The sequence below is a fragment of the Bos indicus genome, chromosome 10 (genome assembly GCF_029378745.1).
Source record: "Bos indicus isolate NIAB-ARS_2022 breed Sahiwal x Tharparkar chromosome 10, NIAB-ARS_B.indTharparkar_mat_pri_1.0, whole genome shotgun sequence".
Classification (NCBI taxonomy): Eukaryota; Metazoa; Chordata; class Mammalia; order Artiodactyla; family Bovidae; genus Bos; species Bos indicus.
In genome coordinates this window covers 49,715,632-49,787,720 of record NC_091769.1, presented here as the reverse complement: position 1 = coordinate 49,787,720, position 72,089 = coordinate 49,715,632, and the positions used below count along the sequence as shown (strand labels likewise).

Here is a 72,089-nt window from a genome sequence, read left to right as displayed (position 1 = left end):
GGATTTTTGACTACCCAGAGATTTAGTGCCCTTCACCCTGACCTTGTTCAAGGATCAACTGTACTGTGAAAACTGTTAAAAATTCAACACAAATATAAGGCATTTTATTAGTACTCCTCAAGTTTAAGCACAGGTCTGGCCACCCAAACCCAATATTGTCTTTCCTTCTTTGGGATGCTGGAATCTACAGTAAATTAGAATCTTCCCAGGTATCTGAATAACAAACCAAGTAAAAATTATACGACTTTCTATTCGAGTCCCCAGGCCACAAATGTGCAAATCGGTTCAAAGTGAAGTCTCCCTCAATGAGATTTTCTTAATGCTCTTTGGAATCTGTCTCCTCATGCTGACTTGGCCCCACTCTGTGCTATATTACCCTCACGAGGCCAGAAGCTCCTGGAAGGCAAGGTGTGTATCTGGTTCACAGTCTCCCTCTCCCTGACACTCGCTTTGGCACAGAGCAGGCCTACAAAACTAGGTATTGGTGACCAGGCACCAGGAGCAGTGGAAGGGCTGAGCCCTCGGAGGGCAGTGTGTGTTGACGGCCAGCTCTCTGCCACACTCACCACATTCTCCTTTTCGGCCCATCTGTGTGCCTTATAAGTAAATAGAAAATGCTAACCTTAGCATATTCAAAAGAACGTTTTAGCATGCAGCAATTAGGTTATCTCTCGGTTATTTATTTCTTCGGCTTGTTATTAGCTCTGCGCAGAATATTATTCTAATTATGTCAGCCCAATCAGCAGTATTGCATGTCCAGGCTCATTTCCATTAGTCTGAGCTTTGTCTTTCACACTGTGATACTAATTCAATGAGACATCAAACATTTAAATCGACCCGGGATGCCGAGGTCAGGCGGTTTTGCCCTTCCACTCTATTAGCACTCGGGTGTAATTGTGTTCGTCACTCCCCACATGACGGATAGTATCAGGGTGACCATCGGAGCACAAATGAGCAATGTGCTAATATATTATTTTGTTCTATAATACCAATATGTGTTTATTCAGTGCTGGTGCTGGCCAACTTGAAACGCTCACTTTAATACAGCCTCATCAAATGCTGCTACTCCCAGTGAAGTATTTGGAACATTTGCTAGATTTTCAAGGGAACTGGACCAAAGTAAGGAAAATAAAAATGGTTGCCAGGGAAAGGAACCATGAAGGTCTCAAAAGCCTCTAACAGCAACAGTGAGGACTTGGAAATCATAAAAACAGAAGGTACAATGCAACTCTCTTTCTCCTCAAAGCACTTTGCAAAAGTCTTCCATTCTGTGGTAAATAGTTTAAAAATCAAGGTGCAGCCTACGGTATCTGAACAAATACAAACTTGACCTGGAGTTAGTGGGCACTCTTGATTTTCATGACTCTGTTTTTGACAGTGAGGAAAATGGAGGGAATCGATAAGCCGTGAAAAGAAAAGTTTTGGGAAGTCTGTTAGTTTGTTTTTGTTTCCATGACAGGTAGATATCTGACAACAAATGCTGTCCCTGAGACCTCAATGAACCGCATCTGTGCTCTTACCTGTTATTTACTCTTGTCATTATGAGACTTGAATTTGAATATTAGTATAACATAGTGTCACCCAGAGAGACACAGTTTTGATCCCTGGGTGGGGAAGATCCCCTGGAGAAGGGAATGGCAACCCACTCCAGAATTCTTGCCTGGGAAATCCCATGGAGAGAGGAGCCTGGTGGGCTACAGTCCATGGGGTTGCAGAGAGTCAGACACAACTTAGCGACTAAAACAACAACTGCTACCCATAGCCTTAGTTTATTATTATTCCACATTTTAACTTCTCAAAAAGTAACTAGGGAAGCTGGTTTGCCAACAAGTCCAAGTCAGTACAGCATACTGCCTGATCAGGAGGTACTGTGAATTCCAAGAGGAATTCTGTTACTGAGTCTCAAGGCCTTTTCACAATCACCATAGGGCATCTCAAAGTGTAAGTGAAAAACTGAAGGAACTTCCCTGGTGATCCAGTGGTTAAGTCTTTGCCTTCCAATGCAGGGGGTGTGGGTTCAATCTCTAGTCAGGGAGCCAAGATCCCACACCCCTTGTGGCCAAAAATCCAAAACATAAAACAGAAGCAATGTTGTAACAAATTCAATAACGACTTTTAAAATGGTTCACATCAAAAAAAAAAAAAAAAAAATCTTAAAAAAACAAAAACTTAAGCCTGGAGAAGTTGGTATCTAAGCTCAAGATCCCATAGCTTGTCAATGATAATGCCAGAGCCAGGTCTGGGTTTTTAGATCCCTGTATGGTAATAACCTGTTCTAAACCCCCCAGCTGTCTGCCCCCATCTCTCAACTGCAGGCCAGAAGTTCGGGTCAGCCCTGCTCTGGTGACATCCCTTATCCAGGCTCTGCTTCAATCTTGGCTCCACACACAGTCCATGTAGCCTGGGCTTGGCTCTTTGCCCAGGTGGACTTATCTATCTTCTCCAAATCATAAACTTCTTAAACTAATGCTTGCATGTGCAAAGATCTGCACTGAAAGAACGGAAGAGGATAAATCATCCCTAACCTCTACTGATAGGATCAATGAATTACACCAATATATGTTAATTGAAAATCTGCTCTTTATAAATATAGATAAAGCTAAAAAAGGTACAATTAAGTACTTTTTTAAAACTCACCACTGCTTTAAGTGACCCTTCAATGTCTTTTTGTTCTATTGATTTTGCCATTTTAAATGTAGATGCATCTTTTAATTTACTCTAAGGAATTAGCTGAGAATCACCCATTTTCTGTTTTGGTCTCAGTTTTGCATGCCAGAATTGCCTCTAATGTAGATTCCATCCAAGTTTAAGATACAAAGTTTTTGTAACTGGTCCCATGTGAGGAAAAATGGAACTTTTAATTTTATTACTGAAATTCGATGAGGAAACTGAAAGCAAACTCATAAAAAAGAATTTGATGCTATTACTAGTCAACAGTTTGGGTTCAAAAGAATGAGCGGAGCTTCATGTGGTTTAACAAATTTTCCCACAATATTTCTGCACATTGATACCTGCATATTGAAAGGAGCACATTAGACTTTTGTTCTCAAAAGATTGAAGTTGAGCAGAAATGCAAGCAGAAATAAGAGACCAACTCCAAGGTGAAGGTCCGCCCCCTGAGATGCGGACACAGAACTTTTGAGTTCACAGCACTTTGGAAAGGTGACAGGAGCAGTAAATAAACCATTGGATTAGATGAGAGGTCAGCAACCTTTTAAAAGGGGTATGCTCAAGAGTTGACCCCTTTCTTTCTGGCAGGCTACTCCCTTATGGACCACGTCTCTGCAAAGTAAAAAAAGGTTGAACTACCACCTGCCAATGATCAGCTCGGTGGCTGACCCTCCTGGCTACTGGTGGTCAAGCCATCCATGTGCATGTCAGAGAGCTTGGCTTAACCGTCACCTCAGGCAGTGATCGGTCAGGCTCCCTTGTACCAACATGGAGATGTGTGGTACAGAGAGGAAAATTCATCACACCAGCTTCCAACATACTTCTGATGACAAAGAAAGCACTGGAAGCATAAGATAGTAGATATGATAATAAAATAATTCATAAGATAATTCTTTACCAAAAGGAAGTGGGAAAAGGCTAAAAGACCAGAACATCAGAAAAGTTAGTGATCATATCCTACGCTTTCTTCCCCTCCTATCAAAAAGAAATCAGACAATGGAAATAATTGGACAAGTTCTCTCATGGGGGCAGGGTGGCACATGGAAATCATAGACTAGGAAATAAAGAAAAAAAAAAACAAACCACAGTCAACATAAAATGCAAAAGTAGCCACTTATTTATGCACTCCTTCCATTTATAAAAGATATGTTTGAGCCTCCGGCTGCATGTACATAATAATTAGCGGTAATGAATATAAATGATACTCACAACTCAACCTGTTTACAGAGTCCCCACCCACACCCCTCTCCATATCATTCAGGGAAGAACTGGGTTTGGAAATGAGATATATGCTGTGTTTTGGAGCTTGACAATGACTCAGATGTTATCAAAACTGAGGACAAGGAAATCAACTAGCAATTAACATGGCATGAAAAAGCCAAATTCAAAGAATTTGGCACTTGGAGTCCTAGGCACTGTCACAAAGTAGGACCCTCTTTCTCTGCAGATATTTGTCCACAGAGTAACACAATTATTCCTGCACAGCCCAGCACCTGAGAGATGCTGAGGGCAGAAATTCAAGGAGCAACTGTAACAGCATAAGAGGTCTGACAAAAAGAACACAGAACATTAAAAAAAAAGATGAAGAAAAGAATGACACCTCCTTAGTTTATTGGGACACTGCCCTCTTTGTAGAAATAAACTACAAAGCTGTTTGCATTTATATGTCAAACTGAAGAAACTTTTCTAAAGTTTGCTTTTTAGTCATTCTTGATTATCTGTAACATATTAAGAGATGAGAGTGCAAAACCAAGCTAACAAGAACTGAAATGGATGTCCTTCCTTTAAAGTTCACTCTCAAAGCTCACTTTATTCCAATAACTACTGGACTTACATGCTACTCTTATTTATTCTTCCAAACAAGAGAGGACATCTGGTTTCCTAACTGAGAGGATATTTGAAGCCAGAAATTCATATGTATAAGAGGTTAATAGTAACAGCACAAAGACAAAGGCAAGAAGTAATATATAAAATGCTAGAGACCAAGTTAGTGTTAGTCACTCAGTCGTGTCTGGCTCTTTGCAACCCCGTAGACTGTGGCCCTCTGGGCTCCTCTGTCCATGAAATTCTCCAGGCAAGAATACTGGTGTGAGTAGTCATTCCCTTCTCCAGGGGATCTTTCTGACCCAGGGATCGAACCTGGGTCTCCTGCACTGCAGGCATGTTCTTTACCATCTGAGCTACCAGGGAAGCTGGAGACTAAAAAATCCCATAAAATCAGATATAAAATCTCTTGGAAATAGTATCCAAGGACTATTTAGTGTGAAGGAACACATCTTTATAAAACTCAATAAATATACCTGAGAATTTTACAGTACAAAAATGGGCTGGACTAGAAATGGAAAGATACTGATGTTTGGTATGTTTTGTTTAGTGAGAAATAAAGAATGCCACACATTTTAGGAAAGGTTCATATCCTCAGTTACATACACAAAACAAAGTTTGAGGGTTTAAAAAGGCCAGCCTTGGGTTTCCCTGGCAGTCCAGTAGTTAAGAATCTGCCTTGCAATGCAGGGGACACCAGTTCAATCCCTGGTCTGGGAAGATCCCACATGGACGGGAGAACTAAGCCTGTGTACCACAACTACTGAAGCCCTCGTGCCCTAGAGCCTGTGCTTGGCAACAAGAGAAGAAACCGCAATGAGGGGACCGTGCACCGCAACTAGAGAGCAGCCTCTACTCGTTGCAACGACAGAAAGCCCACGTGCGGCAACAAAGACCCTGTGCAGCCATAAATAAATATTAAAAAATCAATAAAAAGGCCAGCCTCAGGGAGTTGGAAAATTCATTTGCAGAACACCTCATTTTCCTGTGGGCCCAGGAACCAATGCTTCGTGCTCTGACATTCCTGAGAAAACTTTCCTCGCTGTTGGATACACTTCTCTGTCTGAGGATCTTACAGTCTAGGACATTTCACAAGCGGAAGGGCCCCGAGAGATCAGCAGTCTCAACCACTGAGAAAACAAGCCAGCCCAGGGTAAGGTGGGGACCTCCCAAAGTCATGCAACAACACAGGGGCAGAGGCGGAACGAAGGATCCAAGACTCCAGTGGTTTCTATGAAATTAAGTACGATGTACAAAGACGGCTACAAATTTGGCCCCTTCGAGCTTACTGCCCTCCTAGCTTAACCTTCTGAAGGAGAGAGAGAAATCACAAGAGGGGGCAGGAAGTACCTGGGGCATCCGGGCATGTGAATAACAAGAGGAAGCTGAGCTCGTGTCACTTGCTAGATCCTAAAGCCCAAACTTTCTCACTTGCCCTTGCTCTTTTCTCGCTCTAAACCTGTGCCTCAAACTTACCTCATCCTGGAAGCCCACCAGGCTAGTCTATCCTGCTCCGAACTCTTCCCAGCATCCCAACCCTTCCACTGACCAGCCATGTGATAGCTGCCTGATGACTTAGGGCTCCATTTCTCTCTCTAAAAGATAGGAACACTAAGATCTACTTCCTAGGATGGTTGTGGGTTTCAGGGGAGATAATTTGTGTAAAGGGCCTAGCACAACATCTGACAAATAACATATGATAAGTAAGTGCTCAGTTAAAGAAAGATCTTAGTCCTTTATCTTGTCCATTATCACAAGAGCAAATAAATCTCCACAGCCAAGTTGTGGGGTGACTCTCTCTGGGAGACCTCAGCACATTATATTTAGTTTTTTCATTTTGTTTTTAATTGGAAAAGACCTTGATGCTGGGAAAGACTGAAGGCAAAAGAAGAGGGTGGCAGTGGATGAGACGGTTGAACAGCAACACCAACACAATGAACATGAACTTGGGCAAACCCTGGGAGATAGTGATGGACAGGGAAGCCTGGCAGGCTGCAATGAATGGGGTCGCAAAGAGTCGGACACGACTTAGCGACTGAACAACAAATGGTTGCTTACAACGCTGTGTTAGTTTCTACTGTTTCAGCAAAGTGAATCAGCTATATGAATATACATATCTCCTCTTTTTTGGATTTCCTTCCCCTTGAGGTCACCACAGAGCACTGAGTAGAGTTGCCTGTGCTATACAGTAGGTTCTCATTAGTTACTGATTTTATACATGTTGTTCAGTATTTTATACATAGTAGTATATATGTCAATCCCAATCTCCCAATTCATCCCACCCTCCTCCCCCTTGATATCCATATGTTTGCTCTCTAGATCTGTCTCTATTTTTGCTTTGTAAATAAGATTATCTATACCAATTTTTTTCCGATTGTACATACATGCATTCAATAGGCAATATTTTTTCTCTAACTTACTTCACTCTATATGACAGTCTCTAGGTCCATCTGCCATCTCTACAGAAGACCCAATTACTTTCCTTTTTATGGTGGAGTAATATTTAGTTTTGCTACTCTGGTGTCCCTCTGGTCTGACCCCCCATGAGTTCCTGGAGACCAGGGCTCAACTGTACAGATGTCTTTGCATGTGGGTTGAATTGAAGTCTTCTCCTCTCTTGCCTCTCTTCTCTCACTTGATTGGAATCATTTCCAGAACAGGGATTCTGTATGTTTTTTTCACAAATATGGTTAGCACAGGTTGGCTCCCTGGCACTGACTATGCCAAGCTGATAAATAGTAACTAAGTTTAAGGGTTGTTAGAATCGTTTGTGAGGCAATTTCATATACAGAAATTCAATTAATCCTCACAATTACCTTAGAAGGCAAGCAGGACTTTTATTATTATCCCCATTTTAGATAAGAGAAGAAAACGGAGGCTCAGGTAGGTAAAGTGACCTGCCTCTCCCCTTGAGTGGGGCTGACAACTTTTGGAATCAGGAGCAACCTTGCCTGGCTTGGCAGTTTTCAAAAAAGGGTATTAAGCCTTCCCCTAGATGAGCTTTAACACATATAACTGCTCCTGTGCAGTATCCATTCAACAAGGAGTCCCTAAACACAGATCAGATCAGATCAGATCAGTCGCCCAGTCATGTCCGACTCTTTGTGACCCCATGAATCGCAGCACGCCAGGCCTCCCTGTCCATAACCAACTCCCGGAGTTCACTGAGACTCACGTCCATCAAGTCAGTGATGCCATCCAGCCATCTCATCCTCTGTCGTCCCCTTCTCCTCCTGCCCCCAATCCCTCCAGCATCAGAGTCTTTTCCAATGAGTCAAGTCTTCGCATCAGGTGGCCAAAGTACTGGAGTTTCAGCTTTAGCATCATTCCTTCCAAAGAAATCCCAGGACTGATCTCCTTTAGGATGGACTGATTGGATCTCCTTGTAGTCCAAGGGACTCTCAAGAGTCTTCTCCAACACCACAGTTCAAAGGCATCAATTCTTTGGTGCTCAGCCTTCTTCACAGTCCAACTCTCACATCCATACATGACCACAGGAAAAACTATAGCCTTGACTAGACGAACCTTTGTTGGCAAAGTAATGTCTCTGCTTTTGAATATGCTATCTAGGTTGGTCATAACTTTCCTTCCAAGGAGTATACGTCTTTTAATTTCATGGCTGCAGTCACCATCTGCAGTGATTTTGGAGCCCAGAAAAATAAAGTCTGACACTGTTTCCACTGTTTCCCCATCTATTTGCCATGAAGTGATGGGACCGGATGCCATGATCTTAATTTTCTGAATGTAGAGCTTTAAGCCAACTTTTTCACTCTCCACTTTCACTTTCATCAAGAGGCTTTTTAGTTCCTCTTCACTTTCTGCCATAAGGGTGGTGTCATCTGCATATCTGAGGTTATTGATATTTCTCCTGGCAATCTTGATTCCAGCATGTGTTTCTTCCAGTCCAGCATTTCTCATGATGTACTCTGCATATAAGTTAAATAAGCAGGGTGACAATATACAGCCTTGACGTACTCACTTCCCTACAATTTCAGCATTTCCCCACAGCAACTCGTTTTTACCTTATCAACCATCAATCAAAGAAAGGTTAGCAAACTACAGCCAAATCTGACCTACAACTAGTTTTCAGATGGTCTACAAGTTAAGGATTTTAAAGGGTTATAAAAAACTAAACAAAAACAAACAAGAAAAGGCAACAGAGATGTATGAGGTCTACAAAGCCTGAAATATTTACTATCCAACTTGTTTTAAAAAAGGTTTGCTGGCCCCTGAATCAAACTGTGGTTCTCTTTGGCAGTCTGAACACTTAAGAGTTCAACCTATGGCCCTTCTCCAGCAATAGAATAGGACTTCATGCAATGTCTTTTGGGAACCTCACTCTGATTCCCATTTTGCTCTCAAAGGAAGTATCTGATGTGATTCTTTCAATGCTTAAAAAATTAAGACCACCACTGGTAATCCTAAAACACAAACCATTAAACTCATTGGTTCCTTTACCATCAAGTAATAACGTACAATAGACACCCCTGGTGTTGTTCCTGACCCAGTACATCCTTGGTCCTTAATCACATCCCATGTTTCATCCTTAAGGGAGCTTCAAAACATCCTGCCTAATGTTACTGTTCACTATTTCTAAAACTTATTTTAGTCCTTTATCTTATACCATAATAATCACTTTTGAAAATGAGCAAATACTTTCAGGAACAAGGATTTAAGGACTACACCTTGAATAACTTTCTTAGAATCTCAAGGGTAGTACAGAGCCTGTTTGACCCAGCTCACTTTATTCTACATCCGGGCCTTTCCATTGCTATCCCTAAAAGTCAAGAAGGTTTTTAAATGGAAACAATTAAGGACCAAACCCTGTTGGTTAGTGACCCTCCCCAGCTGCAGCCCACTCTTTAGGAACAGCTATCCTGAAACAGCCTCCCGGGCTTTCTCTTAGAGGGTCAGCCCTGGTAGCTGCAGTTCCGCCTTCTCGGATTCAACCAACTGTGGACTAAATCTGCAGGTGCAGAACCTGTGGTTCCGGAGGTCCGTTATATTCCATCATCTTCCACAATGGACCTGAGATCTGCGGATTTTGTTATCCAGGAGTGTTCCTGGAAGCAATTCTCTGTGGATACTGAGGGATGACTGCTCACAATAAGCCACACACAGCACTCCAGCATTCCCCCCACTGTTGGGACTCCAGCTACTCACCCTGTCCAAAGAAAAGTGGGACAAGAACCCATTCCCAGTTATATGGATATAAGACCTGGTGGTTGGGTTTGGGTTCTCTCACTACTCACTAGCTATAAGACCTTGAATCAGTCACTTACCCTCTCTGACTCTGCATCCTTATCTAGAGGATTAGAGGGGTCACACCTGACTTATCCTCCTAGTGCTGTCATGAACTGCATAGGTGAGACTGCATGACAAAGTGTTTAGTCCACTAACATTTTGAAAGCCTGTACAACTGTAAGAGCTGTTATCAGAGCAACAGCCATTCTGCAATCAGTCTGAGATGCTTGGAGCTGGAGTAATCAGTCTTCTTAGTACACCCGCTATCAGAATTTGGACATGTGGATTTTTCAGGGGAAAGAGATAAGAGTTTTGCTTTCTCCTTTACTTCATCTCTAAACCACATGGGTATCCAAGGTCTCAAAGGACTTTTTATTTAAGGAAAAGACAGAAGACAATGCACACACCCCAAAAGGCTATAAAGGACTATCCACAGAGAATCTTTGATTTTTTAAAAAAAAATGACAGGAAGTCCTGCCACCAGGGAAGTCCCTAATAGTCCAGAGGTTAAGAATCTGCCTTCCAAAGCAGGGGATGTGAGTTCAATCCCTTGTCAGGGAACTAAGATCCCATATGCCACAGGGCAACTAAACCTGTGTGCTGTGACTACTGAGCCCATGTGCTCTAGAGTCCACATGCCATAATGAAGACCTAGCACAGACAAAATTTTTTAAAATTTAACTAAAACAAACTTTAAAAAAAATATGGCAAAAGTACCCTTATCCATACTGCCAATTAGATGAGACAAAGTGATACCAACTCCATGCTGAGTCCAGGGACCATCCAGAAAAAACTTACATATTATCAGCTTCAAATTTCTGTGACAATGTCCTGCACATAGATACTCTCACATGAAATGAACTTAATATTTGTGTGTTTTGTACCTCTCTGCACTCACCTCAGCAATTAAGCTCCTGTGTACTTCATCTTTCACTTGACAACATGTCTTTCATTTGACAGATCAAAAGATTAAGCATGTATTTTTCCTCCTCTCTCAAACCAGCCATTGCGTCTACGGAGCACTGATGCCCTTCCTTGAAAGTGCTGTTCTTTTTGAGTAGTTTTCACCTTGGGACTAAACATCTTTCACTTTCAGACTTGGTCATAACGTAGGCTGGTCCAGAAGAGATGGGTAAGGCCAGGGGCCACCATCGTTTGCAAGGGGAGGAGGCTGTCTGGCATCATTTTAGGACTGCTGGGAAAGTTAAAAGGAAGTTGCTAGCTACCAAGAGCTACCAATGGGCCCTGTGCACTCTTGCTTTTCTGCAAGCCCCTCCTTTCTCATGGGGCTTCCCAGGTGGCTTGGTGGTAAAGAATCCACTTGCAGTATAGGAGATGAAGGTTCAATCCCTGGGTTGGGAAGATATCATGGAAAAGGAAATGGCAACCTGCTCCAGTATTCTTGCCTGGGAAATCCCATGGACAGAAGAGCCTGAAGGGCTACAGTCTATGGGGTCATAAGAGTGGCACAGGACTTAGCGACCTAACAACAACCACCTCTCTCACATGACACCAAATACCCTGCATTCCATAATTTAAGGAAATGTGTATAAAATTCTTTGCAATTAATGGGTAAACATGTTTTAGTTTGTAAAAGCTTCAACATTAATTATTACAAATTTCATAGTTTCACATTTTTCATTCAGTAATTCCTTTCCAGAATTCCAACATGTTATTAAGCTCTTGCAAATTTCAAAGCCCCCAGCTCTGTGTTTATGGATCCAATGGTTTAATGGTCCTGTTGTCAACTCTCGCTTGGGCTGTAAGAGAAGATTTTTGAAAGAGGAGTGGGAGTAGGAAGGTGTGAGGGAAGACCAGAGTTCCTGGAGCAGAAGGGCATAGGACCAAAACACTCAGATTTTTCACAGTGTATGCTGCTCCTTCCTATTCTCCCAGGGCCAAATGTGCCACCAAATACTGGGGGAAATCTTGTGTTTAAAGTTGCTCCATTTCTCAGTACTGATCTAGAGTATCCTATAAATCTTCCCAAATTTGGCAACATGATGTACTAATACTGGAAAGACAACTATGCTAAGCACATGGCTCCCGGCTAAGGATCCAGGCCTAGATGCACCTCCTGGCTCCATGACCCCCACATTACAGACTTCCTGCACCTCACTCATCCATAAAGAGGGGTCAATGCCATCAATCAGCCTTAGCACTGTTATAAGCATGAAGTGTTATGAGTTAAATGAAAGTTCTTTGTAAACTGTAAAGTGCTACAAAATGCAAAAGAACATTGCTATTAAGTTCTCCTGGCTAGTCATGTGATAATTCACAGGACACACAGTTTGTAAGGAGATTATGTGTATACCCAGGGTTCCTCATGGTTCTTTGTGGAGATAATTTCCAACATTTTGCTGAAACTAACAGGAATTCCCTGGCGGTCCAGAGGTTAGGATTCTGTGCTTTCATTGCCAAGAGCTTGAGTTTGATACCTAGTGAGGGAACTAAGATCGTATAGGCCTCCTGGGGTAGCCCAAAAAAAGTGTGTGGGGTCGAGAGGGATGAAACTAATGGCATAAGAAGTCTTCAAACATGAGATGTAGAAAACTGGCCTAGACTAAAAGGTGGAAGTATCCTAATGTTCAATCAAGCACCTACATTCTGCATGCATAAACACATATTCTATTTCGTTTCTTTTGGTTTAAGGAACTCAGAGAATTTACTCATGCCTACCTCTGGAAAAGAAGGGTTAATGGTTTTCACTCTTGACTGTGAAACTGTCAGGAGGTCAATGACATGCATTTTACTTAGTCTGTACACAAAAACTTGTGCTATACTACAACTATGTTGCATAGGTCACTTCTGCTTATTCCCCAAGAATTTTTGTTTGTTGGGGGTGTTTCATTTTGTTTTGCCAAAGAGCTCCTGAAAAGTGACAGAACATTCTCACAGAAGGCTGTTTATCGGACCTGAGAGGGTTTTAAACTAAATTTAGGTAGGAAAAGGGAATAACAAAAAAATATCCAAAGAAAATCAACTTAAGGAGCTCCCAGTGGTTAAAGCTGAAACAATTTGGGCAACAAAGTAGGCAAATTGGTAGTGAATTATAACACCAGAGTATAAAATAAAAATCCTTGCACCCATACTGATATAAATAAATATCTGAATAAGTTAAAATATTTGGGAGAATAGACAAATCTACCGAGCAGAAGAATTTCAAGTAATTTACGTAGCTAGGTGTCACAGCCTCAGGAGGTGGAGCCTAACTCTCCTCCCTTCCAGTGCGAGTCAGGCACAGCGACTTCCTTCCAGAGACAACAATGTGGAAAGGGGCGGAGGGCTGTGTCAACTTTGCAGTGGAGAAACCAGACAAACTACCTCAGCCAAATGATTGAGGTGAACACCAGCAGTGGTAAGCCATGTTGCTTGTATGTGGTCTCCATTTACTATAATGAGAATGGCACTTGATCTCTGTGGTCTTCCTCCCAAAACCTACAAAACCCTAGTCTAGTGAGGACAAAGCATCAGACAAATCTCAATAGAGACATTTTATAAAATTCCTGACCAGTACTCTTCAAAACTGTCAAATAGAAAAACAGGGAGAGCCTAAAAATTGTCACAGTGCAAAGGAGATTAAGGAAGCATGACTACTAAATGTAGTATGATATTCTGGATGGGATCTGAACACAGAAAAAGACATGAGGAAAGAACTAAGGAAATCTGAATAAAGTATGGGCATGCTTACCAAGGATCCATATTGTTCAGTCAGACTATCAATAATGGTTCATTAATTGGAACAAATGTGCTATCTTAAAATAAGATGTTAATAACAGAGGAAACTAGATATAGATATACAGAAAGTTCCTGTGTTAGTGCTTTAATTTTTTTGTAAGTTTCAAAATGTTCTAAAAAAAAAAGTTAATCTTTCAAAAAGATCAAAAAACTACCTCTCCATTCAATCAGCAAATATTTAAATGCCTACAATATGCCAATAACTGTCAGATACAGTTCTTACTCTGATGAAGTTTATGTTCTAGTAGGAGAAGGCATCACAAATAATAAAGTAAATTCATAATATCAAATCCAAAGATGAATTTTAAGCCATGGAACAAAATGAGAACATCTCAAAGAGGCATGTGGAGCATTAAAACTTGGAAAATGCCTACAGATTTTTAAGGCTCTATTTGTCATTACACAGCAAAAGGTTCTGCCTTTGGGCTTATCTAGGTTATCAAACAGATGGCTTGTAAAAATTTATTTAAAAAATTTTGTGATTATTAAGAATCAGCAAGTGGGGACTTCCCTAGTGGTCCAATGGTTAAGACTCCACACTTCTAATGCAGGGATATGGGTTCAATTCCTGGTTGGGTAGCTAAGATTCTACATGCCTGTGGCAAAAACCAACAAACAAACATAAAACAGAAATGATATTTCAACAAATTTAATAGACTTCAAAAATGGCCCATATTAAAAAAAAAAAAAGAATCAGCAAGTGTTCTCAGCAAAGAATGCAAAATCACACATTTCCTTCAATAATTTGGATGAATAGAAAGTAAGATTTTCATAATTTTATGTAATAAATGACAACACAAATCCAAAGGGATCTTGACAGGGTGAAACTATGTAGTAATGTCAAGGGTGAAATTTAACAAAAATTTGGTTGCAAAATTTGCACTCATATCCAAACATTTCAATTGCACAAATAAAAGATGAAGGATCAAAGTGAGTGGCATTTTCCATGAGCAGAGACTCAGAACTTTGGCTGACCATAGACTTGATTGGTGCCAACAGTTCAATGTGGTTAATGACACTTCAGTCCAAACTGATAGGAATTAGTGTACAGGTCAAAGAAGCTAGTAACCGTACTTATCTCTGCTGTTGTCAGGCCACACCTGGAGGTTCTTCACCATTTATAATCACCATATTCTTAAGGAATATTGACAAATTAGTGTATACAGAGGAATATGAAAGAACAGTAAAGACTCTGGTAACAAGTAACTTACATGAGTAGAGTTCAAGAGTAAGAAATATTTACCATAAGAAAAAGGCTAAACAAAGATGTATTAGAAGGTGGATATTTTCTGGCTATAAAATAGTAAAAAAAAAAAAAAAAAAAGAAAGTTAGTCGCATAGTCATGTCCAACTCTTTGGGACCCCATGGACTGCAGCCCTCCAGGGTCCTCTGTCCATGGAATTCTCCAGGCAAGAATACTAGAGTGGGTTGCCATTTCCTTCTCCAGGGGATCTTCCCAACTCAGGGATCAAATCCAGTTCTCCAAAATAGTAAAGAAGTTGATAAACCCTCTCCCCAGAAAACAATGATAAAACTGGACAAAATTGTCCAAAAAAAAAAAAAAAAGCAACCATATCAGGACTCTAGAAATTGATCAGATCCAAACAACAAATTGGGAAGACTTTCATCATGAAAAGGTGCTGAAACAATGGGACCGTGTGGTATTCTTACCTGGAGTGGTCCTTATCCCTTCCATCCCACAGCTCAGTCAGTATGTACTATAATTTTACCAGGACATAGCTACTCAAGAAAACCAGCAGATTACTGTTAGCAAATGAGGTTCAAGTGGTGAGTGAATTTGAGAGGGAAAACAGAAAACCCACTCAAAGAAAGGAACAGGGAATTTCAGTATCTCTTCTAGTCTGAGATTATGGTCCTAGGTAGGAAATGCAGCAACCACAAAAAGAACCAGAAATTCAGTGGGAAGATACTTGACTAGTTTCCCATGGAACCCTGACTGATCGCCTGATTCTGTTCATGCACAGGGAAGACAAAACCAGGCCTGAGAACAAGTGAAAACTGAGGCTAATCTGAAAACAAAATGAACATTCCACGTGCTTTCCAATGGACACAGAGATCAACTGGCAAAGAGTGGGAGTCTAGTGTTTGTGCAAAGTTCCTGGCCAATTATTGATTAACTAATAACATACATAGGCCCATGGGAAACCTCTAGGTGACCAGGTTGAAAAGTAAAAACAACTGAAAAATCAGAGCACAGATATCAGTGGTAGCACATCACAGGGTACACAGATTTCACAGATTAAGCCCAAGAAAGTTACTTTAAAAAAAGAAAAGAATTTTTGGTTTCCACTGCAACATGTAACGGAGAAGGCAATGGCACCCCACTTCAGTACTCTTACCTGGAAAATCCCATGGACGGAGGAGTCTGGTAGGCTGCCGTCTATGGGGTCGCACAGAGTTGAACACGACTGAGCAACTGAACTGAACTGATACCAATGTGTCGTGTTCAACTTGCAACAAAAATGTACAAGTCATGTTAAGAGGCCAGAAAAAAAAAATGGTCTGAAGAGACAAAGCAAAATCACAACTATTCTAAGCTTTGACACTGACACTGGAAATAAGCTTGTCCATTTTTTCACTTGATCAAGAGCAGATGAGTAATATAAACAAAGAGGTGGTAATTCCAAGAAAGAATCAGGGACTTCTGGTGGTCCAGTGGTTGATATGCCATACTCCCAATGTGGGGAAGGGGAGTGGGTTCAATCCCTGGTCAAGGAACTAACCTTGACTTAACTAAGACATGCAGTGTGGTGTGGATTAAAAAATTAAAAAGAAAAAAGAATCAAAAGGAAGTGCTAGAGAGCAAAAACACTTTAAAAGACATTCAGATCAGATCAGATCAGATCAGTCGCTCAGTCGTGTCCGACTCTTTATGACCCCATGAATTGCAGCACACCAGGCCTCCCTGTCCATCACCAACTCCCAGAGTTCACTCAGACTCACGTCCATCGAGTCAGTGATGACATCCAGCCATCTCATCCTCTGTCGTCCCCTTCTCCTCTTGCCCCCAATCCCTCCCAGCATCAGAGTCTTTTCCAATGAGTCAACTCTTCACATGAGGTGGCCAAAGTACTGGAGTTTCAGCTTTAGCATCAGTCAGTCCTTCCAAAGAAATCCCAGGGCTGATCTCCTTCAGAATGGACTGGTTGGATCTCCTTGCAGTCCAAGGGACTCTCAAGAGTCTTCTCCAACACCACGGTTCAAAAACATCAATTCTTCGGCGCTCAGCCTTCTTCACAGTCCAACTCTCACATCCATACATGACCACAGGAAAAACCATAGCCTTGACTAGACGAACCTTTGTTGGCAAAGTAATGTCTCTGCTTTTGAATATGCTATCTAGGTTGGTCATAACTTTCCTTCCAAGGAGTAAGCGTCTTTTAATTTCATGGCTGCAGTCACCATCTGTAGTGATTTTGGAGCCCAGAAAAATAAAGTCTGACACTGTTTCCACTGTTTCCCCATCTATTTCCCATGCTTTTGATAACCTCATCAATAGACAGTATGGTTTAGAAAAACAGTGATCTTGAAAATACATCCATAGGAATATTCCAAACTGAAAAGGAAAAATAAAATTTTAAATAAAAGGAATAGAATATCCAGCAACTTGGGACAACTGCAAAAGGTATAACATACATATAATAAAAATGCAGAAGGAAAAGAAAGGACAGAAAAGATATTTGAAATAATAATGGCAATGTAGTGTGTGTATGCATGCTAAGTCACTTCAGTCATGTCCGACTCTGTGACCCCCATGAACTGTAGCCTGCCAGGCTCCTCTGTTCATGGGATTCTTCAGGCAAGAACACTGGAGTGGGTTGTCATGCCCTCCTTCAGGGGATCTTCCTGACTCAGGGATCGAACCCACATCTCCTATGGCTCCTGCACTGCAAGCAGATTCTTTACTGCTGAGCCACCAGGAAAGCCCCAGTAAAGGCAGAGAATATTCCAAAATTCATGACAGATACCAATCCACACACCCAGAAAGCTCAGAGAATACCAAGTATGTTAAACACCAAAATCTAGGCTGAGGAATATCACATTGAAATTGCAGAAAATCATAGTCAAACACGAAATCATGAAAGCAGCTAAAGAGAGAAATCACTTTAGAGGTGTACATATAGAGGAACAGGAATAAGAATTACACTGAACTTTTCTTTAGAAGCCACACAAGTGAGAAAAGATTAGAGTGAAATATATAAAGTGTTAAAGGAAAAATGCGACAATCTAGAGTTCTGTATCTTGTTAAATTATCCTTCATGGTAAAGCAGAAATAAAGGCTTTATCGAGGGGAAAAAAAAAAGGTGGGGGTGGAATTTGTTGTCAAATCCATTATTTTAATTGAGGACTTCACTCTGTCTCAATAATAGACAAGTGATCCTTCATGTAGAAAATAAGTAAGGATATTGCTGAAGAGCACCATCAATATAAACTGACACTCATAGAATACTTCACCCCAAAGCAGCAGAATATATATCCTTAATCTAACTTGGCATAACACCCCAAACAGATTCCATTTTGGTTAATATAATACAATGAATGAATTTAAAAGAATAGAAATTGTAAAATATGATCTTAGACCACAGAGTAAAGTGTGAAATATTAGTCACTCAGTTGTGTCTGACTCTTTGCGGCCCCATGGATTATAGCACAACAGGCTTCTCTGTCTCTGGAATTCTACAAGCAAGAATACAGGAGTGGGTTGCAGTGCCCCTCTCCAAGGGATCTTCCCAACCCAGGGATCAACCCTGGGTCTCCCACATTGCAGGCAGATTCTTTACCTTCTGAGCCACCAAGGAAGGCCCTTAGACCACGATGGAATTAAATTAAAAATCAGTAACAGAATATATTACACAACCCACTTCTAAATAATACATGGGTCAAAGAATATTTTTTTCAAAATTTTAAGAAAACTAAATGAAAAGGAAGATACAAGTTACTGAAACTTGTGAGATACAGAGAAAGCACAGTCTGGAGGGAAACTGATAGCATCAAATGCTTATGCTGGAAAAGAGGAAAAGCTCTATAATCAACAACCCACACTTTCATCTTAAGGAAAACAGAAAGAGAAAAGCACCATCAGCCTAAAGCAAGCCAAAGAAAAATACAGTTAAAACTAGAGTAAACACCAATGAAATTGAAAATATGAAATCAATACAGAAAATAAAACTAAAAGCCGTTTCTTTGAAAAGATCAACAAAATCAATAAACCTCTAGCAAGGCTAATCACGAAAAAAAGAGAAGAAAAAATTATACTTTATCAGAAATGAAAGATGGGCCATCTCTACTGATCCCATAGACATCAAAAACATAGTAAAGGTATATTATTAACAGTTCCATGATAAACTTGATAACCTAGACAAAATGAGTTTCATTTCTTGAAAGACATAATCTGCCAAAACTTACATAAGAAGTAATAGATGGTTCTATTTCAAACTTTGAATAAATAATCAATAATCTTCTAAAGAGGAAGCACAAGGCCTAAGTAGGTTCACTCATGAATACTATGAAACATTTAAGGAAGAAATGACATCAATTCTCTGCAGTCTCTTTCAGAGGATAAAAGCAGAAATAATATTTCCTAACTCATTCTATGAGGCTAGTATTATCCTAATACCAAAACCAGACAAAGACATTACAAGAAAACTAGTGACCAGTATCTCTACTGAACATAGATGTAAAAATCCTCAACAAAATGTTAGGAAATGAAATCTAACAAATACATAAAAAGAATTGTACACCATGAGCAAGTTGGATTTATCCCAGGTATGCAAGGCTGGTTCAACATTCAAATATAATTAATCTATCACATCAAGATATTAAAAAGAAAAATCACAGGATTATATCAATCCATGCAGTTTTTCCATGGATGCAGTGCTTTTTGCACTGACAAAATCTAATATCCATTCACAATAAAAACTCTCAGTAAACTAGGAATAGATGATAACTTTCTCAGTTTGATAAAGAATATCTATATCATTGACTCGATGGACATGAATTTGAGCAAGCTCCAGGAGTTGGTGATGGACAGGGAATCCTGGCATGCTGCAGTTCATGGGGTTGCAAAGAGTCAGACACGACTGAGCAACTGAACTGAACTGATCTACAAAAAAACCTACAGCTAATATTACACATTATAGTGAGGAAGTAAAAACTTTGCCACTAAAATCAGGTACAAAGCTAGAATGCTCCCTCTAAAATGAGAACCACCATAGGATTTAGCAATTCCACTTTTGGGTATTTATGCAAAGAAAATAAAAACATTAACATGAAAAGATATGTGCACACCATGTTCATTATATCATTATTTATAATAGCCAAGAAATTTAAACAACCTAAGTGTCCACAAATGTGATATATGTGATGTAATACTGACCAGACCAAAGTCACCCAATCTGTCTGACTCTTTGTGACCCCATGGACTGCAGACTGCCAGGCTCCTCTACCCATGAAATTCTTCAGGCAAAACTACTGAAGTATCTTTGATGAAGAAGTATTCCTTCTCCAGGAATATTATTCAGCCTTAAAAAATAAGAAAACTTTGTTGTTTGCAACAATATGAACAGACCTTGAGGGCATCTTGCTAAGTGAAATAAGTCAGAGAAAGACAAATGCTGTATCATCTCACTTACATGCAAAAGCTAAACAACAAATTCAAAATAAAAAAGCATGAATTCATGGATACAGAGAACAAATTAGCAATTACCAGAGGTGGGGGTGAGGAGTGAGTGAAATGGAAGGAGGAGGTTAAAAAGTACAGACTCCCAGCTATAGAGTAAATAAGTCATAGGATGTAATGTACAGCATGGTGATTAGAGTTAAGAATATTGTGATGTATATTTGAAAGTTGCTAATAGAGTAAATCTTGAATATTTTCATCACAAGAAAAAAATTTTGTAAATCAGGAGGACAGATGTAAATTAGATTTATTGCGGTAAAATTTGGGGGTAGAATTTGAAATTAAAAACAATACCATTTACATTAGCATGTAAATAATGAATTACTTATAAATCTAACAAAATATGTACAAGATCTGAGGAAAATTATAAAATCTCTGATGAATGAAATCAAAGAACTAAATAAATTGATATTTTATATTAATGGATAAGAAAATTCTATATTATCAATATGTCAGTTCTTCCAAAATTGTTTTATAGACAAGGCAAACCAAATCAAAATCCCAGAAAGTTATTTTATGGATCTCAACAAACTCATCCTAAAGTTTATATGGAGAGGCAAAAGATCCAAAACAGTCAACGCAATATTAAAGAAGAACAAAGCTGGAGGACTGGCACAGCAACTTCAGACTTACTGTAAAGCCACAGTAGTCAAGACACTGTGGAACTGAAAAGGAATAAACAAACAGATCAATAGGACAAAGAGCGCAGAAATGAATCCCTATAATATAGTTAATTGATTTTTGACACAGGAGCCAAAGCAAGACAAAGTTACAAAGATGGTCTCTTCAACAATGGTGCTAGAACAATTGAATATCCACATGCAAAAAAATGAATAGACACAGAATATATATCCTTCACAAAAGTTGACTCAAAGTGGATCACAGACCTAAATGTAAAGTGCAAAATGATTAAAACTCCTAGAAGTTAACATGAGTTAGATGACCTTGGTTATGGCAATGACTTTCAAGATAGTACATCAAAAGCATCATCCAAGAAAGGAATAATTGATAAGCGGGACTTCATTTTTAAAACTTCAGCTCTATGAAAGACAATGTCATGAGAATTAGAAAACAAGCCTCACATGGGAAGAAATATTTCCAAAAGACGTATCTGATAAAGAACTATTATTTAAAGTATACAAAGAACTCTTAAAACTCACTCATAAGGAAACAAACAACCTAGTTTTTAAAATGGGACCAAAGTCTTCACAGCTCTCCAAAGAAGATACATGGATGGCAAAAAGCATATGAAAAGATAGTCCATAGCATATGTCATCAGGGAAATGCAGGTTAAAACAATGAGATACCACTACATACTTATTAGAATGACCAAAATCCAGAACAGTAACAATACCAAATGTTGGTGAGGTTGTGGAACAACAAGAATTCTCTTTCATCACTGGTGGGAATACAAAACGGTGCAGCCACTTCAGAAGACAGCCTGGTGGTTTTGTTACAAAGTGATATACTCTTACCATATGATCCAGCATTTTCATTTTTTTGGTATTTACACAAAGGAGTTGAAAATTTATATCCACTCAAAAAATCTACACACTGATGGTTATAGAAGTTTTATTCACAATTGCCAAACCATAGAAGCAACTAATATACCTTTTAGAAAGTGAATTCATACAACAAATATTATTCAGAGCTAAAAAGAAATAAACTATTAAGCTATGAAAAGACACAGGAGCCTTAATTACAAATAACTAAGTTGAAAGACGCCAGTCTGAAATTGATGCTTTTAACTGTGGTGTTGGAGAAGACTCTCGAGAGACCCTTGGACTGCAAGCAGATGAAACCAGTCAATCCTAAAGGAAATCAGTGCTGAATACTCATTGGAAGGACTGATGTTGAAGCTGAAATTCCAAAACTTTGGCCACCTGATATGAAAAACTGACTCATTGGAAAAGACCCTGATGCTGGAAAAGATTGAAGGTGGGAGGAGAAGGGGATGACAGAGGATGAGATGGTTGGGTGGCATCACTGACTTGATGGGCATGAGTTTGAATAAGCTCCGGGAGTTGGTGATGGACGGGGAAGCCTGGTGTGCTGCAGTCCATGGAGTTGAAAAAAGTTGGACACAACTGAGGGACTGAATTGAATTGGACTGTCTCTGTGACACATTTTGGTAATTATTGCAAGATTTCAAACATTTTGATTGTTATTAGTTTTGTGTTGGTGATCTGTGGTCAGTGAGCCCTGACGTTACTATTGCAAAAAGGCTGCAGTTTGTTGAAGGCTCAGATGATTGTTAGCACTTTTTAGCAAAAGAGCATTTTAAAATTAAGGTAGGTACAGTGATTTTTCAAACATAATGCTATTTCACACTTGCTAGACTTTGGTAGAATGTAAACATAAGTTCTACACGCACTGGGAAACCAGAAAGTTGGTGAGACTTGCTTTATGTTGATTCTTGCTTTATTGTGGTGTTCTGGAACCAAATCCTCAGTATCTTGGAGTTGGTGATGGACAGGGAAGCCTGGTGTGCTGCAGTCCATGGGGTTGCAAAGAGTTGGACACGACTGAGCAACTGAACTGAACTGTATAATTTCAACTCTATGAGATTCTAGAATAGGCAAAACTACAGACACAGTAAAAAGATCAGTTGTTGCCAGAGGCTGGAGAGAAGAATGGATGAATAGGTGGAACATAGTGAACTTTTAGGACAGTGGAAGTGCACTATATGATACTATAATAATGAATACATGTCAATATATATTTATCTAAACCTTTGGAATGTACAATACTAAGTTATTGTTTAGTTGCTAAGTTGTGTGAGACTCTTTTGTGACCCCATGGACTGTAGCCCACCAAGCTCCTCTGCCCACGGGATTTCCCAGCCAAGAATGCTGGAGGGGGTTGCCCTTTCCTTCTCCTTGCCAACTTAGGAATTGAACCTGCGTCTCCTGCGTTGCAGGTGGATTCTTTACCAGTGAACCACCAGGGAAGCCCCACCAAGAGTGACCCTTAATATAAACTATGGGCTTACAGTGATGATGTGTCAACATATGTTGGTCAACTGTAACAAACGTATCACTCTGGTAGGGGATGTTGATAATGCAGGAGGCTATGCATGTGGAGGGATAGTGAGTTTGTGAGAAATCTCTGTAACTTCCTCTTAGTTTTGCTGGGAACCTAAAGTGTTCTAAAAGAGTAAAGACCAAAATTATATAAAAAATGAGATAAGATAAAATAAAAATCAGTGGTTGTCGGGGGTTTGGCAGAAGGGCAGGGAGAATGAATAGGCAAAGCTTTGAACACTTTTATGGTAGAGAAACTTCCATGTGAAACTAATGTGGATACATCTATATGTCAAAACTCACAAAAAATACTACATAAAGACTGAAACTTGAGCTTCCCTGGTGGTCCAGTAGTTAAGAATCCGCCTTGCAATGCAGGGGACAAGGGTTTGATGCTTGGTCCAGGAAGATCCCCCATGTCATGGGGCAACTCAGCCCATGTGCCACAACAATTGAAGCCCGCACACCTAGAGCCCAGGCAGCAAGAAGTCCACGTACACAACTAGAGAGGAGCTGCTGCTTGCCACAATTAAAGAAAAGCCTGCATCCAGCAGTGAAGACTCAGCACAGCTATAAATAAAAATAAAGTATTTTTTAAAAAAGGAATGAGCCTTTTGGTAAAGGATAGACAATAGTTAAGGCCTTACAAATAGCTGTGAAAAGAAGAGAAGTGAAAAGCAAAGGAGAAAAGGAAAGATATACCCATTTGAACACAGAGTTCCAAAGAATAGCATGGAAAGATAAGAAGGCTTTCCTCAGTGATCAGCGCAAAGAAATAGAGGAAAACAACAGAATGGGAAAGACTAGAGATCTCTTCAAGAAAATTAGAGATACCAACAGAACATTTCATGCAAAGACGGGCTCAAAAAAGGACATAAATTGTATGGACCTAACAAAAGCAGAAGATATTAAGAAGAGGTGGCAAGAATACGCAGAAGAACTGTACAAAACAGATTTTCATGACCCAGATAATCACAACGGTATGATCACTCACACTCACCTAGAGCCAGACATCCTGGAATGTGAAGTCAAGTGGGCTTCAGGAAGCATCACTATGAACAAAACCAGTGGAAGTGATGGAATTCCAGTTGAGCTATTACACATCCTGAAAGATGATGCTGTGAAAGTGCTGCATTCAATACGTCAGCAAATTTGGAAAACTCAGCAGTGGCCACAGGACGGGAAAAAGTCAGTTTTCATTCCAATCTCAAGGAAAGGCAATGCCAAAGAATGCTCAAACTACTGCACAATTGCACTCATCTTACACGCTAGTAAAGTAATGCTCAAAATTCTCCGAGCCAGGCTTCAGCAATATGTGAACCATGAACTTCCAGATGTTCAAGCTGGTTTTAGAAAAGGCAGAGGAACCAGAGATCAAATTGCCAACATCTGCTGGATCATGGAAAAAGCAAAGAGTTCCAGAAAAACATCTATTTCTGCTTTATTGACTATGCCAAAGCCTTTGACTATGTGGATCACAATAAACTGTGGAAAATTCTGAAAGAGAAGGGCATACCAGACCACCTGACCTACCTCTTGAGAAACCTGTATGCAGGTCAGGAAGCAACAGTTAGAACTGGACATGGAACAACAGACTGGTTCCAAATAGGAAAAGGAGTACATCAAGGCTGTATATTGTCACCCTGCTTATTTAACTTATATGCAGAGTGCATCATGAGAAATGCTGGGCTGGAGGAAGCACAAGTTGGAATCAAGATTGCCAGGATAAATATCAATAACCTCAGATATGTAGATGATACCACCCTTATGGCAGAAAGTGAGGAAGAACTAAAGAGCCTCTTGATGAAAGTGAAAGAGGAGAGTGAAAAAGTTGGCTTAAAGCTCAACATTCAGAAAATGAAGATCATGGCATCCGGTCCCATCACTTCAAGGCAAATAGATGTGGAAACAATGGCAGACTTTATTTTTGGGGGCTCAAAAATCACTGCAGACGGTGATTGCAGCCATGAAATTAAAAGATGCTTACTCCTTGGAAGGAAAGTTATGACCAACATAGACAGCATATTCAAAAGCAGAGACATTATTTTGCCAACAAAGGTCTAGTCAAGGCTATGGTTTTCCCAGTGGTCATGTATGGATGTGAGAGTTGGACTGTGAAGAAAGCTGAACGCCGAAGAATTGATGCTTTTGAACTGTGGTGTTGGAGAAGACTCTTGAGAGTCCCTTGGACTGCAAAGAGATCCAACCAGTCCATCCTAAAGGAGATTAGTCCTGGGTGTTCACTGGAAGGACTGATGTTGAAGCTGAAACTCCAATATTTTCATCACCTGATGTGAAGAGTTGACTCATTGGAAAAGACCCTGATGCTGGGAAAGATTAAGGCAGGAGTAGAAGGGGACGACGGAGGATGAGATGGTTGGATGGCATCACTGAATCAATGGACATGAGTTTGGGTAAACTCTGGGAGATGGTGATGGACAGGGAGGCCTGGTATGTTGCAGTTTATGGGGTCACAAAGAGTCGGACGCGACTGAGCAACAACTGAATAACAATATATAAATATTGGTTCATAATTGTCACAAATATATCCCACTAAATACAAGATGTTGATAGAACAGAAAATTGGGTGGGTTGGAGGAGTATATATGGAATGCTGTTTATTTATTCTATAATCCTAAAATTGTAAGCCAAAAGCATATTTTTTAAAAACATTGAAACATCCCTACACATACACACAGGAATGGCTGCTATCTGTCCCCCGCCCTCCCCAAAAAACAGGCATTACCAGGTGTTGGTGAGGATGTACAGAAACTAAAACTTGAATACTACTGGAAACAGTAGTATTAATGGCATAGTCACTCTGGAAAACATTTGGGAAGTTTAAGGGTAAATTCAGATTTACCATACAACCCAACAATTCCACTCCTAGAAATCTATGCAAAAGAAATTAAAATGTAAGTCTATACAATGAGTTATTCATGAATATTCATAGCAGCATTATTTATAACAGACCCAAACTGCACATGTCCTTCAAATGGCAAACTGGTAAACAAAATGTGGTATATCCATACAGTGGAACGGACAAATGGAATCTATAAAAAGGAATGAATCAGTGATTTGTGCTACAATATTCACGAACCTCAAACACATTATCCTAAGTGGGATGTGTTAGACAGGAAGAACTATATAATATATTATTCCATTTATTTTTAAATTTCAGGAAAAGAAACCATAGAGCAGGAAAGCGGATCCGTGGTTGCCTGGGGCTGGAAGTGGGGAGTGACAGTAAGGAAATTTATAGAGGTAAATGATATACTCTAAACTGGAATTGTAGCTATGATTACACAGCTTCTTTAATTCACCAAAGCCATTAAATTGTACACTTATAATAGGTGAGTCTTATGGATATAAACTATACCTCAAAAAAGTATTTATAATTTTCTGGTGGAAAAGAAAATAAAATCATTCCATATCATTCAAACAGTGAAAATGAAATTTCATAGAAAATAATTCTAAGGAGTTAGAATTTTAGCCAATATGTAGAAGTACATACACTGAGAATCAGAGCTCCTCACCAGGAAAAATTATGATTCTAAAGCAAGAGCATTAATACTGTTGGTTGGCCAAACCAAGAGAACCCCTTCTTTACCAAAAGAACCTAAACTTTAACTAGCTGGATATTCTGTTATTTGTATCTGAATAAATCTTAATGGATAAACCTACTTTTCAGCAGAAGGAGTCTGAAAGAGCTGAATAACTTTTTACCAGGGAAGGCATGAAATAGTCTTACTAGAGTGAAGGGATAACAGTAATGGTTGGATTAAAAAAAAAATTTAAGCGTCCATTTTGAAAACCACCTACATATAGCTATTCTCTGAAGAAAAAAAAAGCAATTGTCATCATGAAAATATATTTATAGATATAGATCCATATAAATATAGATACAGAAAGATATATCTATTTATAGATATAGATAAAGAAAGATATAGATTGTTCCCTGGGAGAACTTGAAGAGCAAAATAGAAGACAACTTTTTTGTTTCATTTTGTTTTTTGTATTTTTTTAATCTTTATTTTTTAACATCAAAAACATTTTCTATTGGGGTGTAGCTGAGTAACAATGTTGTGATAGTCTCAGGTGAACAGTGAAGGGACTCAGCTATGCATCTACATGTATCCATTCTTCCCCAAACCCCTCTCCCATCAGGCTGGCACGTAACACTGAGCAGAGTTGCATGTGCTATACAGTAGGTTTTTATTGGTTATCCATTTTAAATATAGCAGTGTGTACATGACCTTCCCAAAGTTCTTAACTATCCCTTCCCCCCAGCAGCTCTGAGTTCGTTTTCTAAGGCTGTGAGTCTCTTTCTGTTTTGAAAGTAAGCTCATTTGTATCCTTTCTTTTTAGATTCCACATATAAGGGATATCACATGGTATTAGTAGGAGACTACTTTTACTAGGAGATGCAAGGCACACAAAAGTTTCAGATTTGTCCTCTGTCCTTAAAACGCCAGAAAGGCAATCTTTGTAGAAGCAGGTAAATACACCTGAAGCAATTAGCAGATAACAGACATTGTACAATGAAACCGTAGATTGTAGGGTATAACAATTAAATTCTGTAGAAGCCAAATCACAGACAGCTTTAAGATCCACCAGGATTAAAATATGCTACCTGATGGTGAAACCATACAATTAACTGTCCACAGCCAAAACAAGTTATTTTGAACCAGGTATTAAGTAGTCTTTTGAAGGCTTCTGACACCAACATGCTGTTAGATAATATTCAAGTGGTTTCACAGGAACAAGAGAAATTAGTGCTTTCAAAAGAAGTCATTTAAAACAGGCTCCCCAAGATCATTTCTGGATGTGCAAATTCACAGTGGATTATTTCTTGAATTTTACTTATCTCTAAAATCTACATATGAGATACAGCAGTGAAAGTTTTGATAGATCAGTGCAACTTAAGCACTGCTATCATGACAGTTATCACAATTGGATTTTTTTTTCTTTATATTTTTCCATCTGCAGTCTTGCTTTCTGTAACTCTGGGATTTTTCAGAATGGCATCAACACAAAGACCTGTGTTATTTCAATACTATATATGGAAAAGCCTCCAAGCAAAGGAATTTTTTGGTGGTTCAGACGGTAAAGAGGAGAACTGGGTTCGATCCCTGAATCAGAAAGATCCCCTGGAGAAGGAAATGGCAACCCACTCCAGTATTCTTGCCTGGAAAATCCCATGGATGGAGGAGCCTGGCAGGCTGAAGTCCAAGGGGTCACAAAGAGTTGGACACAACTGAGCAACTTCCCTGTTCTTTTTTTTGGGAGAATTAAAGTCCTTTAACGTATGCACTGGTAGGATTAATGAATCATCTGCTTTAAATACATTCTCATTTGAAGCTGACTCCAGTAATCAGTTGTGTGAATTGCTTTTCCAAGAATTGTCACCCATTCTCTCTTCCCCACCTTGTTCCATCTCTTCTCCTCCCTCTATCCATTAATGAACTTAATTTCAAGAGGTCTGAAGAGGCAATAGGTACATGGACTCCAGGAGGTAACTGGTTCCCTTGTGAAGCTGACTAGCTCTTTTGGCACTGAACCCACAGTCTTTGCTCCTTTAATACCACGACCACTCACTGAGAGCTCAGAGGACCCATCTCCCAACCACTAGTAAATGACCTGCTGAGAATTCACCTACCACAGACTCCATCAATGGCAGATCTGGTGTCTAAATTTGCAGATAACTTTTACCTGCTGATAGCGTTTGAGATGGAAGCCCCTATAATAGAATAAAACATCTCAAATACAACACTTCTCTTGACCCTGAGTAATTATACATAACAGCTACTTGCTGTGAAAATTTACAAAAACTCATCTCCATTGCTCTGTTCATTCTACTTCTAAATAGCACACACTGACTTACTTCATTATTCCTCATACCCAAACCTCACTTTCTAGCAAGCAAATCAACTTTTGGTGCCCTGTGCGAAGGAATAATTCCCAAGAGTACTTGAAGAACTAAAACTAATAACTGCCAATACATATTTTTAATTTTTTTTTCTCTAGAGCAAATCAGATCAGATCAGATCAGTCGCTCAGTCGTGTCCGACTCTTTGCGACCCCATGAATTGCAGCACGCCAGGCCTCCCTGTCCATCACCAACTCCCGGAGTTCACTCAGACTCATGTCCATCGAGTCAGTGATGCCATCCAGCCATCTCATTCTCTGTCGTCCCCTTCTCCTCCTGCCCCCAATTCCTCCCAGCATCAGAGTCTTTTCCAATGAGTCAACTCTTTGCATGAGGTATGCTGTAGTATATTTAAAATCTGTTATTTTCCCTGATATCCTTCTGAAAGTTGCTCCATTTTAAAAATTTTCTCAAAAAAAAAAAAAATTTTCTCAGCTTAAATTTTCAACTGAATGGAATAAGTATCTGACAGAGTTCTGTTCTGCCTTCACTTTCTATGGTATTTCTTCCAAAGCTGTTTATTGCCATTCTGACTTCTAAACTGGTTTTATAATTATGCCACACATTCCTATCACAATGAACTTCCTTGCCTTTAAAATGTGTATATCTGAATTTAAACGCTGGTCACCACGACATTTGTGGATTTACTTGCCTCTACTAGTACTGGGTATCAGCTCATATAATACTTTCAATTTATTTCTCTTTCAGAGAAAAAGCCTAATAGAGTTAGTGAACAGCATTAATAGCCTAGGATCAAAATGACCCAGAATGAAAGGAGTCTTTTTTTATTTTTTGCTTTATGTTAAAATCACAAATTTAACTTATGATGATTTGGAAGTGGAGGCAAATGTAACTTCTTTGTTTCATCTATATTTGATGTCTTCCTTCACAAGTTCTTACCCGCTGTTAAGTGAGAAAGAAAGAGCTAAATATTCGAATTCAAAGCTCAGTCTGATCTGATTATTTCTTCAGTCTTTTTAGAAAATGTTCAGCCTGTCAGACAGCATTTCCTTCTTACTATTTCTCTCTTGTGAAAGAATTGATGCTTTGGAGATGTGGTGCTGGAGAAGACTCTCGAGAGCCCTTGGACAGCAAGGGCAGCAAACCTGTCAATCCCAAAGGAGATCAGTCCTGAACATTCATTGGAGAGACTGATGCTGAAGCTCCAATACTCTGGCCACCTGATGCAGAGAGCCAACTCAATGGAAAAGACCCTGATGCTGGGGAAGATTGAGGGCAGGAGGAGAAGGGGGTGACAGAGGATGAGATGGTTGCATGGCATCACTGACTCAATGGACATGAGTTTGAACAAACTCCAGGAGATGGTGAAGGACAGGGAAGCCTGGTGTGCTGCAGTCCATGGGGTCACAAGTTGGACACAACTTAGCGACTGAACAATTTCTCTCTCAAGAGAACATTCTGGGTTTCTGGGCAGGATGGTGTCTACATATGCTGGTGAATGAGAGACAAACAGACCCCTTGGGCATGTGCTGGCTGACACCTGAGGATCTCCAGGACAAGGTCCAGCTGTTGTGTGTCCAACCAGCCTCAAAGCTGGAATTGTCCATTCTCTTGGTTTGGCCAATACTCTCTGTCATGGCAAGACTGGCTATCTGCTCTGCAGCCCCAAAGACAAAGGCACGTGGCCCTTTCAGGGTAAGCGTCTCAGGCAGGTCCCTAGCCACTTCTCCTTGTCATGCCATATGCCCGAATTTATTTCATGGGGCTGCACCTTAAGTTAATGAGGGAAAGTCTGGAAGATGATACCATCCCAGAGTCTTCAAGGGAAGTTAGATAGGACAGACGAAGTGGAAAGAATCCCTTAGGCTTCAATATTATACTCACTCATATAACATATGTGCAAATGCTCTGGCTCTTGATACTCTGGACATATCAGCACTCACTCCTCTGGACATATCTAACACTGACTACTGTTAGTTCCCTTTTGGATGTTCAAGCTTGCTCTTACTTGGCCTCAGCACATATTCTAAAGTACAATTTCTAGTGCTTTTGCCCTTGAATCCCTCTTTCCTCACCAAAAAATCTTAGGTATGAGGACTCAAAAATACACATAAGGATAGACTGATTAATACATAATAGAGTCTCATTCATTTGTGATGAGCTTCACTAAGGAATATTTTAAAAGAAATTCCACTTTTATCATTTACTCACAATATCCATAATAACTCACAGGAAGCTAATTATATCATTCAATAAGCTTTAGGGAACAATATAGGGAAAAGAAAATAATTATTTTTAAGTACTATATTATTCTTTTGTAAGTGAAAAGTTATTTAATGTGCTTGGGAATACTTAAAAACTGTTTTAGTCACTCATATAGCATACATAGAGCCTAACTTTCACTTGCAATCTTTATATTCATCATCATAGAAGTGAAGTTTGTTCTCTTCAAACGAAACTACAGATAGGCCATAACATTTAGTTTTAATCACATTACAAATGACTAAAGCAAAATTATTGAAATCTTCACATTGCAAATCGAATGTAAACTGATGTCAAAGTGGAAATGTACACATACGCATTGTTTAATAAAGAATGCTGAAAAATAACGAAAGCAATGATTTTCTAAAACCATGTAATTTTGTTGAAATTGAGACAAAGCTCCTGACTCAGAATGCCTGGGCCAGCCTGGAAGTTCTTACCCTGCCAATATCCTGCCTAGCTTTCCAAAAGTGATGGCCTTATTATTCAACTAAAAAATAAAAGATCCATTGCCTAGAACACCACATCCACTTAGGTTTTTTTTTAATATGCTGCTATGATATCTTAAAACATCTTATTAACAGACTAACCTAAACAAGATCAATCAGCAAAACCATTGTTTCCAAAGCTTTGGGAAACATGGTCCATTCCAGATTACCAGTCTTATCTCTCCACTGGAAAATTAGGCAGGCACATTAAAGTGTGGCCTTTAGGACTGCAAGACAAGACCAAGGATCACATCCTTCTCAGGCAACCAGCATAAAAATTCTACAAAGCACTTTTAAAATAAGCAGACTAAATTTATCACGAGAAAAATACAGGAAAACTTCAACTAAGCCAGCGAAGTGAAAGTTGCTCAGTCGTGTCCAACTCTTTGCAACCCCATAGACTGCAGCCTGCCAGGTTCCTCTGTCCATGGGATTCTCCAGGCAAGAATACTGGAGTGGATTGACATGCCCTCCTTCAGAGGATCTTCCTGACTCAGGGATCAAACCTGCATCTCTTACGTCTCTCCTGGATTGGCAGGCGGGTTATTTACCACTAGAGCCACCTGGGAAGCTAGATAACTAAGTGCTTTGTAAATAAGTTGTCCTTAGACATCCAGGACTACAGGATTAATTAAATCAATTATGGTACATCCACACAATAAAATACACAGGAATAACTAAAAATCATGTTCCAGAATTTTAACTGACAATGGAAGTGTTGTTATATAAAATCTTCATATATGAAAAGGTCATTAAAAAAAAGCAGGATCAACTTCTTTGTGTGTATTTTTAAAAACATATATAGAGACTAGAAAACTAGACTATATAGACATCAAAAGACCAGGAAAGTTTATTTTACATGATATGTTTTTTTTTCTCCTTTTCATTTATCTCAGTTTTCTAAATATTATGCAATAAGTGTTCATTATTTTAATGTTGGAAAACATAATGATAGGAAAGTGATTAAGCTACTTCATTATATTTCCTAGTTAACTGAAAAGTAGGCAAAAGAACTTTGGAATGGTTCAAGAATTTTCATCCACATCCTGGTTACTGTCAACAAAACCCTATGATCTAATTATATTCAGTGGGGCTTCCCTGATGGCTCAGTAGTAAAGAATCTGCCTGCCAAAGCAGGAGACAGAGGTTCGATTCCTGATCCGGGAAGACCACACATGCCTCATAGCAACTAAGCTGGCGCATCACAGCTAGTGAGCCTATGTTCCAGAGCCCAAGAGCCTCAATTGACTACTGAAGCCTGCCCACCCTAAAGCCTGTGTTCCACAAGAGAAGCCACCGCAATGACAAGCCCTCTCATTGCACCTAGAGAGTAGCCCCAGCTTGCTGCAACTGTAGAAAAACCCACGCAGCAACAAAGACACAGGACAGCCAAAAACAAATAATTATATTCTGTGAAATCAGTCAGCCAATCAATTCTGATGTCTGTGATATCCAAAGGAGTTAAGTCTTAAGTTTTTACTTTCATTCAGTTATTACATCACTAAGCTGATAAAGAACTTGGTAAAAATTCAAAACAAGTGAACACGATTATACCTTACTTCTTAATTAAGCATCTCATAGGAACTACAGCTTATGAAGATAAACATCACTCATCATATCCAGAGAACCATGAATGCTGGTGTTAAGGGTTTAATATTCACTAGTTCAAGCATCATAGTTTGGAATGGTATTTAGTAACTAAATTCCTATTTCTTGTTTACACGGTGTCTGTCTCAAAAGTTAAATGCAACACAAATTCCAAAGAGTTTAGAATGTTTGAGATTCTTGTTGCAATCCTGTTATAATTTAATGCCTTTTTTGTTTTTGGCCATTTCAAATGTGCAAGTTCTATTTAAGTTCTTATACCCCCTTCCAGATTTTAAAAAATGCGTAGTCACTTACTTTTTTGAATAGGTTATAATATTCAGGTGGCTTAAACATCAAAAAGTAGAAGCTCCCCTCCCATCCACATACCTATCTACGCAGTTCCCACCCTCCTTCAACAATCCTCATTATTAGTTTCTGGTTTATCCTTCTAAAGATTTTTTTAAATGTATATTCAAGCATAGTATATGATTGTATGTATCTTATTTCCCCCAAAATATTATATTGCTATTCACCTTCTTTTTATTACTTAACAATGTACCTTTGAGATCTTTCCAAAATCAGCATAGAAAGAACATCCACATTCTTTTTATAGTTGTACTGTTTTTTGTATGAATATGCCATAGTTTATTAAACAATCCTCAACTGATAGACTGCTGGGTTGCTTCCAATTTTTTGATAATACTGTGATAAATGGTCTTCTGTGCATAAATTATTACACAAATGCTCAAGTATTACTGCAAAGTAAAACGTTGAAATGTCAGGTCAAAGGGTATATGCATTTTTAACTGTCACAACATTGCCACATTGGCCTCCAAAGGAGTTGTACCAACTTAAACTCCCATCACCAATGAGTGAAATTCCATGTTTCTCCACAATCTTGCCAACATAATGTGGTACCTAATTTATAGCTTCTGCCAAACTGGTTAAAAATAGTATCTCAGTATATTTTTGATAGGCTTTTCTTATTATGTATAACATTGAGCATCTTTTCATGTATTTAGGGATTCTGTTTGCTTCCCTTTTAGGTCAACTCTTCAATAAATGTTTTCTTATTGAAATTGAAGGAACTCTATAAACATTAAGGAAATTCAACATCTGCAGTATGAGCTTAAAATCTTTTCCCCAATTTGCCATCTTTCTTTTGATTTTGCTTATCATGATTTTTGCCATGAATATGAACATACAGAATGCATATTAATACATACACACAAATGTGTTAATCTTTTCCTTTAAGGCTTCTAGATTTTGTTATAGTTTATAAAACCTTTCTTCCTTATTCTGAGATATAATTTTTTGTGCCTTCTTTAATGGGCTCATTTATTGATATCAAAATTTCTATGCATTTGGATTTTTCTTGGTATACAGTGTGAAGTATTGATCCAGTTTTAATTCTTCCAGAGGCTACACTACTGTCTCATCAATAGTTTTTGAATAGGTTATTTCTCGCTAATTTGCATTGCCACCTTTCACATATCAAAACTGTATATATTTTGAGATCTATTTCAGGATATTCTAGTCTATCCCATTGTCCTGACTACATGTACTAATAACATTAATTTAAAACTAAGAGTCTATAACACACATTGACATCTGGAATATCTAGTCTCACTAATTTTTGCTCTTTACAAAGGTTTCTGGCTGTTTTTAGGGGAAAAAATTGCCTGATTCTGAAAAAACTAAAATCTCTTTGATATTTTTGAGGCACCATGTTAAATTCATAAATTAACTGACATTTCTATAATGTTGAGTCTGTTTAGCCAAGATTAGGATATGCCTTTTCCCATTTTTTTCAATTACTTTAGGTCCTTCAGGAATGATTTAAAGTTTTTTTCATATAAGGCTTTATTGCTATATTTATTTCTAAGTATGTTATCTTTGGGATTGGTAATTGCAGATGTGTGTTTTCCTTTCTTTTATGTACTCATTGTTCTTTGTATATATGAAAACTAGTCATTTCTGTTCATTTTATACCCTATTATCTTACTAAATTCTCTGCTTTCTTCTAGACTCTGTTTTTTCTCATAGGCTTTTTAAGTATACAACAATAGCAGCTGCCAACAGAAATTAGGATTGCTCCTCTGTAATTTTAATGTATTCATTTTAAGATGTTGAGGAGTAGTATCTCCAGCCTCCAACACAATGTTAACTAGACTACATCTTTCTCTTATTCCTAACTTTAATAAGTAATAAGTGAGGAATAAGTCTACAGTCTCCCCATTAAAAATAATACTTGTTTCAAAGAAAAACATGATTCTGAATTAGTGGGTTTGGGGTTGTCTTCCTTGAGAAGAGGGTGAGCCAATTCTCTATGTGTCAGGGAGAATGACCAGATTTATTTGATGAAAAGAAATTTCCATTTCATTCTGGCACATAGAAGACTATGTTTCCTAGTGCCCTTGCTTTTAGAAAAGAAATGTGGCTTCTTCTGACCAATTGTTATCACCTTTGAGCCAAAGAACAAAAGAGAATGTGTAAGATTTCTATGTGCTTATTATTTCCTTTGACGGCAATTGAAGAAAGCATGAGTTTCGGATGATGTACCCACACAAATGCCATGCCTCCAACACCCTCCCCATGTGTGGCTTGTGAAAAAGAGGTTCCTTCTTACCAGCAACCAATGTTTCATGTACACTCTGAAAAGAAATAAACCTTGTCTTGTTTTTTTTTTTTTTTTTAAATAACAATAATTCTTGTTATTTTATCTCAGCCCTCTCAGTTTGGGAGCGGAAACAAAAATATTTTCTTTCAAAGAAATATATTATTTTACTGTGGATTTTCTATCAAGGATAAATGTTGAGTATTTTTAAAAGTTCCTTAGATTTACCAGTATTATAAATTATGATCAAAGATTTTCTAATATTCAAATGTGTGTTTCTGAAATAAAACCCCACATGATTTGTACTTTTAATATGTTTCTGGATTATGCTTGTGAACATTTTATTTCAAATTTTAAGTCTATGATCATAAGTGAGATTGGCCTGTAATTTTCTTTGTCTAATTCCTTTTAGGTTTTGCTATCAGTTTTTACACTTGCTTCTTACAGAGATGTTGGAGACTTTCTTCCTTGTTTGATGTGCTGGAACAACTGAATTATCTTTAAAGTGATCTGATCTTTAATGGCATCCTGGAATTTCTCTGTGAAACCATCGGGTCTTAGTATTTTTGGGACTGGTTCTTGGTCAATTTCCTCTGTTTGTACAATGGAGCTGTTTAGATTGCCAATATCATTTGGAGTCTAGTTGATAAACTATTAATTTGCAGAGTAAACTATTAAATTTAGAAGAGTATTTCTTATAATTATCCCAGTTTTTTCTTTTCTATAAATTCCCCTTTTGTTCCCTAGTTTTCATATTTGCACTCTCCCTATTTTTACTGAATAAATCAGCAAATAGTTTATCTTGCCAAAGCTTTTGGATTTATTATTTCTACTACATTCATTATTTTCTGTTTGTAGTCTTTCCTTCATTCTCTCAATGTATTTCTCTTTTTATAACTTAAATTGGATGCTTATATCATGATTTCTATTTTTATAGTGTGTGTATACACGTACACATACAAACATATACACATATACATATATAAATTTTCCAAGGGTTACTTTAGTTACATCCCATAGTTTCTGATATGTAGTATTTATATGACCATTTTCTAGCATCCTGGCATTTGAGTTTATCCTTTTTCTTTGATGCAGTTATGGTTTATTAGAGAATTTAATTACAAGAAGATACACAACAATTTTTTTCTGTCATTCTAATCCTCCACATTAGTCTTCATTATACTGTTAAATATATTCAGTGCTTACCTCTAGTCCTTTCGCTGGTATTAACCTAGTCATAGTTAGTTGAAATGTGTTTTCCAGCAATTTCCACAAGAAGGACTCCTGATATTGCTGCACCGAGTCATACTGGAGCCTGGGGCAAAAGAAAAATCAGTAGTAATGATCCTGTTTTCCTGTTAAAGTTTTGATACTTTATTTAACATAGATTTTTTCATTATTTAGTTTAACACTGCATTAAATATTATTGTTGATTATTGAACTTTCTGTACTCTCTTAAATTCTGTGCCCAAAGCACTTAATATTCCTTGGGTTCTGTAGGTTCATGTTTCTTATTTGAAGAATGGTTTGACTGACTCACTCTTTCCTTGAGGAACTTTCAGGTTGCTAATCATTTATAATCTTCTAAAAGATATTGTAGTTGGTGGTCCCTGGTGGTTCAGGGGTTAAGACTTCATGCTGCCAATGCAGGAGGGGGCATGGGTTCAATCCCTGGTCAGGGAACTAAGATCCCACATGCCATATGGCATGGCTAAAAGATAAAAAAGTAAATAATTTATTAAAAGTGTTTTAATTTAAAAAAAGATGCTGTGGAAAAGTCTGAATCCAGCCAATTTTTTTTCATTTGTTTTTCAACTTTTTGTAACAATTCTTTATCTTCAAAGTTTAACAACTTTTCCAGGATCTGTCTTGGTGTTGATCATTCTGGGTCACATTTCCTTGGCACACAGTATGACTATTAAATATAGAGATTCGAGTCTTTTTCTTTTTTGAACTGTATTTTAAAATATTAGTATTTGTTTTGTAACATTTTGGGTTTTCTTCTTTGGATATTCAACTTAAGTGCTTACTGGATCTCCCTTGTATATCTTCTAATTTTTCAACTCTTTGATTTCTACTTCACCATGTTCCCTTTTCTTATTTTTATCTTTTACATCCCTAGCAATATTTTCCATATTGCTTGTTACTTCTTCCAGTTTTGTCTTTATTTCTGTGCTGGTTTATTTTTTCCTTCTACTTCTTTCCTGATTTCCACCAGTTTATATTTCTTTTCTTATGACCTCTTTTTTCAAATACTGTACTGCACTTCCACCTGGTGGGACTTGTTAGAAGAAGTGATTGCTTTACCGAGTTTTTGTTGTTGTTGTTTTGATATCAAAATGTTTATCCATAATTCTTATCTGCTTCATGACAACATCTCTGGTGAGTAATGATCATCTGCTAATACACTTTGCTGCACCTTTTCTTCCTTTTTCTTATAGTTTCTCTACAGACATTGTTCTAGTTTCTTTTTTATTACTTATTATTGATAACAATAGAGGACTGAAAATTTTTTATCTGATGAGGTTAAAACAAAGGGAATTTGGACTTAAAACTATGAGGTACAATTTCTGGTGGATATATAATTCACGAGATAGTGGGATCATATGGAACAGACATTCTTCCCAGCCTTACTTGGCTTAGCTTAGAGGACCCTGGCAGCCAGGCAGTCAGCCCCAGGCAGAGCCTGGACAGTCCTATACAGTCTTAACAGCCAGAAGCAAAGACTTATACATACTGACGCCAGGGGTTCCTCACTAAAGGCTCAATCTAATCATTTCAAAACACAGTTGTGGTTACCAAGTCCACCCACAGGCTCCAACATTCCAAACCAATCTTTAGTGCCTCTGTTAGTCTGCCCAGGATGTCATAACAAAATGCCACACACTAAGCAGCTTAAACAACAGACTTTTTAAAGCCTATTTTCCCCACACTTCTGGAAGCTAGAACTCCCTGATCAAGGTGCAAGAGAATTCAGTTTCTGGCGCAGGCTCTCTTCCTGGCTTTCAGACAGCTACTACCTTGCTCTGGGCTCACATGGCCTTTCCTCAGCACATGTGCATGGAGACAGAAGGAAAGTGAGATCTCTGGTATCACAATTTTAAGGACAGTAAACCTTCTGGGTCAGGGCTCCACCCTTATGGCCTCATTTAACCTTCATTACTTTCTCATGGGCCGCAATCTCCAAATACAGTGACTTGGAGAGTTAGGGCTTTAACCTGTGAGGCGGGGAGGGGGGGGGGGGTGGGCGGAGACACATAAATATTTAGTTCATAATAGTTCCCCAAACGTTGTCAAAACAAATTTAACTCTATCTATGGAGTTTCAGTATACAGATGGTGATTCCCAACCATCATCTCTTCCTTTCTTATTTGACTGTTTTCACCTCTGAGTGTGTTCAGTGAGTCTCCAAACCCGAGGGTAACTAAGTGGGAAGAGACTTCCTGTTTCAAAACCAGTGTATTTAGTTCCATTGGGTCTAGAGTTAATGGACCTGATGTTGCCTTCTGTGGACAGTGCTATGCCCTCTTTCAGAGGTTTAAGTCTGTTGAAGTTTTGTAAAACTGGTAGAGATGGAGAACTGAAGACCACTGATTTAACGTTCTCTTTTCAGTGAATATAAAAGCGAGTGAAGTTGCTCAGTCGTGTCTGACTCTTGCAACCCCATGGACTGTAGCCTACCAGGCTCCTCTGTCCATGGGATTTTCCAGGCAAGAGTACTGGAGTGGGGTGCCATTTTCTTCTCCAGGGGATCTTCCCAACCCAGGGCCATTTCCTTCTCCAGGGGATCTTCCCAACCCAGAGATCGCACCCAGGTCTCCCACATTGCATGCAGATGCTTTAGTGTCTGAGCCACCAGGGAAGCCCTGTAAATGTGCTCAATTATAATGCACTGCTCCAAAATATCTATTAATTGGTATACAGACATATGCATATATCTATATACCCTGTGTAAAAGCTGTGTCTCCTCTGTTGATGTACAAACTCTTCACTCCCTAATAATTCTTCAGCACAGACAGATCCTCCATCATCAACAGAGGCTGATGACAGCTTCAGAATAGAATGGGTGAGCATTGCAAAAAAACCCAGGTTGGGATATCTATATGCCTCTCCATCAGCAAAGTCACCCCTTCAAGGTACCCTCACCTCTACTTTTGTGGGTTCTTTGACTCTCTCCCATCTGTCTGTAGGGCCCAGAAGGAAACTCTGATTCTTCAGCAAAACCAGCTCTTAGCAGTGGGTTTATGTGAGATATGTTGTCCCTTTGTTTGCTGCTGACAAGCGTAAAGAACCACTTTCACTGCTGATAATAATGGTTAATTTATCACATCCAGCGGAGGCTGACCTCTGGGTGTCCCAGCCCCTCCATCACCTTCACACCTGCTCAAGCTAATTGTTAGAGCCAAGTGTAAATGAAAATCAACTGGGCTAATAATGAATGGAGCCCATTACTCGCAACAGCACATTGCTTTACAAAGGTTTATCAAGAAACATTATAACCAGTCCCCTGGTCACAGTTCCCTGTTTCATAGATGAGAAAAAGCAAGCAAACAAGAAGGGACCTGCCCAGGAAAACAAGCACAGTGACTGAAAACAACGTCTGATTTTACCTCCCAGAGCTCTAGAACAGTCACCCCTGCATTTACCAAAATTCACTCACATATAAACAGAAGAAGGATTAAGATATTTCTCCAAATGTTCTTGTCATCTGTTTGTATAAGCAAATGAGATCATTACCAGAGATGAAGACTCTAATTAATATGCTAATCTCGTTCCTCCATCACAACCATGTTTAAGGCGGTTGTCTCCATGGCTTCTCCAGTCACTGCCACCTGCCCTAGAACTGCCTTGCCATCTCCTTCTGAAAGCACAGACCCAGCTCCAAAATGTTAGAAATGAAAGAATGAGAACTCCCATTAAAGAAACTCCCATGAAAGAACTCCCATAAAAGAAACTCAGAGAGCTTTACTTGATCTACTTCACTGAGCAAGGAACAAACTGTTACTGAATTCCCAAACCAAAGGTAGTTAAGTTCTTAGCTCCCAGTACTATTAATAAAAGCTCAGGTGATGAATAAGTACATTGTTTTCACTTGGGATCTTTTACCAGAAACTTTTTTTTTTTTTTTAACTGCATAAGCTTGCTTGCTTATAGCTGCTTTGGCTAGGAAGCTGCAAGGTCCTACTGAGGACTACTTTTATTTGAGGCGAGAGTCAGCATTTCAGGGAAATCAGGGCATTTTACATTTTGGTTATGTGACTATGAGTGTTTGGACTAGGGGTATATTCAAACTGTGGTCTCCATTTTAATTGTCTTTTGACAACTGAGTATCTTCAAGAGGCAGATATTAGAACACCAGGAATTGTCAACTGTATTTGAAGAAACAGCTTGATGGAGTGCAAGAAATAGCTTCCAGTCCTCAAGGTAAGGGGTTGGTATATTTAGGGAATGTTTTAAAGTTTTTTCATCTTGTACTTTATCTGTTCATTTTTAATGCCACTTATAAGCAGTTGCATACTAGCAAAGTAATGCTGAAAATCCTCCAACCTAGGTTGCAACAGTATGTGAACAGAGAACTTCCAGATGTTCAAGCTGGATTTAGAAAATGCAAAGGAACCAGAGATAAAATTGCCAACATGCATTCAATCATAGAAAAATGAAGAGAATTCCAGAAAAACTCTACTTCTGCTTCACTGACTACACTAAAGCCTTTGACTGTGTGGATCACAATAAACTGGAAAATTCTTTAAGAGATGGGAATACCAGACCACCTGACCTGCCTCCTGAGAAATCTGTATGCAGGTCAAGGAGAAACAGTTAGAATTGGACATGGAACAATGGACTGGTTCCAAATTGGGAAAGGAGTACATCAAGACTGTATACTGTCACCCTGCTTATTTAATTTATATGCAGAGTACAGCATGTGAAATGCCAGGCTGGATGAAGCACAAGCTGGAATTAAGACTGCTGGGAAAAATATCAATAACCTCAGATACACAGATGACACCACCCTTATGGCAAAAAGCAAAGATGAACTAAAGAATCTCTTGATGAAAATGAAAGAGGAGAGTGAAAAAGCTGGCTTAAAACTCAACATTCAAAAACAAAGATCATGGTCTGTGGTCCCAATCACTTCATGGAAATAGATGAGGAACCAGGAAACAGTAACAGACTATTTTCTTGGACTCCAAATCACTGCAGATGGTGACTGAAGCCATTAAATTAAAAGATGTTTGCTCCTTGGAAATAAAACGATGATGAACCTAGATAGCATATTTAAAAAGCAGAGACATTACTTTGCCAACAAAGGTCCGTCTAGTCAAGGCTATGGCTTTTCCAGTAGTTATGTATGGATGTGAGAGTTGGACTATTAAGAAAGCTGAGTGCTGAAGAATTGATGCTTTTGAACTGTGGTGTTGGAGAAGACTCTTGAGAGTCCCTTGATCTCTTGGATCTCCCTACAAGGAGATCCAACCAGTCAGTACTAAAGGAAATCAGTCCTGAATGTTCACTGGAAGGCCTGATGCTGAAGCTGAAGCTCCAATACTTTGGCCAGCTGATGTGAAGAACTGACTCAATGGAGAAGACCCTGATGCTGGGCAAGACTAAAGGCAGGAGGAGAAGGGGATGACAGAGGATGAGATGGTTGGCTGGCATCACCAACTCAATGGACATGAGTTTGAGCAAGCTCCAGGAGTTGATAATGGATAGGGAAGCCTGGCATGCTGCAGTCCATGGGATAGCAAAGAGCCAGACACTATTGAGTGACTGAACTGAACCGATAAGCAGTCGACATCCCCCCTTCAAGCCATAAATCAGAAGGAATATGCATCCCACAGTAAATTCAGCCATAGACGTAATATCTTTAATCCCATACGTCTGAGTAACATTTTTACGAACTTCTACCAAGTGATTCTCTGCACTCCCAAACATATCAGACCTCAAGATCAGCAGCTTGAGATCAATTGGGGCCAAATACCAAGTCAATCTGTTTTAGAATTGAATTGATCATTCATAGGATGCAAATAACCCCATTATAACTTGACCAAGTGGAATTGATTTCCCATAACCTTGATTCTTGTCCAACTTTCCAGAAGACTACTCTTAAACCTGGTTGAAGACCCAGGGCTTCGCACTGATAAGACCTATACTTGTCATCTGCTTAAATATGGGCATCTTCCTTCCAGGTTTTGTAACTCATGGACAGATATAAAAGAAAGATGTACTCATCAGGGGCTTCTGTGTTATCTGCTTAATAGCCTTCAGTCTGAGGGGCACCATTCCAAATTTATACAGCACAGCTTCTGCCTGTAATGTGACAAGACCAGGGAGGTAAGCACACATTGCCCTCAATAGCAGTATCCAGTGATTCCAGAGGAACAAGGTGTGAACTGTTGGTCAGGCTGGGGGAAGGAGGCAGGGAAGAGAGGGAAATTTCCATGGTCAAATGAGATGGGACAATACTGCGTTTAAGGTACAGGGGAGCCTAGTGGGCTGCCGTCTATGGGGTCGCACAGAGTTGGACACAACTGAAGCGACTTAGCAGCAGCAGCAGCAGGAGTCCTTTTATCAAGGCAGAATTTAAGTCTAAAAAACATTATCAGTCTTTTAATTTCCATGAATACAGAATCCTTGCTTCAGAACACTAGTAAACATCATATATAACATTGGTATTCAACAGGACACCAGATGGAAACACTATTCTAAAAGGCCCTGCCCTATAAAAGATCCAATATACTACACTAGTAGGGAAGAACAATTAACAAATCTATCCACTCACACTTAAAAGCGAGGGGTAGGGGCTTCCCTCGTGGCTTAGTGGTAAGGAATCTACCTGCCAATGCAGGAGTTTGATCCCTAAACTGAGAAGATTCCACATGCCTCGGAGCAACGAAGTACATGCACCCCAACTACTGAGCCTGCATCCCAGAGCCCTCAAGCCCCAACGACTAACCTCGTGTGCTGCAACAACCGAAGCCTGCGTGCCCTAGAGCCTGTGCTCTGCAACGAGAAGCCACCGCAAGGAGACGTCTGAGCGCCGCAACTGGAGAGTAGCCCCCACACATCACAACTAGAGAAACGCCCACACGGCAGTGGAGATCCAGCACAGTCAAAAGGAAATAAATAATTCAAACAAACAAACAAAAACAGTGAGGGGCAAAAACTATTACCTTCATTTACAAACTGATATGGATGAGTTTTTTGATTTGGGGTTGTTCAGGTATTGTTGCAATAAGCCCGCAGAGCGAACGATCTCCAAACCTCACCCACATATACCAACCAACATTTACATCTCGTTGATGCATCTCTGAATGGGATGGAACCACTGGGCTTCAAGCAGTAGGTCAAATGCAGGTGTCTTCCAGGCATTTCTCACTCAGGCATCCAGTTTAAAAAGCAGTAGTCTACTGTGGGTGTGCTTTTCTTGTGGGATAAAACAGGAGCACAAAATTGCTGTCAGACATTTGCCGAATGTCAGCCTCAGTGCAGAGCTGATACACTATCCCTTTTACTGTGTTTCATCAGCCAAAGCAAGTCGAATGGCTAAGCTCAACATCCACAGGACTGGGAAATATTACACCCACAGCCAAGCCAGGCAAGGGCTGGGAGGGAGGAACCATGGTGGGCAAACCATATCTACCACACTGACCATAAATTCAAATCCAAAGTGTAACCATGTGTGGGAACAGCCATACTTCTATTTTCTTCAAACACAAATGTCCCGTTTAGTAATAATTCAAATATACTAATGGTTAGACTTGACCATAGGAATATAGACTCCATTTCTATTCTTCATTCTTCTTCCTGTACTGGACAAGTTGGTATTTCTAATCCAGGAGAGTTACATGTTAGAGCATTTTCCAGTTGATTTCTTAGTATGTATTTTGAATACCAACACCACAATCAACCTTTTATGTAAGAGCAGTGACACATCTTGTACATAGCATAACAAATGACCACCAACTAATAGCTTAAGACACATGTTGGTTATGTCCATACACAGCTTAGCAGGGCCTCTTCAAGGCTGTGATCCAGGCCTGGATTCTCCTCTGCAAGCTTGGCTGGGAAAGCATCTGCTTCCAGGGTCACTCAGGTTGCTGGCAGAACTCATGTGCTTATAGTCATAGGACTCATGGGCATCTTGCTTCTTCAAAGCTGGCAAGGAGAGCAAGACCTTAGAGCAATTTTGTTAGCAATTGTAAAGCCTTTGCTAGCAAGACAGAGCCTTATGTAACGTAATATAATCCCAGGAGTGATAGCCCATTATCTTACCATATTCTATTGTTTATGCACAAGGGGTAGGGATTATACTAAGGCGTGAACACCAGGATGTAGAGCTTACGGGGACCACCTTCAAGTATGTCCCTTGCAACAAGAAACCTAAAAAATATATTATTTGTGACTTACTCTATCCCAGCGTTGCCCAGCTTTTCTCAGTGGAGAGTCCTTCTCCATCATGTTCTAGAATTGCATTTACTTAGATGAACCCACGTTCACTGGGCAGTTCTATTTCACTTTGTATTTTAAGATCTTTTCAGGGTAGGAAACTAGCCGATGTTATTCAATCACTGAGTGTAGTCAGTGTCATTAACACCTGAATGGCCCAGAAGTCATTCCAGCCAGAAAAGACCCAAGTACCAATTATTAGACTGTCGTGATTTATGTTTGTGCCTGATGTAATAGACATAAGTCAACTGCTTATACATGGAAACGTAGCCATTGCCTCACAAGAACTACAGAGTATGACTCATGCTGTGCCTACCCACAGCCAAAGCCGTCAGTCAATTCTAAAGGTATAAATGTCAATTAAATAAATGGTTTGGCAGCCTAAATATTTAACAACTGGATGATGACTGGAATTTTCACTTTTCATTCAGTCACACAGACATGGTTTTGGTAAAAGAAATAACTGAAGTTTAGGGTAGTTTTCCTTTTCCTAAAAGTCATCCACCCCCAAACATTTGCTGAATGCCTACCATGTTCTAGGTACTTTGCTTACTGTTGGGAATACAGAGATAAATCTATTCTTCACACTGTTTCCCTTTTAACTTCATGTTACCTACCCTGCAAATAAGCAATTTTCTCAGAAGCCATCAGTACCCAGGGGCCTTCCCCACTGCTCCTTTTCAAATATTTCTTATTGTTCAGAAAACCCTAATAATTAACCAAAAATCACTTTGCTGTGGCAAAACCTCAATACCTATACATCTCACTGGCTCTGAAGAGTAACTGGAATGAGATTACTGCCTCTGTTGACAGAAATTTTGTATTTATTAAAATTCTGAATGATGGAAAAACCCATATGATAAAAATTTATTACTATGATGCCCATTATAATACCCCAGGATAAGAATATTTTGCATTCCTACCATATATAAAATAGATAAACAACAAAGATTTACTGTATAGCACAGGATACTGTATTCAGTATCTTGTAATCATCTTTAATGGAAAAGAATCTGAAAAAATATATAGGTAAAAATGAATCACTTTGCTATACACTGGAAACTAATACAATACTGCAAATTAACTATACTTCAATAAAAATAAAAAAGAAAGACTGCTTTGTTCTACAAACACTTGAGAGCTAAAGATCACTTGTAACAAACCAAGCAAATGCTTCAATGTGTGATAAACAGGAAATGCCACACGGAGAGGGACAATCTCAGACCGCTTAGCCCTTTCTTTCCCTATACTTTTTCTGTAAGTAATTTTATATATTCCCATGGCTTTTATGTACTGAATCTTCAGAGGGAAAACAGATAACTTACTTTAATAATCATTTATCATAAGCGTGGGATGGGGGTGATGGTGAAACTCTTGACAAATACCAAGGACTCCTCTGTTCTTAAAGCCCCTTTATTCTCAAGGACTCCTTTATTCTAATGTAATGGCTCCTGAAAAACTTCCCTTTTCAAGGATACTTTTTTCAAACACAATCAATAATCTACAATCAACTTTGTAATCTCTTTGGAAACCAGGACCTTTTTGGCTTTGGAGTTTTAAAGATAAAATGCACAGCAGGATTCCTACAGGCCAAATATTTAATTTTTTTTATTTGTGGGTTATGAATCAGATTACTAATATGGTGGTGTTTGATAGGAATAGAAAGTCAAAATATAGTTTCTCAAATTATTAGTTTTAGAATTCCAGAGATGAAATGAGTTTTAAAGCACATCTGGAAATGATATGCTGGAAATGAGCTTTAAGGCACATCCACCCAGAGCTTGGGTCCCTTAAGCAACATCTGTAACAAGTGGTTGTCAGCCCTTGTTCCAGCAGCTCCAGCAATGGAGAGCTCCCTACCTTTAGACCAGAGATCATTCTGTCTTCCCAAACCACTTTAAAAATGTTTTACTTGGTCTGAGTCAGTTCTTCTATAACTTTAATCCTTGATCTTAGTTATAGTCCTTTGAGTCTCATTGGACAAATATAATCCCTTCCTATAACAGTCCTCAAAATATGTGAAATCCCCTACCATATCCTCAACACTCCATTCTAAAGATGCTTTGCTCCTTGAATTATTCCTCATAGAACATATTTTTGGTTCTGTCACTGTCCTGCTATCTAATCTCTGGGTCAGATGATTTTAACCAGGATTTTGTAAGAATCACAGCCATTCTTGTGATCAATAAGAAAAGAAAGGGTGAGCAGCTGTAGTAACTGCACCCAGAATTAAGGATAACACTTTCTATATTATTCTGTGCCATGGACCAAGAAGAAACTAAATATACCCAGGTGAGTATTTTGCTTCCGTGAATGTGATAAACCACATGATCCATAGTGGATTAAAGGCTGAGAATCATTATTTTAAATGCATTCCAGTTTATTCTTTGAAAAGTGTAGCAGCTGAAATGTAATACAAAAACCCAGAAGTGGGTTAGCTAGGACAATGCAGACTGGTTCACTAAACAAAATATTTCCCCTCTTCCTACGCCTCCTTGTCTCTCAGGAGTCACCTGAAATCTTAACTCTTATGTGAAACATTAGTTCAGCTCAGTTCAGCCACTCAGTTGTATCCGACTCTTTGTGACCACCATGGACTGCAGCACGCCAGGCTTCCCTGTCCATTACCAACTCCCGGAGCTTACTCAAATTCATGTCCATTGTGTCAGTAATGCCATCCAACCATCTCATCCTCTGTTGTCCCCTTCTCCTCCTTCCTTTGATCTTTCCCAGCATCAGGGTCTTTTCCAAGGAGTCAGTTCTTCACAACAGGTGGCCAAAGTTATTGGAGTTTCAGCTTCAGAATCAGTCCTTCCAATGAATATTCAAGACTGATTTCCTTTAGGAATAACTGGTTTGATCTTGTAGTCTAAGGGACTCTCAAGAGTCTTCTCCAACACCACAGTTCAAAAGCATCAATTCTTCGGAACTCAGCTTTTTTAATAGTCCAAGTCTCACATCCTTACATGACTACTGAAAAAAACCATAGCTTTGACTAGATGGACTTATGTCAGCAAAGTAATGTCTATGCTTTTTAATATGCTGTCTAGGTTGGTCATAGCTTTTCTTCCAAGGAGCAAGCATCTTTTAATTTTATGGCTGCAGTCACCATCTGTAGTGATTTTGAAGCCCCCCAAAATAAAGTCTGTCACTATTTCCATTGTTTCCCCAACTATTTGCCATGAAGTGATGGGACCGGATGCCATGATCTTCGTTTTTTGAATGTGGAGTTTTAAGCTAGCTTTTTCACTCTCCTCTTTCACTTTCATCAAGAGGCTCTTTAGTTCTTCTTCACTTTCTGCCATAAGGGTGGTGTCATCTGCATATCTGAGGTTATTGATATTTCTCCCGGCAATCCTGATTCCAGCTTGTGCTTCATCCAGCATGGCAATTTGTATGATGTACTCTGCATATAAGTTAATAACCAGGCTGACAATATATAGCCTTGACATACTTCTTTCTCAATTTGGACCCAGTCTGTTGTTCCATGTCCAGGTTTAACTGTTGCTTCTTGACCTGCATACAGATTTCTCAAGTGGCAGGTAAGGTGGTCTGTTATTCCCATCTCTTGAAGAATTTTCCACAGTTTGTTGTGATCTGCACAGTAAAAAGCTTTGGTGTAATCAAAAAAGCAGAAGTAGATGTTTTTCTGGTATTCTCTTGCTTTTTCAATGTTGGAAATTTGATCTCTGGTTCCTCTGCCTTTTGTAAATCCAGCTTGAACATCTGGAAGTTCATGTTTCACGTACTGTTGAGCCTAGCTTGGAGAATTTTGAGCATTACTTCACTAACATGTAAGATAAATGCAATTGTGTGGTAGTTTGAACCTTCTTTGGCATTGTCTTTCTTTGAGATTGGAATGAAAACTGGCCTTTTCCAGTCCTGTGGTCATTGCTGAGTCTTCCAAATTTGCTGGCATACTGAGTACAGCACTTTAACAGCATCATCTTTTAGGATTTGAAATAGCTCAGCTGGAATTCCATCACCTCCACTAGCTTTGTTGGTAGTGATGCTTCCTAAGCCCCACTTGACTTTGTATTTCAGGATGTCTGGTTTTAGGTGAGTAATTACACCATCGTGATTATCTGGTTCATGAAGATCTTTTTTGTACAGTTCTTCTGTGTATTCTTGCCACCTCTTCTTAATATCTTCTGCTTCTGTTAGGGCGATACCATTTCTGTCCTTTATTGTGCCCATCTTTGCATGAAATGTTCCCTTGGTATCTTTAATTTTCTTGAAGATATCTATAGTCTTTCCCATTCTTTTGTTTTCTTCTATTTCTTTGCATTGCTCACTGAGGAAGGCTTTCTTATCTCTCCTTGGTATTCTTTGGAACTCTGTATTCAAATGGGTATATCTTCCCTTTTCTCCTTTGCTTTTAGCTTCTCTTCTTTTCACAGCTATTTGTAAGCCATCCTCAGACAGCCATTTTCCCTTTTAGCATTTCTTTTTCTTGGGTATGTTTTTGATCACTGTCTCCTGTACAATGTCACGAACCTCCATCCATTGTTCTTCAGGCACTCTATCAGATCTACTCCCTTGAATCTATTTGTCACTTCTACTGTGTAATCATAAGGGATTTGATTTAGGTCATACCTGAATGGTCTAGTGGTTTTCCCCACTTTCTTCAAGTTAAGTCTGAATTTGGTTATAAGGAGTTCATGATCTGAGTCACAGTCAGCTTCAGGTCTTGTTTTTGCTGACTGTATAGAGCTTCTCCATCTCTGGTTGCAAAGAAAATAATCAATCTGATTTCGGTGTCGACCATCTGGTGATGTCCATGTGTAGAGTCATCTCTTGTGTTGTTGGAAGAGGGTGTTTGCTATGACCAGTGTGTTCTCTTGGGGAAACTGTTAACCTTTGCCCTGCTTCATTTTGTACTCCAAGGTCAAATTTGCCAGTTACTCCAGGTATCTCTTGACTTCCTACTTTTGCATTCCAGTCCCTATAATGAAAAGGACATCTTTTTTGGGTGTTAGTTCTAAAAGGTCTTGTAGGTCTTCATAGTACCGTTCAACTTCAGCTTCTTCAGTGTTACTGGTTGGGGCATAGACTTAGATTACTGTGGTACTGAATTACTTACCTTGGAAATGAATAGAGATCATTCTGTCATTTTTGAGATTGCACCCAAGTACTGCATTTTGGACTCTTTTGTTGACTATGAGGGCTACTCCATTCCTTCTAAGGGATTCTTGCCCACAATAATAGATATAATGGTCTTTTGAATTAAATTCGCCCATTCCAGTCCATTTTAGTTCACTGTTTCCTAAAATGTTGATGTTCACTCTTGCCATCTCCTGTTTGACCACTTCTAATTTACCTTGATTCATGGACCTAACATTCCAGGTTCCTATGTGATATTGTTCTTGATAGCATTGGACTTTACTTCCATGACCAGTCACATCCACAACTTGGCGTTGTTTTTGCTTTGGCTCTGTCTCTTCATTCTTTCTGGAGCTATCTGTCCACTCTTCTCCAGTAGCCTATTGGGCACCTACCAACCTGGGGAATTCATCTTTCAGTGTCCTATCTTTTTGCCTTTCTATACTGTTCATGGGGCTCTCAAGCCAAGAATACTGAAGTGGTTTGCCATTCCCTTCTCCAGTGGTCCTCATTTTGTCAGAACTCTCCACCATGACATGTGCAAATGTATAGCTGATTCACTTTGCTGTACAGTAGAAATTAACACATTGTAAAGCAATTATACTCCAATGAAAATTAATAACAACTAAAAAGGGTATCGATAAATACAAAAAGCTATGACAAATCTAGACAGCATATTGAAAAGCAGATACATTACTTTGCTGACAAAGGTCCATCTAGTCAAAGCTATGGATTTTCCAGTAGTCATGTATTGATGTGAAAGTTGGACCATAAAGAAGGCTGAGTGTCAAAGAATTGATGTTTTTGAACTGTGGTGCTGGAGAATACTCTTGAGAGTCCCCTGGACTGCAAGGAGATCAAACCAGTCAATCCTGAAGGAAACTAGTCCTAAATATTCATTGGAAGAACTGATGCTGGAGCTGAAGCCCCAATACTTTGGCCACCTGATGCAAAGGTCCGACTCATTAAAAATGACCCTGATACTGGGAAAGATTAAAGGCAGGAGGAGAAGGGGACAACAGAAGGCAAGATGGTTGGATGGCATCACAAATTCAATGGACATGAGTTTGAGCAAGTTCAGGGAGATGGTGAAGGACAGGGAAGCCTGGTGTGCTGCAGTCCATGGGGTTGAAAAGAGTCAGACACAACTCAGCAACAAACAACAAAATACAAAAAAAAAAAAAAACAAAGGAGACCCAAGTCAGATCTCCTGCCATGGTTTCCTGAAGCTTCCCGATTCTTGCCTGGGTCATGAGCCTGACACAGCTGGGTGTGTGGTCAGGGAGCAGGCTCTGCAGTGACACTGCCCATATTCCAGTCCCAGTTCCACACCACCAGCTGTGGCTTGGGAAACTTGCTGGACTTCTTCAGCCTCCCTCTCCCCATCTGTAGTACTGGGATTACAATGGCTTACTTACGTACAGGACACACAGCATGCAGCTAATTATCCAGGGGCCTTGACTCTTATTAACTTTCCAGAGCCATTCTTCAGACCTCCCTATCAACAGAGAAGAGGATTACTCCTCCGGCTTAGGCTAACCCTTCCATCTTGGTCTGGGACTCCACCATCCTTCCCCCACTTTGGAGAGGCATTCAGCTGATTACCTCTTCCCTGTCTGCTACACACATCCACTCAGCATCCCAGTGCCCTCTTTCACCTTAAAATCTCCTCCATCAACAAGATATCCCTCTGCAAATACTTCCCTATATCTATCTTGTTCTTCAGAGAAACTAATAGAAAAAGTGGTAGGGTAATTTTTTTCAAAGGCCAATTCATAACAGCGTTATAAATGCCACACCTATCCTCTGTTCATTTCTCCACTCTGTCAGCCTAGAGACTGACCCGCACTCCACTGATTGCTCTCCACAGGCTGACAGTGCTTCCCAGATGCCAGATCCAATGGCCATGTGTCACTGACAGTTATGTACTGGACAGCAACATTAGACTATACTGAGCCCTCTCTCCTGATGTTCTGTTTCCTAGGGTTTCATGATACCACAGTCTCCTTATTTTCTTCCTACCTCCTTAATCCCTTTTTCTCTACTTGTCCCCTAAACATTGATATTTTTCAGGGCTCAAAATTTGACTTTCTTCTCATCTGTCTGCTTACATGACGATTTCATTGCCTTCCTGGATGAGTTTATGATTCCAAAATTTACAGCTCCAGCCCTGGTTTCTCTCTTATATTCCAGTTTGCCACTTAGCCAAATGCCTGTGTATCTTCACTTGAATGTCCTACAAACATCTGAAATTCCACGTACGTGAAACTAAACACCTACATTTCCTTCCAAAATCTACTACTACTCTTGTCTTCCCTACACCCATATCTGACAAATCAAAAACGTACTTTTGCATTTGGAAATGTGAGTTTTTTGAACCTCAAGCACATACATGTATATACACACATCAAAATTTTAGCAGGATTACTCCAAAGTGTTTGGAGTGTTTTTAAAGGACCTAGAAAAGGAAGGAATCCTATCCCCTTCCTCTACCTGAAAGCAGACTCGGTTCCTTTTCAATGAGATTTACCTTTTTATCTTTAACACTCATCCCCGGATATCACCTCCTCCAAGAAGGCTTCCCTGAGCCCCTGAGAGCACGATACATAGCTCTCCTCCATGACCCCCTATTTCAACCATTGCACTGTTGAATATCTTAGTAACTTACTGTCATCACCACCAGTTAACAGAGCTTTCTCCCTCACCAGGATCTGGGCTACTGTTTTATTAATATTTATCTTTGTAATCCCAGTGCCTGACATAAGCAAGTGCTCAATGACATTGGCAGAATGACTGCACGGCAAATGCTAAAAAGCTGGATGAGGGAGGAAGAGTCCATGATTGAAATTAGAGGCTGAGCATTTTACTTCAGATGCTGTGACTCACTGTGTGACCTTGGCAAGTCCTCTTACCTCCAAGCCTGGGTTTTTACGTCTTTTAAGGAAACTGGAACAACAACAGTACCACCTTCCTCATAGGGTTACTGAGACAATTAAATGAGATGAAGTCCATTACATTTCCTAGCAGGTTCTGTAACATTTTGGGGAATCTATTGGGTCGGTGAATAGAAGGCAACAGAGCAGGGGAGGTGGAAAGAAGACAGAGGAAATTAATAAAGTTCTACTTGGTTTCCCTGGTGGCTCAGACAGTAAACCGTCTGCCTGCAATGTGGGAGACCCAGGTTCAATTCCTGGGTCGAGAAGATCCCCTGGAGAAGGAAATGGCAATCCACTCCAGCACTCTTGCCTGGAAAATCCCATGGATGGAGGAACCTGATAGGCTACAGTCCACGGGGTCGCAAAGAGTCCGACATGACTGAGTGACTTCACTCACTCATGTGATATAAACTCCAGTTCCCTAACTCCTCCATTTTGAAAATGAAAAGCATGTCAGGATAACAAAGATAATCCAAAGGATCGTTGGCTAACAATGTGATCAGGGATTAATGGGGTTTAGGTTGGAGGAAGCACTGAATAGATAGGAATGGAATACTGGTGGCTTTGTGGTGCTTGTTGAGCTTTCTCAGGAGGTGAGGAGAAGGGCCAAAGACCTGGAGCACTAGAATATGTTTTCTCCCCGAAAAAAGATCACAGTGCTATACCTAACCCAAATGGAATTAAAATGGTTAAAGTCACAAAGCAGCTCAGCATTCATTAGGGATTCGGGCACAGGCGATGCTCAAGCACTAATATTAACTATGGTTCTTAGCCTTTGGAGTTGGCGAGATGAACCCAGCTTCCTGCAGACCAAACACTTATGCTAATTGAGGAGAAACTTTCTGAAAAAAAAAAAAAAAAAAAAAGGCAGCCAAATCTAAGAGACCTGTCAATGCCAGGGTCATCAGTGAAGTGATAACCAGCAAAGAGCTGAAATCAAAGGCTGCATCTGCCTCCCTGTGCACATTCTGTTCAGTGGGAGCCCACGGTGGTCACAGCTCCTTTAACAATATTTATAATGAAGGAACGACGTTGGAGATGTCAACCTTGATTATTCATAAAGCGTCCTCCTGCTCAGATCCACCCCGGGGCTAACAGTAAAAGTACCTGATTCCCAATTCTCAAACACAAAAGCATACAGAGCTTGAAAGAGGAGCTGACTAATAAAGTTTGCATATCCCTAAGAAAAAGAGCATACAAGGAAGAAGAAAAGGAATGGCAAGATTAAACAAAAACAGTAAGCTTGGATGGGAAATGATAAAAATTTTAAAAGGCAAGAACTTAAATCTATTTTCCTCTTTTTTTCCTAACGTCCTTGTTCATTTACATTTCAGTATAAGCCATTCAGAGGAAACAGCTGTTTCATCTCCCGACTAGAACGCTGAGGTGCTTTGAACAGTTACTGTGGGAGCATAATGTTGCTAAACTCTATTCTGGAGAGGAGTCTAGTGGCTTTAAACTGTGAGGAGAGGCAGAGAGAGGCCTTCCTCTCTGGTTCCATTAGACAAGGAGGCCTCAGAGCAGAGGCTTTGAGGCCTCACTGAGGTGGTCTATGTAGGGTGAAGAGTCCCAGGCCAGCTCTGGAGTTTACACCCACCTTCTCTAGCCCCCTTGAGCTCTATGACCTAGTTACTTCTTTCTCAGTTTCCTCATTTGTAAGATGGGAAGATTAATACCACCTCCTCCTAGGGCTGCTGAGAATATTTAATAAATGAGGGAAATAAAACCCAGAGCTGGGATGATGAAAAAGTTAAAGCGTTAGTCTCTCAACTGTGTCTGACTCTTCGCGACCCCATGGACTGTAGTCCCCAGACTCCTCTGTCCACAGAATTCTCCAGGAAAGAATACTGGAGTGGGTAGCCATTCCCTTTCTCCAGGGGATCTTTCCAACCCAGGGATTGGACCTGGGTCTCCTACATTGCAGACAGATTCTTTACTGTCTGAGTCACCAGGGAAGCTGGGATGATGGTCAGCACTTAACGCCACTTGGGCTTCACTTGTAGCTTAGTCAGTAAAGAATCTGCCTGCAGTTCCGGAGACCCAGGTTCTATCCCTAGTTGGGAAGATCCCCTGGAGAAGGAAATGGCAACCCATTCCAGTATCCTTGCCTGGAAAATCTCATGGACAGAGGAGCCTGGTGGGCTGCAGTCAATGGTGTCGCAAAGAGTTGGGCACAACTGAGCGACTAACACTTATTAATGCCACTTACTTGCTGTTGTTATCAATCCCGAGAAGTCTGGTCAAGTAGAAACTGAATTATTCGCTTTTGGAGTTGATTTTAATAGAGCTATGGTTTGAGCTTATGGGTAATAACATGCTGACTGTCAAATATCCTAACTCTTCTCTCCTTGGCACACACTGGATCAGATTCCTGGTTCCCTATGGTTGGATAGGGTTGTGTGACTAGTTCTGACAAATAATTGTGAGAAGAAATACCATGTATCACTTTTAAGCCAGAGCTTTAATCGGCGGTGTAAAACCTGCCAGAACTCTCTTGCTGTTGCCATGATACCTGCAAATGTTCAAAATGATGGACCATTCCATCAAACTGTTCCAGGTTTATAAATCTCTTGAATTTTAGCTGATTTAATATCTTTTCTCATTTTTGGAAACCCTTGCTGCCGCTGCTGCTGCTGCTGCTGCTGCTAAGTCGCTTCAGTCGTGTCCGACTTTGTGCGACCCCATAGATGGCAGCCCACCAGGTTAGTAGCTATTCAAATATTGGTTCTGCCTCATTATCTCTATTGCATGTGACCACAAAAGACATGTACAGGGTGTTCTTGCAGCAAATGTTCACAATAGTTAAAAATGAGAAGCAACATCAAAATTCATAATAAGAGGATCACTAAAGTGAATTATATTCCTTCAGTGAAATATTACATAGTAGTTAAAATGTGAACCAACCATATACAAATAAATATGTACAATTTACAAAAATCTCATAAGAATAAAGTATTTTTAACATATAAAAATGCTACCTATATTTAGAGGCACACAAAAATGTAGTTAAAAGTATAAAAGTATGCACGCATGTATGCTCAACTGCTTCAGTTGTGTCCAACTCTTTGTGACCCTATGGACTGTGGACTCCAGGCTCCACTGTCCATGGGATTCTCCAAGTAAGAATATTGGAGTGGCTTGCCATGCCCTCCTCCAGGGGATCATCCTGACCCAGGGATCGAATCCACAGCACCTGCATTGTAGGCAGATTCTTTACCGCTGAGCCACTGGGGAAGCCAATATAAAAGTATACATGAAAATTATAAATATAAAATCAGAATAGAGGTGGCTTCTGAAGGAAAAAAAAAGTATTACAATCTGAGGTTGAGTATTAACTCTAAATATAACATCTTATTACTTAAAAAAAGAAAAATATGAAGCATATATCACAAAAAGATTATTATAACTGTGTATGTTTAAAATTTTTCAAAAATTTTAAACAAACATGACTAAATGAACATATAAAGATACATGCCAAGGCATGTTCTGCTAAATAACAGAGTCATTCCTGAACACATTCAAAAGGTACTTATTATGTTGGTCCAGTCTCTACAGAGATCCAAAACTACAGTAGGTTAGACAAGTCATAAGTTTCTCTTCTGTGATCACAGTCTAGGAGCTGGTCGTCCAGGACTGGCAGCACAGTTCTGCCATCTTCAACCCCATGTTTCCATAACAAGATAGATCGATGCTCCACCATCTCCATCACATGTACAGAAGAGCCAATGGGATAGCAAGAAAATGTCAAGGAGACTACACTTCATTCCTTTTAAGGTTATAACATGAAATTGCCACACACAGCTCCTTCTCATATCATATTTGTGAGAACTTTACTGCATGGCCACATCTTGTAAGGGAATGTGACAAACGTACTTACTCTCTGGCTGGGAAACCACACAACCAGCTAAACTTTGCAGTTCTGTTGGGCTGGCCAAAAAGCTCATTCGGATTCATCCATCACATGTTACAGAACTTTTTGGCCAACTCCAATACTACTAAAGGAAGAATTAAAGAATGGATACAGCTGAACCACTAGCCACCTCTGCCATAGGATAGATTAGGCGGAACTATGACAGAGGCACAGCAGGAACATTTACAAAGGGGAAACTTATCCTTCTGACTTTATCTTGGGATCCAACCTCACAAATAGTCCCTGCTCATCTTTCATTTCCAGAGGTGCCTAGCTCTAGTCTTACTCAGCTGTCCTGCATCCCATAAGCACCTTCCAAGAGCAAGACACTCTATGAGGTGCTATAAGTTCAAAGATGGAATGACATGGACCCTGCCTTCACCTATGGTCAGCACTAAAATGGTAGTATCGGTTTAATCTGAGCGTTGGGGTGGATCTATGAGCCAGCCAAAAGAGCCTCTAAAGTCTCTCCAGGCTTTACAGAGCATGTGGTCCTGGAATTGAGGCTTGCAGTTTGCGAAGGAAGCTCTCAGGGAGATAAGGTTCTGACCAGAGAGAATAAAATATGCAAAGAGAAGGGGAAGCATAACATGTACAAGAAAACAAAGATGTTCAGTGTGATGTAAATTAATAACACAGTGAGCCAAAAAGGAAGCTGGTAGCTTGCGTGAGGTCAGATCATGGGCAGTCATTCACATGGAGGCATTCGGATTTTATTCTGCATATACAGAGGTAGCCAGTAACAAATTGTGAACCAAGGAAGGGACAATGTTATAATAGGTGTGTTAGATCACTCTGAAAATAATGTGGAAGATGGATCAGGAGGTAAAGAGAACTATTAACAGGAAAAAAAGGCAGGGGTCAACAGTTTGGGGGATGGGGAAAGATGAGTTCAAATTGCACCTCGTTTGCTTTGAGGTCCCCAAAGGATAACCAGTTTGAGATGGCTGGTAAATATGGTGTTAGATACACATGAAGCTCTGGAGAGTTCTGGTTTCCACAGCCTGTTACTCCTTGAGTTTGCAGTTTCTGGGACAGATAAGACGCTTTTCAGCCTCAGCACTCATTTCTGCTTCTCATTTCACAGGCTGGTCTGCCATTCCATGGCAGTCGAAAACTCGTGTCCCCTACTCCCCATTATACTGTACTGGTCCCCATTATACTGTACTGTCCCCATTATATTGTGCTGGCGGCACAGGCTGGAAATTCAAATCTAGCTGAATATCTTACTAACGGAGTAATGTCAGCCTGAAGGGGCACCTCTGGGGTGAGCACCCAGCTTTCATTTGTCCCTGTCATGTTGAGCAGCTTTATCAGACAAGATGAAGGCAGACAAAGCATCATCAACCCATTTCCAATGACACCAAGACATTACAGGCAAATTTGTGGATGTCAGGTGGACAGTTCAGAGAAAACTAAATATGCTAAAATCAACAAGATAAAATAGAATGGGGAAACATGGAAAGCTTGTCAAATAAATGAATCGCAAAAGTAAACTTGTGGGGAAATTCTGCTAAAGGTGTTTGCTACCCAGAATATTTAAGTCTTCTAAAGGATGCTGGAAATGTTATCCAGAGCATAGCAACCACCATTTCTCAGGGCTCAATCAGCAAAACAAACCTGAATCTATTTTCCAGGGAGATGGTTTCCACTTTAAATAAAATAGGTGACCAATGATCTCTGTTAATCACTGTTCTATTCTACAAGTATTCCCATTCACTCACTCTAGATCTCTGGACACACAGCTTCATTTCTCTATAAATATCTTTCTAGAAATGTTATTTCATAGTTACCTGTTCATCTATGTATTTTTATAAGTACTAATCAAGACTTGAGACAGCTTCCAGACTGTCATCTGACCAAGCTTATCCGTATTAGATAGCCCCTTGACTAATGTTCACAAAGCCCACCGTACTTCTCTCTCAAACTTTCATCGCCATTGTAGTTCATTATGTCAACAAGTTTCAATGTTTGTAAGCTCCATGACTGATTCATTAGTCTGTCTCCAGTGCCTCATGCAGAGCTGGCCCGTAGTAGGCACAGAATAAATATGTATAGAAAGAGTGAATAAGTAAAAGAAAAAGTAAATGACTGACACCCAACAAGATTCATAACCTGACCCTCCTACACTGTTAGTGGTAATGTAAATTGGTATAGCTACTATGGAGAACAGTTTGGAGCTTCCTCAAAAATCTAAAACTTGAGTTGCTATATGATCCTGCAATCCCACTGTGGGGCATGTATGTGGATAAAACTAATTTGAAAAGATATATGCACCCCAACATTCACAGCAACACTATTTACAACACCCAAACATGGAAGCAACCTAAACATCCATCCATAGAAGAATGGATAAGGAAGATATGGTAGGGACTTCCCTGGAGGTCCAGTGGTTAAGACTCTGTGGTTCCACTGTAGGGGGTGTGGGTTTGATCTCTGGTCAGGGAACTAATATCCTGTATGTGCTGAAGTGCAGCCAAAGAATAAATAAAAGAAAAAAGATACAGTAAATATATGCAATGGAATATTACTCAGCTGTAAAAAAAGAATGAAATAATGCCCTTTCCAGCAAGATGGATGGACCTAGAGATTGTCATACAAGTGAAGTGAAGTCAGAAGAAAGTGAAGTCAGAGTTGTGAAGTCAGAGAAAGACACATATCATATGATACCTCTTATATGCAGAATCTAAAAAAAATATACAAATGAACTTATTTATAAACAGAAATAGAGTCACAGATATAGAAAACATCTACAAAGAGGAAAGGTGGGGAAAAGAGATAAATTGGGAGTTTGAAACTGACAGATATACATTACTATATTTAAAATAACCAACAAGGACCTACTGTATAGCAGAGGTAACTCTATTCAATATTCTGTAATAATATAAATGGGAAAAGAATTTGAAAAGAACAGATACATGTATACGTATAACAATCATTTGGCTGTACATCTGAAACTAACACAACATTGTGAATCAACTACAGTCCAATATAAAATAAAACTGAAAAGTTATCATTACCAAAGGGGAAAGGGGGTGAGGAAAGATAAATCAGGAGTTTGGGATTAACACATACACACTACTGTATATAAAATATAGATTGCCAACAAGAACAGGGGACTATACTCAATATCTTGTAATTACCAATAATGGAGATCAATCTGAGGGACTTCTCTGGTGGTGCAGTGGCTAAGACTCTGCATTCCCAATGCAGGGGGCCTAGGTTTGATTCCCAGTCAGGGAACTAGAACCTGCATGCCTCAACTAGGATCTAATGCAGTCAATTAAATAAATATTTTTTAAAAAGAACCTGAAAAAGAATAAATATATACATACACAGATATATTCAATTTGGGGTATACCTGAAATGAACACAACACTGTAAAACAACTACACATCAATAAATTTTTTTTAATATTCATAATCTATATTAGTAACACAAGATAATGTCAAAGCTCTTTTTTGTGCAACTATTTCATGATGGGAGAATAAATTCTTTTAATCACTTTTTTTTTTAACTAACTGTTCATCATTACTCATGTCCATCTTGTCAGCTATTTCTACTTAAATAAACTATATACCTCTAGACACCAGCAACAGAGGACTCGTCTGAGAGAGAAAAGTAGCAAAGAATATATAATATTGTCACCTGCTCTCCAGCACTATAAATTCTGCTTGTATAAAGTAGATGCTCCAGAAGAGAAAGACAGTCAGTTCCTCCTTTGCTCACATTCATTTTTTAGCTAGGAAAAAATCATTGTTAAAATTCCAAGCAAAAGCCCTTATGCATAAGGCATGAATAAAAGACTATTTGCTATACAAGAGCTGATTTGGCTATGAACAGGAGAAAGGTGGAAAGAGAGAGAGAGTCCGGAGGTAATTCAAAGAATGCGACAGAATGTAAGTGAAGCTAATCGCGTCAATTCTCTTTGAACGGCTCCTGCCCTTTTTTATTACAGATTCCATGTGCAGCTGGTGACGTGGCTCTGCTCCACACTCAACTTATAGCCATCAAAAATTCTCTCTGCGGAACTTCCAGGGAGGATTCCGTCTGGTGTAAGTGAGACACATTTCATTTTTACAGTGGCCTAATTAAGGTGTTCCAGTCCACATTGGTTCCATAAACTGTACCATAAAAAGCTGCTATTTACAAATTTTGCAAGCAAGCAATGGATTCCACTACCCCACGAGGAGCAAAATGCCATTTAAAAATTGCCATCGTGGAAGAGTACTGGACAGGTGCTCTTTATTCGGTAAAGACCAACCCAGATTCCTGCCTGCCTAGATACTGGAACTTCTCCACCAGGTAGCTCAAATTGTTAATTTTAAAATGCCCAAATTTTAGCTATCCTCACCTCTAGTCCAAAGACCCAAGAAGTAGTTTCAGAAGATGACCAGTTCCTCCCATACCAACAGACACAGGAAGTGAGGGAGCCATTTTTCACCCTCAAAAGGATTAGCTCATTAACTGAGGATCCAAAGCTCCAGGTAACATCCAACCTCAGGTAAGTAACCCCAGCCGCTGCCACTCCTGGTGACACAAAGTGACATTTCACAAAAAGTGTTTTACTGCTTAATGTTTGCTCCTTTAAGCATCTGGAGGTTATGATCACCTTTAAAGTGAAAGTCAAGTCTCTCAGTCGTGTCCAACTCTTTGCAACCCTATGGACTGTAGCCTGCCAAACTCCTCCATCCATGGGATGATCACCTTAAACCATAGTTTTATTCTAATTCATTTCACAGTTGGGTCATCCTCATTTTTAATATGTGGAAAAACAGACCTTTAAATATAAGTTTCATAAACAAACTTTTCATTCCAAAGACTCTCCCTCTTTTTTTGTCTCAATTTCTTTGTACCAGAAAAGGCTGCTTGCTTGTTTTGTTAACTTGTGTTATCAAGTAGAAACAGTATTCCCAAGCAGACAGGCAGCAGGTAAAGCAGGTCAGTCTTCTTCCCCTTTTTATATGGTTCACGGGCTTCTCAAGCAAGAATACTAGGGTAGTTTGCCATTCTCTCCTCCAGGGGACCAAATTTTGTCAGAACCTTGCACTGTGATCTGTCTCTCTCGGGTGGCCCTGCATGGCATGGCTCATAGCTTCATTGAGTTACGCAAGCCCCTTCACCATGACAAGGCAGTGATCCGTGAAGGGGAAAGACTGAAGGCAAAGGAGAAGAGGGCGGCAGAGAATGAGATGATTGAATAGCATCACCAACTCAAGTAGATATGAACCTGGGCAAACTCTGGGAGACAGTGAGGGACAGGGAAGCCTGCAGTCCATGGGTCACAAAGAGCTGGACACGACTTAATAACTGAGTAACAACTTCTTCCCCTGTGTGAGTGCTATAGAGCAGAGGTATCTGCTTTACCATTAGGGTAGATTTGAATATCCATACCCACTCAGGACAGAAAAAGGATATGGGTCTCATTTTTCCATAAGTACATGTCAGAAAGTAATCCAAAATTAGGCAACTGTGCAACCATTCTTGTGACCACTCAAAAATAAAGCATCATTCACAACCCAGAATGGGAGACTTTTTCTTTCCTAAAGAAACATATTATGTGAACATTTTAAATACCCTAACAAACATTCAGGCAGACTTGCAGAAACTTTAGCCTACTCTCTAAAACATTTGGGCTGTCATATATAAATTTCACGCCCCTTCAGTGGAAATGACCATTCAGAAGGCCAAAAAAAAAAAAAAAAAGTTGAGGGTTACATTGGCCAAATTCTTTGGTTGCCAGCTTTAAAGTTTTTCCTTCCTGTGAAAGGCATTCATACATTTAAAGGACTGTCCACTGTCCCCCACCTCTTTTATTTTGTCAATAGCAACAACCTAAGAAATAAAATGTATAAAGCACCATACAGCACATCCTCCAAATTCATTTCTTCAACCATCTATCGATCATGCAGTGCTTCTTACTACTGAAGATTTCAAATACTTCTTAACTATGGCTTCCATTCCATGCCCGCATGCTCAGTCTCTAAGTCATGTCCAACTCTTTGCGACCCCATGGACTGTAGCTCGCCAGACTCCTCTGTTCCTGGGATTTCCCAGGCAAGAATACCAGAGTGGGTTGCCATTCCCTTCTCTAGGGAATCTTTTTCCAACCCAGGGAGTTGAACCTCTGTCTCCTGTGTTGGCAGGCAGATTTTTACCACTGAGCTACCTGAAAAGCCCCTCCAAACCACAACTGTACCTAAATCAAAGATAAGGTATACTGGAATTGAGAAGAAAGTAAGAAATTTAGATTCTTTTTTCCATCTCCAATGGCCAGGACACTTGAAGTATGTCCTTTTACATTTTTAATCCCAGTTCCCTAGAAGCAAAATGTGTAAGTATTCATAGCATAAAACAAAGGGAATCAAAAGAATAATTTCATGCCACAACTATTATTATGAGTGATAAAATGGCTAGTTAGAAGGCAATTCACACTTTAACCACTTTTGGAAACAGATGGTTCTAAATGTGACTAATTTTCCTCAACATTTAACAGCAACATCAGAAATTAAACATGTTACAGAAACCATTAAGGTTCGGTCCCACCCGTTTTCATCAGTGTTGTCTACTAGGGAAATCATACGACATTAACGTATTTACATTAATTGAAGGAGGAAACTTGAAGAAAGACAAGAATTAGCTATTCACTGCATACTCCAAAGGGAAGGCTGGCTTCTTCTTTCCCATTTCAAACCAAACACTTGCTGGTTTCCCTTTTGGCCAAGAAAGTTGATGGATCAAATTCAGGTTTTAAAATAAATTCCCTTAGCTAGAATCCTGATGCATTCCCAGGAGCTATAGTATATTTCCACCTCAGAAGAATAAGAATATCCTACTTGTAAACATCTTTGTCTATCAAATGGTAAGAGGGCTTGAAGCAGCAATCCCAACTCTAATGCTGGTTTTGTCTGAACCTACAGCAAACAATCAAGGAAGAATGCAGATTTATCCACTCCTCCTAGTGGCTTCCCCAGGGCTCAGATGATAAAGAATCTGCCTGCAATGCAGGAGACCCAAGTTTGATGCCTGGGTTGGGAAGATCCCCTGGCAAAGAGAATATTCTTGCCTGGAGAATTCCATGGACTGAGGAGCCTGGTGGGCTACAGTCTATGGGATCACAAAGATTCGGACACAACTGAGTGACCAACACTTTCACTTTCACCTGGTGGTTTGCAAAGGCACTGTTTAAACTCCAAGTCTTGACATGCATTGGCTGTACTGACTTTTCTCAACTAGCCAACTTCAGTGAAAACTGGTTCCCCAAGCCCTCCGTGTTCATATATGACTTAGATGATATAAAAACATGAAGTGTTTGTAAAGGCTTCTTCTGAAATCCTTCACTCTAAAGATGTGATCATCATTAGCATCTCCTGTCCTTCTTTTTCAAGGATGCACTTAAAACAATTTATGAAGAAATACAGATATGGATGTTATGTTTGAATCTCAAAAGGTCAACCTCAAAATAAGCAGGGGGACGAGGTGTCACCTACCATTCCCAACAAAGGCAGAGGGACAGCAAAAGTCCTGAGACAGGTGAATGAGGGTGAGGAAGGAAACGGGGAGCCTGGTGAGCTCAAAGTCTTAGGATCCTTTAGTCTGAGAAGATGGAGAATGAAAAGAGGGATGACTGAGGGTGACCAAAGTCTTTAACGTCATCAGGAAGAGAGAAAGCATCAACGAGAGCTTGTTCACACAACTAGAATAGACTTGGGGGGACTTCCCTGGTGGTCCAGTGGTAAAGAATATGCCTTGCAATCCAGGGAACATGGGTTTGATCCCTGGTTAGGGAACTAGGATCCCACAGCTGAAGAGCAATCAAGCCCAAGCATCACAACTACTGAGCCTGCATACCACAACTAGAGAGTTTATGCACTGCAGCTAAAGATGACGCGCGGAAGATGCCACAGCTGCAACTAGACCCAACACAGCCAGATAAATAAGAGTGAGGGAAAGGCTGGGGGCCTGAAAAAAGGGGCAATTTTGACATTGCAAACAGAAGCATTTAGGATAAAACAGTGCTTTCCACAGTAAATCGATGTAAACAATTTCCTCCAGCCTCCTCCCTTTTGTAACGATTAAATGAACTAGTATCTGTAAAGCTCTAGAAGAGTATACATGTTAAGTGACCATGACTACTTATTATCAACATCATCATCATCAATTCCTTCTACCAAATTACAAGATCCTTAGAGACTGGGTTGTATCTCATTCACATTTTAATTCCCACACAGTGCCCTGCCCACACAGAACATGTGTCTGCTGGCCAACATTAAACAACCAGCTATGTGGGGTAAACTGATGTGGAATGATGACCAGTTTCATGGTATAAATACCCCCATCAGGATGAAGTTCAAGCAACCAAGATGATGTCATTGAAAATGGTATTGGGAAGAGATGCACATCATCCTTTCTTGGGGGCTGTAAAAGCTGCTCCAGTCCATGCCCGGATTCATTTAGTAAATAATTATGGAACTGGAAATGCGCCAAACCTTAAATGATTTTACATGATGGCCAGCAGAGAGCCAGGTACATGACTGTCAGGAGTAGAAGCATCTGTTCACCATCATGTGTACTTTCAGTAAAATTATCAGGTTTTTCTCCCAACCAAGAATTTGACCTCTTCATCACTCATTATGTCACTATGACCAAGGAATTCTACTTAGAACTTTAGCAGAAAACCTTGTCATAACAGGATATATGGGAGCTGTATGTGCCCATAAACAAAAACTATGTGCTATGGTATTTACTGTCACCAATAAAATGTATACTATGGGTTAATAAACCAGGAACACCAAGTACTAAATGAAATGAATATGAGTCACTCAAGAGAAAAAAACCACAAAGCATTAGAACACTTAGTGAATTCTCAGTTAATACAATCTCTTCTTGTGAAGAAGCCTCCCTTCTACACAGACTCAAGGCCCTGTTGTCCTTGAATGATCCACAACTCCCTCTTGATCTACTAATAGTCCAGTCCCACACTAGGTCCCTCCCAGGGCAGCTGCCTCAGCCACTTGGGCACGGGAGCAGGTCACCCTGGGGGTTCTGTCTCCCTGCCTTTCACTGAGCTCTCCCTAACCTTCACTGAAGGTACTCAGAAACAGAAATATACTTTGAACTGCTTTTCTGCTTAGCAAAATTAGTCTCTGAAATCTCTGCCTGAAATATGTTTTCTTTTCCTCCTCTTTTAAAATGAGGCCCAGCTTAAAGATTCTGAACTTAGCAGGAGACTACATTGGATCTCCTGCTAAGTGAATTGGTGGAGAGACTTCATTGATCACTGGTTGATCAATATGTCAGTCACAGAGCTGGGGATAAGATAAGGGTAGGATGCATGGATATTAAGACAAATATGATATGTTTTCTGACTTTAACAAGCTTGCCACCCAGTGGGAGAGCTAAACATACAAAACTATAATATTTTAAGTAGATAATTTCAATATAATATGATACAACAGGAAAACACATGGGCATTAGGTGCTGTAGGAACTAAAAGGAAGTCACTAAACACAGTCTGTGAGTTGGATGGAGTCACAGGAGGAGGCTTCCTATATAGATGAGCCTGACCCTGAGTTTTTGTTTTTTTTAACGCAGGATTTATCAAGGTAGCACTTATATGCAGTAAAAATTATACTTTTAGGTATACAATTTTACGAATTTTAACAAATGCACATGTGTACACAGCCATTAGCCCGATAAAGAGATAGAATATTTCCATCCTCTTAAAATGTTCCCTTAAACTCTGTTGTGGTCAAACTCTTTCCTCCATATTCAGCCACTGGCAATCCCTGATACGATTTCTATGCCTATAGTTCTGCCTTTTCCAGAATGTCCTCCAATAAAGGGAATCATAGAGTATGTAGCTCTTTGTGTCTAGCCTTTTTTATTCATCATAAATGCTTTTGAGACTTATCCATGTTGTTGTACACATCAGTAGTTTGTTCCTTTCTATCACTGAGTGATATTCCATTGTATGCAAGTCTCCCAGTTTGCTTATCCGTATATCAGTTGAGAGCCTTTTGGACTGTTTTCATTTTGGGCAATTATAAATAATGCTGCTACAGACAAAAATAAAATGAGCCCCAGCTCTGGTTGCTTTCATCTGCAAAGAGGAACACTATTTTTGTTGTCATTTCTGTTTCAAACTGCCCCGTCTTTCTTGGTGTACCTCCCTCAGTCTCCACTTGACTTCTCTCAGTCTCTGAGTGACTGTGAATTTCTGCGTGTCTATTTAATCAGAGTGCTTCTTCGGCATGAGATGTAACTTACAATGAAAAGCTGCTCTCAGTTAATGCCTCACTAACTGAACTCTTTCCTTTCTTTAAGAAAAAGTCTTCATACTTCAGGCAGAAATCATCATGCTCTGCCAGCAAGTCATGTATCTCTCACCTCCGGACATCTCTGAATGTTTTTCCCTCCCAGTCCCAATTACAATGGTCCATACCTCTCTTCTCCTTAAAGAAGACACAGAGCTTTTCCAGGTCCAATAAACAGATAACCAAGACTGCAAAAAAAAAAAAAATTTCATCAACCTAACCAAGTACAATAAAATGTAACTGGGGTTCAGATCCAGGCATCCATAAAGGACTATGTATTTGATTTCACTCAGTTTATTGTTCTAATACCAGGTGACATTCATCAGTGGAACAGTCTACAAATTATTAAATCTCATCAAAGAAGATTCCACACTCTTGCTTTCCTTGGCAGAAATAAATCCCTTGTTTAATATATGTGTGGAGACAAATTAATTCTTCTCCCTTTACATAATTCCTGCCAATGAGAGCTCTATCATAACATATATCATGCAGATGCTTAAAAAATAGTGTCTTATTTTTAATAGTCATTAAAAGCAGTTTTAAATTCATGAACTCTGGAGTCTGCACCCAAGTAGGAGGGATAGTGGAACCAGCTTATGAAGAGGGCTTGACAAAGGAGGCTCAAGGATTTACCAAAACATGTAATTTGGGAATCCCTGTTTAAGAAAACATAACATGGGCTTCCCTGGTGGTCCATTGGTTAAGATCCACCTGGAAATGCAGGGGACATAAGTTCAATTCCTAGTTGGGAAGATCCCACATGCTGCAGGGCAACTAAGCCTGTGTGCTGCAACTACTGAGCCCATGTGGCTAGAGCCCATGATCTGCAATGAGAGAGGCCAGCACAGTGAGAAGCCTGCACACTGCAACTACAGTGCAGCCCCAGCTTGCTTCAACTAGAAAAAACCTGAGTGTAGCAATCACCGACTCGATGGACGTGAGTTTGAGCAAGCTCTGGGAGCTGATGACAGACAGGGAAGCCTGGTGTGCTGCAGTCCATGGCCGACTGAACCACTGAACTGAACTGAGTATAGCAATGAAGACCCAGGGCAGCCAAAATAAAAATAATAAATAAATCTTTAAAAAACACAACAATAATGAATATCAAATTAGGTATAAAAGAAAATCTTTACTTAACATGGGTATGTGCAAAGTGAGGAGTCCTGAAAACTATTTCATAAGCTTCATGGTAAACTACCTCCCACCTAGGTTTTCCTAAGAGTCCCTACCAGTGCTTTCTACACGTTAAACCCATTACAGAGGGATGCCTACTTAATCATCACCCCATCCTTCTGAGAAATGCCCTATTTCTAGCTTTGCTGCAAACTGAAGAGACCAAGGTTTTAAAAGGTTCAGCAACTTGTCCAAGGTCACAGTGCCGTAGAGGATAGAGTTAGCACCTACCTCCAGCAGCCTATGGTTGGCCAGAACACAATGTGGCCTCCTAAGACCCAAAGATTACACAGAAGTCTTCTACACTTCTCAACATTAGTTTATTTTTTTTCCCATCCTAACTTTCCCAAGGAAAAAAAGGCACAAACATAAGAGTGTTTAAAGTGCACATAAATCTGGACCTTGAAGTTGCACAGAAGCGACTCCATCATTAGGTCTTACGTTTTCATCCCCAATTGCTCCAATTCAATTCTCCCAAACACAATGAGCCCCTTCATCAGTCATGGCCAAATGGGTTTCGAGTGGATGAAAGTTATCGCTGCTGGTTGTGGGGTTCTCCAAATCACTAAATTCAGATCATTTCGAATGTCAAACTGGCACTTAACAGGAAACAGCTGAGAATCTGACTTGATTTTATTTTGGAGTAAAATCCTTTCCGAGCTAAGGTATTATACGATAATTCCTCACATTACCTAGAAGTGTCATCAAATAGAAAATAAAGATATTCTTCACCTCCTTAAGTAATTCAGAAACATTGGAGATGATCCTTCTAATGCGGAAAGCTCAGGAATAAAGTTGCTCACTTTCAATGGGCGCATTAACTTCCTTAGGACCCAGAAGCTATCGGGTGCAGTGAAATAGGTAATTTAACAAATGGACCCTAAGAGGCAGAAGGAGCTAAGTATCTAATGAATCCACCACCAAATGTCATTTAAAACTGAAATGAAAGCCACAAAGACCTGTGCAAGCATGAATTAAGCTAATCAAGAGTGTTTACCAAACATACTGAACTTCACACACAACATACGCATACTTAGAGCCTTGCTATAGCAACAGTACTGCTGTGTTCCAACCAAAAAATGAGAGCTTTAGACAGATTTGTCAATGCCATCCCTATTTTCAAAGCAATCTAAGAACAGTTTACTTGCTTAACAATTAAAAACCATTTGCTGTCAGTATGCATGGGTGCTCAGTTGTGTTCGACTCTTTGGAACCTCATGGACAGTAGCCCACCAGGCTCCTCTGTCTATGGGATTTTCCAGGCCAGAATACTGGAGTGGGGAGCCATTTCCTTCTCCAGGAGGTCTTCCCAACCCGGGGAATAAACTCATGTCTCCTGTATCTACTGCATTAACAGGCAGATTCTTTACTACTAAACCACCTGGGAAGCCCTTTGCTATCAGTAATGGAGGGGAAAGAAAAGGGAGAAAAGCACTGTGTTCCTCAATTCTGGCTGGCATACTAAGAAAAATTATCCAGATGAACTCAATGGCCTACTGCTTCTGCCATCTCTTTTCTGTAACACATTCTGGTCTAAAGATGTGCCCCCTATAACAGTGTGGGGCACCAAGGATAAGTCTGAAAGGACTAAACAAGCAGGAACCTAAAGTCAGGATCCTGTAAGCTTGTTTGAACTGAAGGGGCCCAAATGCAGCATAATCTCAGAGTCACCTCACTTGCCAAGGAGTTGAATTTGGTATGGAGTGGAGCTATTTTGAGCCTCATACAAAGTTAAAGTTATTATTTTTTCAAGAATCCAAAAGATCTCCTTGGAGGTCACTTAAACACTCTGAGCATCACTTCTTTCTTTTTTTCTTTCAAATATTTATTGAACAACATGTGCCAGGCACTGAGGTAGGAGCTCTACGTAGATAGTCATTCATCTTTGATTATCTTGTTCATTCTTTTGACCCCAGGACATAGCATGGTACCGGGCATACAGCAGATGGCTCAAAAGTAGCATCATCATCATTATCACTCTTGTTAATGGTGGAGGCATTCAAAGGTGACACAGAGGTCAACATTTTTCAGAGGTGCACTCCTATCAGGCTCATGGAAGCCCTAAGTCCTGAGAGAGAGAGAGAGAGAGAGAGAGAGAGAGAGAGAGAGAGAGAGAGAGAACGTGTGTGTGTGGCTAAAGTAAGTTGTTACTGGTTAGAAAAAAATGATTCTTGTGTTCGTCATCAGAAATCTACAGTACTACTTTCTAAGGAAGGCCTGTGTATTACACACTAATGGCTTCTAAGTCAAATTACAAAAGGAGATTTAATTAAGAATATGACAATTTTACCATGGCATCTCTGAGTGACCCTCCACGCCATGCTCTGCTTTAGACGATTTATATTCATCCACACACTTAAATCTCATCACTTCCTCTTGTGGTAGTATTGGCTCCATGCCCCACTTTATAGGTAGAGACGCTAAAAGACTACTAGGAAACCAGGGAAAATGAGCAGGGGGACCAGGCCATATGTTCAGGAAGAAGCCCTTCTGCAAGTAAGGCAGAAATCTAGGCAAAATCCTGAGAGGGTCCCTGGGGTGAGGAGGTAGAGAATTTGGTGAGCTAAAAATCAGTGAGCTCTTTAGCTTAGGGAGAAAGAATGAAAGGGGAAATGATCAAAGGCTATAAAATCATGAAGAGTAAGGAGACCATAAACATGGGTTTGTTCACAAGATGAAAGACTGGAGATGGAAAATATGAGAAGTGAAGACAGATAATGGATTGGATGTAATCACCTAAGAGAAAATCACTAAAGAGAAAAAGATGAAGGGCAAAGTCAAGATTGATGGCAAAATCTGTCCAAAGGAAGATGAATGTCTTCTAGACACACTTTTACTGACTCTCTACTAGGTTTCTAGCTTCACGCTAAGCTCCTTGCTAATGATTGCATTTGATCCTAGTAACAACCCCTCCAAGGGGAATGTCGAGTTTTTTTCACAGTTGCTCAAATGCTTGGTCAATTAAATTCAGTGCTAGTGACTGCACCAGAATAGCTAGGTTATTTTCAAGTTTTCATGATGTCTCTAAATCCATTGCTCCTGGTCACTCAGTCTTTGTGTTTACCTATTTCTCTGTTTCCATTTCACTCTAATTGAATTTGGAGTAACTCTGCTATTTGAACAACTATGCTCTCCCAGACTCCTTGTTCTCCTTCCTAAC

General features: G+C 39.7%; 1 long non-coding RNA gene across 4 annotated transcripts; it reads left to right on the top strand.

The window, feature by feature from the left end:
• The first annotated feature begins 12,977 nt into the window (after positions 1 to 12,977).
• On the top strand, positions 12,978 to 46,671 carry LOC139185248 (uncharacterized). 4 transcript variants are annotated; one of them, XR_011568841.1, is made up of 3 exons: positions 12,978 to 13,096; positions 26,382 to 26,464; positions 41,596 to 46,671. It is a non-coding gene; the product is annotated as an uncharacterized lncRNA (long non-coding RNA). The 4 variants fall into 4 exon arrangements; XR_011568840.1 differs by lacking the exon at positions 41,596 to 46,671 and adding an exon at positions 36,457 to 37,418; XR_011568839.1 differs by lacking the exon at positions 41,596 to 46,671 and adding an exon at positions 30,167 to 34,096.
• Positions 46,672 to 72,089: the final 25,418 nt, after the last annotated feature.